The 68,586-nt window shown below is 37.6% G+C and overlaps 9 protein-coding genes and 1 pseudogene across 17 annotated transcripts in view; 4 read left to right on the top strand and 6 right to left on the bottom strand.

Moving 5' to 3' along the window:
• Window positions 1-2,291, bottom strand: part of LOC147274416 (S-adenosyl-L-methionine-dependent methyltransferases superfamily protein) — a 4,245-nt gene extending 1,954 nt beyond the window's left edge. Inside the window, exons 1-3 of one of the 3 annotated variants that reach the window (XM_086256858.1) lie at window positions 1,851-2,291; window positions 268-986; window positions 1-113 (exon numbers count right to left, since the gene is read on the bottom strand). The exon at window positions 1-113 is cut by the window's left edge and continues 98 nt beyond it. In XM_086256858.1, the coding sequence (XP_086112984.1) occupies window positions 1-113; window positions 268-978 (824 nt within the window). In that variant the 5' untranslated portion in view covers window positions 979-986; window positions 1,851-2,291. The other 2 variants (XM_086256860.1, XM_086256861.1) reach the window with 2 other exon arrangements.
• Window positions 2,292-4,718: 2,427 nt separating this feature from the next.
• LOC147274415 (ARM repeat superfamily protein) lies at window positions 4,719-15,218 on the bottom strand. Of its 4 annotated transcripts, XM_086227441.1 has the most exons (26): window positions 14,867-15,218; window positions 14,635-14,777; window positions 14,277-14,550; window positions 14,126-14,193; window positions 13,888-13,957; window positions 13,423-13,788; window positions 12,661-12,740; window positions 12,502-12,553; window positions 12,221-12,374; window positions 12,032-12,119; window positions 11,809-11,911; window positions 11,606-11,696; window positions 10,977-11,074; window positions 9,576-9,758; window positions 9,113-9,364; window positions 8,692-8,787; window positions 8,483-8,577; window positions 8,304-8,367; window positions 8,111-8,198; window positions 7,951-8,024; window positions 7,221-7,478; window positions 7,023-7,096; window positions 6,617-6,723; window positions 6,208-6,326; window positions 6,028-6,105; window positions 4,719-5,540 (listed from the first exon to the last, which is right to left on the bottom strand). In XM_086227441.1, exons 1-26 carry the CDS (start codon window positions 15,149-15,151, stop codon window positions 5,328-5,330), a joined length of 3,573 nt encoding a protein of 1,190 aa, XP_086083567.1. In that variant the 5' UTR covers window positions 15,152-15,218; the 3' UTR covers window positions 4,719-5,327. The 4 variants fall into 4 exon arrangements, with proteins under 4 accessions (XP_086083567.1, XP_086083565.1, XP_086083568.1 ...); XM_086227439.1 differs by having other exon boundaries at window positions 11,809-12,119; XM_086227442.1 differs by having other exon boundaries at window positions 4,719-5,382; window positions 11,809-12,119.
• Window positions 15,219-26,348: 11,130 nt separating this feature from the next.
• LOC147274414 (RING-H2 finger protein ATL79-like) lies at window positions 26,349-27,151 on the top strand. The gene has a single exon (XM_086256562.1). It carries the CDS (start codon window positions 26,448-26,450, stop codon window positions 27,054-27,056), a length of 609 nt encoding a protein of 202 aa, XP_086112688.1. The 5' UTR covers window positions 26,349-26,447; the 3' UTR covers window positions 27,057-27,151.
• Window positions 27,152-27,866: 715 nt separating this feature from the next.
• On the bottom strand, window positions 27,867-31,354 carry LOC147274413 (actin-7-like). Its single transcript, XM_086256561.1, has 5 exons — window positions 31,135-31,354; window positions 29,825-29,897; window positions 29,332-29,725; window positions 28,570-29,183; window positions 27,867-28,214 (listed from the first exon to the last, which is right to left on the bottom strand). Exons 2-5 carry the CDS (start codon window positions 29,882-29,884, stop codon window positions 28,149-28,151), a joined length of 1,134 nt encoding a protein of 377 aa, XP_086112687.1. The 5' UTR covers window positions 29,885-29,897; window positions 31,135-31,354; the 3' UTR covers window positions 27,867-28,148.
• Window positions 31,355-35,693: 4,339 nt separating this feature from the next.
• Window positions 35,694-37,717, top strand: LOC147274412 (tumor necrosis factor receptor family protein). Its single transcript, XM_086227977.1, has 2 exons — window positions 35,694-36,000; window positions 37,218-37,717. Exons 1-2 carry the CDS (start codon window positions 35,767-35,769, stop codon window positions 37,440-37,442), a joined length of 459 nt encoding a protein of 152 aa, XP_086084103.1. The 5' UTR covers window positions 35,694-35,766; the 3' UTR covers window positions 37,443-37,717.
• Window positions 37,718-38,735: 1,018 nt separating this feature from the next.
• Window positions 38,736-42,105, top strand: LOC147274411 (putative cinnamyl alcohol dehydrogenase 1). 4 transcript variants are annotated; one of them, XM_086256336.1, is made up of 7 exons: window positions 38,736-38,983; window positions 39,726-39,820; window positions 40,235-40,348; window positions 40,429-40,659; window positions 40,862-41,147; window positions 41,276-41,426; window positions 41,534-42,105. In XM_086256336.1, exons 2-7 carry the CDS (start codon window positions 39,732-39,734, stop codon window positions 41,728-41,730), a joined length of 1,068 nt encoding a protein of 355 aa, XP_086112462.1. In that variant the 5' UTR covers window positions 38,736-38,983; window positions 39,726-39,731; the 3' UTR covers window positions 41,731-42,105. The 4 variants fall into 4 exon arrangements, with proteins under 4 accessions (XP_086112462.1, XP_086112461.1, XP_086112463.1 ...); XM_086256335.1 differs by having other exon boundaries at window positions 38,736-38,995; XM_086256337.1 differs by lacking the exon at window positions 38,736-38,983 and adding an exon at window positions 39,044-39,233.
• A 1,823-nt stretch (window positions 42,106-43,928) lies between these two features.
• Window positions 43,929-44,620, top strand: LOC147274410 (putative cinnamyl alcohol dehydrogenase 1). The gene is made up of 3 exons (XM_086256699.1): window positions 43,929-44,080; window positions 44,180-44,330; window positions 44,424-44,620. The coding sequence occupies exons 1-3, from the start codon at window positions 43,946-43,948 to the stop codon at window positions 44,618-44,620; spliced, it is 483 nt and encodes a 160-aa protein (XP_086112825.1). The 5' UTR covers window positions 43,929-43,945.
• A 218-nt stretch (window positions 44,621-44,838) lies between these two features.
• LOC147274409 (WAT1-related protein At5g64700-like) lies at window positions 44,839-46,557 on the bottom strand. The gene is made up of 6 exons (XM_086256698.1): window positions 46,385-46,557; window positions 46,063-46,242; window positions 45,678-45,936; window positions 45,409-45,567; window positions 45,157-45,308; window positions 44,839-45,025 (listed from the first exon to the last, which is right to left on the bottom strand). Exons 1-6 carry the CDS (start codon window positions 46,555-46,557, stop codon window positions 44,851-44,853), a joined length of 1,098 nt encoding a protein of 365 aa, XP_086112824.1. The 3' UTR covers window positions 44,839-44,850.
• A 524-nt stretch (window positions 46,558-47,081) lies between these two features.
• LOC147274408 (large ribosomal subunit protein uL6 pseudogene) lies at window positions 47,082-48,347 on the bottom strand (annotated as a pseudogene).
• Window positions 48,348-56,905: 8,558 nt separating this feature from the next.
• Window positions 56,906-64,041, bottom strand: LOC147274407 (Nucleoporin autopeptidase). Its single transcript, XM_086256998.1, has 13 exons — window positions 63,827-64,041; window positions 63,512-63,582; window positions 62,556-62,849; window positions 61,732-62,292; window positions 61,424-61,654; window positions 60,753-61,306; window positions 59,990-60,074; window positions 59,829-59,889; window positions 59,055-59,193; window positions 58,858-58,974; window positions 58,577-58,754; window positions 58,148-58,198; window positions 56,906-57,937 (listed from the first exon to the last, which is right to left on the bottom strand). The coding sequence occupies exons 2-13, from the start codon at window positions 63,528-63,530 to the stop codon at window positions 57,252-57,254; spliced, it is 2,976 nt and encodes a 991-aa protein (XP_086113124.1). The 5' UTR covers window positions 63,531-63,582; window positions 63,827-64,041; the 3' UTR covers window positions 56,906-57,251.
• Between the last annotated feature and the right edge of the window lie 4,545 nt (window positions 64,042-68,586).

The following is a 68,586-nucleotide window of genomic DNA, read 5'->3' as shown; positions in this document are numbered from 1 at the left end:
GCAGGAACTCCCCTCTCCAATGCAAACTGGACCTGCGCTGCATGCGAATCTCTCGGCGCGAAAGACATTGTCACGATATCCCTCTTCAACAGGTAAGCACCCCAACTTGCTACCTTAACCACCCAGAGCCAAGATAAGGAAAAGAGGAAAATGTATTAGCTCATTTACATCACATGTGTATCGAATCAAATTTAAGTTTGAATTTCAATTGAAGCCTTCATCGGTGTGCATAAGAATTGATGCTATTATACAAAATATGTTACTTACACCACAGCCTGTGTCAACTGCAGTCCTGATGTTGCCCTTAGTAAGAGGAATGAGTGCGTTGATATCATCTATATATGCATCAGCTCCCCTTGGAAACATGGTGCCTCCTCCGGGGAATCGAAACCTGTCACCCTCGACTTGAATCCAATTCTGCACAGCTTTCTCAATGCTAAGTTCTCTATGTGGAATGTTGTCATACCACGCATAGTCTCGGCTCTGAGGCCACTTGAAAGGGGTCTTATACTTCGGCGGAGGAGGTATCAGGCAAAGAAGGAGTTCTTCTTTGGTGGGGCAATGCCGCTCTCTGTATTTCAACATCTCTCTGTCAAATTTCCTCCCCCTCGGTGGATCTTGGCAGGGAGTGTATTCGCTGTACGCCATGTCACAAGGCGGAAACTTTTGGACTGCTTCGGATTTGTTGATTTTCACCTGGTGATGGCTTTCAAAGTCCAGGTGATGGGATGATGCTGCCAATGATGATAAGGAGGAGGAGGAAGTGTTGCTCCCTTTTTGAATTGGAACAGACGCTTCATCGCAACCAACCCTATTGTAGAGCTCAGAACTTTTGATGGGGGCTGAAGGGGTTTGCCAAGCTCCTAAGAAGTAGCATAATATGCAGAGGGCACTGACCCCAAAGATCCAAGTAAGGCGCTTCCTCTTGGATTCTAGCTGGTGATGCTTTGGTGATCCACCACTGTAATCCCTCGCCATTTTAGTCTCTGCAAAAGTTTCAATTCAGAGAAAACATCAAGATGCTTTGGTGATCACACTCTACCCATTAATCAAAATTTCAAGAATTCAGGCTTCATTCACAAATCATAAACCCCTAGTATAATCATTGCATCATCTCACCCCAACCCACATCAATAAAAACATTGTGTTTATTCCAAACATTAAGATCACACTCCAACTATCAATCAAATATGTGAAAGATTCAATCTTTATTCACAAATCATAAACCCCACCTCACCCTATCTCAATGAACATTTATATTTTATCTGAAAACAGGAAGGAAACAAGAAAAGAAAAGGCAAATTACACAGAGCCAGTCCAAGATCCGACTATGAAAGGCAAAGCTACGAGATCCCACTAAGCAAGATTAGAGCATGGTGGTGTATGAAACAAAAACAAAAACGAAAACAAAAAATCAAGAAATGGAATGAAAAAGAAGTATTATCACAAATGTACCTATTTGCAGCAACAGAAGTTGAGAAGCTAGAAACAAAATAAGGTACCCAACTACCCCCACACACACACACACACTCTCTCTCTCTCTCTCTCTCTCTCTCTCTCAAACTTTAAAGAAATCCACTGAAGTGTGAACCTTTCTTTCTCTTTTTCTTATTCTTTGCTTGTTATTTGCCCCTCAAAGTTTATTGCCATAAAACCACAGAAAGAAACAGCCGAAGCCCAATCAAATCCTCATGAAACCCAACAGGAAAAGTGTATGTATAAATGTACGTAGCAGAAGCTGGAAATGTCAAATGGGTAATATGCAGACTACTTGTATTTCTTTAAAGAAAGAAACTTTGTCTCAAATCTCAGTACAAGAGAAAACAAAAAATAAAGGCAGAGCATTTTACCTGAAATGAAAGTCTCAGCCAATACTCTCTCTACCCTCTATATCTCTCTGACTTCCCCAGTTGAAGAATATTATCCCCAAGAAGATAGAAAGAAGAGAAGGGTATTTTTTTAAGTAGTATTTGTTTTCATTATTTTTATATGTGAATTAAAATACAATAAAAATTTAAAAGGGAATGCAGAGGGGAAAACCAAAATATTAGAATACGAATGGGGAATATGAAAGAGCAAAAGCTCAATGGGTTCCGCGATTAGAGGAACTGGGTGAGTGGTGATTGGCGTATGCAAACAACAAGATTTCCTTTTGTTTTATTTTGAAAAGGAAAAGCCGAAATGGGGTAGAGAGCAACAGAGCGGTGTAGAGAGAGATTGGGAGAGAAGGAGTAGTTGTGATGGGGTATTTGTTAAAAAAGTATTTGAGAAAATTGTTTTATCTAAAAATACTGAGTGTGAGGATTTTGTCTACTACGCGACATTTGCGGCCTTCACAGAAGAGAAGAGACTGACCAGCCTCAAAATGCTCATCACCGTCTCACCGACTTACTCACTTTTTTTTTTTTTTTTTTTTTTTTTCTGATATTTGAATTTAAATTACTATATTTATATTTAATATGTTGTTCAGTGTTCGGTGTTCCCCTCTTTTTAGGTTCCTATAATAATCCAACCAATGTGTAAAAGCCACTGACAGAGTGACAGTCGTTGATGTTTAAGCCTCTGGTCCTCTCTGCAGAGTGGGAACACTGTTGTTATGATTTTTTTTGTAGGATTATTTTATATTTCTTTTCACATCCCTTAGTGTAAAACACCAGCTGTAGCCTGTAGGCAATCTGGGTTTTGCCTTAATTTGCTGAACACTCCAACCAGTTCATGCCACATTGGCACATTCCCATTTATTCTGTGAAAGATTGATTAAATTGGAATCCCGACATCTTTATCTTTATTTATTTTTTCAAGGAAATGGGTCTTAAAAAAAAAAAAACCTAGGCTTTTGTATTTATGCATGAGAACCAAACATTTGAGTCATGAGTGATATGGGTAGTTGCAAGGGTATTAATACCAAATGTTGGGGACCTACACTATTAATTCTCTCTCACATACTACAAAAATATGTACGTGCATGGTGAAAGGGATGAGACAACATGTGGTTGTGGCCTTGTGGAGGTAAGACATGAGCTAAATTGTAAAGGGAGATCACGTGATATCATGAGTGGCAACCATTTATGTTTTATGCTAAACTTGTGAATTGTGGTACTAAATAATTACGAACATTAGTATTGTTGGCCAAACACTACACATATTCGACGTGAGGCCCACTTCTATCCCCATAAAATTAGGCTACATCATTATCTATCTATCAAAGGTAGGAAGAAAAGGCAAGGGGTTGAGTTGGGCCCACCCATGACCCATTGATGGTGACGTGGGGGGGAATTATGGGCTTGTATAATTAGCAAAGCCCAATTCAAATACGCAAGAATTATGAGTGTTTTTGGGAGATGAGTATGCATTTACTTACCCAAAAAGTTAAAAAGAAAAGGTAATGATGAATGATGATAAATTTTCATAAAGTTGAATAAGGACAGTTTGAGGAGGACTAGATTGCTCTAAAACCTCATATACGTAGTACTGAACTGCGAAGTCAAGATTATGGTGTAGTAGTCTGCTCCCTCGCATTGCCATTAAGACACGTGTCCAGTCTCAAGTGGTGGGGGCACTTGCGTGTTGCATCCAATAACAAACTAGAAATTCGAAGAGTGTAGATGGAGTGGGAGAGCCATAAGCAAAGAAGTGGAGTTTGCACATCAGCACATGCATTGTTGCACGGTAGTAAGAAGGAAAGATGACGCCTTACGAAAATAAAAGGAGGAACAAAGTGATTCAAGTTGTGGCCATGCAGTCAAAAAGCAGCTGCGTCTTTTGTTGCTTTTTCCTCAATAATTATCAACTACCCTTGATTCGTGACTTTATTTATTATTTTTTTAAAATATATATATATATAATGAGTATTATACTATTATACAACATTTTTCTCAGGTCCGCACTATGTTTTTAGATCGGCTTATTTACTAGTTTGTCCTTAAAAGTAATTTCAATTCTCACTCTACTTTTAAGATTTATTTTGTATCACATTACTACTTAAAATTAATTCTTGTATATCACTTTACTCGTTTTTTATTTTTACAAACTTTAAAAATTAATTAACTCAAAAAAATATACAAAAAATTTATACAGATTCATCTTGACTAGTTCTAATTTATTATAGGGTCAAATTACTAATTTGCCCTCTGAGAGTTTTCAGAAAATTTAAAAAATTCAAAATTATTTTTAGAAAATTAAAATAAATTTTTTCTATAAAAATTCTAAAATTTTCGTAAAATCTCGAATGAATTCTCAAAAATATTTTGAAAATTACCAAAAATCTGATTTAGAGAATTCTTTCAAGACTTTATGAAAATTTTTGAATTTTTCTAGAAATTTATTTTCCTCTACGATCAAGAGGTCTTTTGGATAACAAGCGTTTATAAGAAAGATAGTGTTATTGTTTAGAAGACTAACGGTGTAAACCACGTATTTTTTGGAGTTCGAAAGATTATCCTATGAATTTCAAAAGAATTTAGAGTATTTTAATTTTCTGAAAAACACTTGGATGAAAAATTAGTAATTTAACCCCATAATAAATTAGTACTAGTCAAAACGAGTTCGTAAAAATTTTCCGTGTATTTTTTTGAGTCAAGAACTATTTTTAATTAATTTTTAAAATTTATAAAAATAAAAAATGAGCAAAGTAATACACGAAAATTAATTTCAGAAAATAATGTAATACATAATAAACCATAAAAGATAAAGTAAGAATTGACTTTCAGGAGGTGACATAGTAAATAAGCGTTTCAGATATTTGACTCAAGGGGTGTACTATGGAGGACAACAGTCCATATGAAAGAGTCACCAATTGGTAACTTCAACATTTCTTTCAAATTTATAGAACGGGATCCCAAATTTATATGAGCAATCACCATCCAAAGCTCACTCCACACTGCAGATTTGTTGACACTAAAACATGGACAATGCTTGCCTCAGACCATGGTCTGAGGAAGTCCAAATTGCTGACTTGTAAACCTTCAAATAAATTAAAATGGCCGAAAAAATGGAACTTCTATATTTTAAACCACAGACACCAAACAATAAGGTCAACTAGTAACTAAATATAAGGCTCCTATAAATATATGCACAAGAAAAGGGCATATTTAGGATCCAAGGCACAAAAAACAATAAGAGAGAGTGACACACCCATTAGTATATGATCCTCAGGAACCCTGTATACCAAACAGCTGTCCGTGCATCCCCACAATCTGATATCACAAATAAATATTTGTCTTCAAAACAGCAGTATCTCCCGTGAATTATGTGACTATTCAAGGGACTTGGTCGTGGGGTTGATATCGACAGCAGAATCTGAAAGTCAATCAAGGATGACTGAGAACTCACTGTATGCCGCTCTCTAACTTCTCAAATTTCTGTGCAATTGCATGATGCTTCCTGCCATTGTACAATTGAATTAGCGACTGAATTGCGTTACATATCATCTCTTTCTTCGGGTTCCAAATGGACTTCTTATTTTCATGTTCAGCTTGAGTACTTGTCTCTCCTAGTGACGAGCATAGTGCCTTGAACCAATCTTCAAAGAATGAGGCTTTCTATATGGAGCAGAAAGAAAAATGAGCAAGAGAAAAAATTTCTGCATACATGAGAGAAAAAGGTAGACATTCTAAAAAAAATCACTCAATATTCAATAACAATGTATACAGGTTAACCTTTTCCTTCTTAAAATGGAAAGCTAAAAAATTCAAAATTATTAATGTTGCACAAACACAAGCACCAGAGAAAGACCCCAATTGGATGTAGACGCATCCTCAATGGAAAATTCTTGAAAACAAAGTATGGGCACGTTAAGGTCAATACAATCCCACAAACATGAATGTGTGCACATATTACCCTTTTCTTTATCCCCAAGATGAAAATTGTGATCACCCAAGGTTATAATATATGACATGATAGAAGAATTTTCTTGAACAATAAGTCATACCTAAGTAATTCTGAGCACTATATGGACCAAGTTACTATAATGTTAAATTTCATATAAATTCAGTGAATCAATATTATCAACGTGTAAGAAATACTTACTTTCACAAGAAAATCTTTCGCAGGTTCATGGTCAGAGCTTGAAGCGAGGATAAGAACATGCAACATGGTTGAGGTTAACTGAACCAGGCAGAAGATAAAATTATTAAACACATCATATACCACACACACACATACAAAAAACCAAACGCATGATTTCAACTAATGATTCAGATTGTTGACCTGTTTTTCAAGTGCAACCCTATATTTGAAACTTGATGGCGATGCAATCCGGTCTGAACCTTGATTCTCTAATATATGCTGCAAGCTCTGGATGACATCTGAGAAGGATTCCCCATAATCTATAACAAACAAATAGGCTTATCTTTACATTTCCATTTTATGAAGGAATGATTTAAAAAAATCTCACACAAAGGAAACAAGCAAGAATCTTGACCAAGAATGCATCCAGAAGATGTCAGCCAACTGCTGCAACAGATAATAGTCAAAAATTGAACTTTGGTTGAGACTGGTAGCTGCCATAGCATTGTGCAGTTACCAAGGAAACCATGACCAAGTTTCAATTTTCAACCATGACCAGGTTTCAGTTTTCAATCATGACATAGAAACAAGAGTAAATCCTACTACTCACCAAGTACTGATACCGGCACAGCCAAAGCGGCAGCAGCTTGAATTCTGATCTTAAAGTTAGAAGAATCACGTAATAGTAGTAGAAGAATACTAAATACAGATGAAGACCTGCCAAAAAAATTTGCACTATAAATTATATTTAGTAATGAGCTTACTTTGATACTTTAGGAGTATGTAGAGAAAACATGCTAATATGTAAACATTAGTAAATATTTGAGCATCAACTTTTATAAAAATGTTTCATTGTCAATTCAGTTTTCCACCAAGTTTTTATCAGCTTCTTTTCGGGTAAATAACCAGTGATTATTTTCACCGTCATAGATCCATAACTTGTTTTCAAATAAACTATATTAGCAAACAAATATCATTTTAATCAAGCTTAGCAGACAAAATTCAAATGACTGTACCAATCCATGTCTTGCAGTCTTAACGTCTCATTCAGAAATAGGTTGCTCAAAGCATGACAAACATTCCATTGGACCTGTTAAATGCATAGTAAAATTTGAGTACAGAAAAGAAGATAATGAAGATACACATTCTTATCACTTCTAGTCTAATTTAAAAAAAAAAAAAATCCAACAAACTTAGGACTGCGATTATGATACCTTAACATTACCAGTCGTAACACAAGAAATAAATGCCTGAACGACCCTCTCAAGCCAGTGGGAATCTCCTAAAGAAGCTGGATGGTATGATATTAATACATCTCTTTGACTACCTTCCCCATAACTGCTTGATGCTATTTCCTCCAGTTTAGTGCTCTTTAGAGATAAGCCCTTATTGCTCACTGTCCTGTCATGATCATATGTACATTTGATAGATCTTGAAAGATTCCCTAGTGCCCTTACAGCATTTGATTTAATCTGATAGTAGAGAAAAGAAAAGACTCAGAGCTGTGAGCCAGTGAGAAATGCATATAATTATCAATGACTAAATTTGCAGACAGTGGTCCAAACAAAGCTTAAATATTTGTGCATAAAACTCTTTGAACCATAATCATCTACTATGCATGAATTTGACATGCAACCAATATAAACATACTTAGCTTAGAACATGGAGAAAGACTACACGGTGTTGTCAAGGACATACATCCATAGGCAAGTAAGAATACTAAGGGAGGTCCACACTTGACTAAAGCAAGGTTTTAGAAGAGGAAAGCACATTTAAAAAGGATAAAAACTGTCAAACATTTGTGCATTAAGTGGCTTCTCCTGTTGATTTATTTAGTTACCAAAAATCTCCTTGCCAAGGGAGGGAGGGAAATAATATCTTACTTAACCAACAATTATAAAGGAGGTAAAGAATTTAAATGATTCGGCTAATTAACATATCTACCTTGTCTCCATCTTTAGTCAGACGCAAAGCACACTCAGTTAATAAAGTGAATAATCGAGAGATTTCAATAGAGCCTATACCAAAAGAAAACAACATAAAGATTAATAGTTTGAAAACTGAAGCCAATGAGACTATGGAATACACTTAAATTAAAGCTGACCTCCAGAATGTTTCAAGGAAAAATCATCAATACAATGACGGATAGAATCACATATGTTTGCCAAGGCCCAAGAGGCAGTTATTCGCACCTGAAATAAGAAATACACGAAAGATTTTACCTACTTAAGAATTAAATTGAAACATACGCTTTTATTAAATAAATAAAAAAGAAAATAAGAGAAATAAGAAAATACCGAGGCCAAGGGATCACGAGTGTTAACTTCCACAGCATGAATAAACTTATCAAGGATCTCTGCACTATATAATTTGAGTTCTTAGTAAAGTTTCTTTCCAAGGTTCTTGCACAAAGCACAAAGTTGATAACAGATAATAAAAGTTTTTGAGAGATCATTCAAAAACATTTCAAAATCACCTTTGAGAAACTTGAGGAAAACATGAAATGACACCGATGGCTCGACAAGCAGCTGACCTAACTGAAGGAACGTCATCACGTACAGCAGCATAAACCTATAAAGATTTTGTAGTTACAAGGTATAAACTAATTAGAAAAAACTTATGTTCTGTTCACCAAAATAGAGCAGTTAAAGTATAGGATCAGCTATAAGTTACATGAAAACTTACTAAAGAAGAAAGAATGAAGTGTTGTTTTTCCATAGAGAGTGAGAAGAATACAGAAGAAGTTATGCCCGCAAAACATGTAACTGAGGCAGCTCTCACCTTCCAGGAAAAAACAAAACGGTTCAGAGCTGTGGACAAAAAAAGAAAAAGACATTTCCTTTACCACTTTGGTAATTGATAAATCTCTTTTTATCATCTTACAATTCTTCATAAAAGATTCTTTTTTATTTTCCCTCAAATTCCTCTAAACTATATGTATGCTATGACAACTGTTTGGCAAGGTTTTATAATCTGCCAGCACTCTGGCTTTGGTTTTCTTAATCATGTAAAACACCAAAAGCACCATCAAAATAAATGCACATGAGAGTTCTTAATAATTCAAACAAGCTATGTTAGAAAAAGTAAATTGTTTAGACCAACTAACCATTGCAGAAGTATGTTTTAGAATAAGAGGCATATGCTCCTCAATTGCCTCATACCACTGCTCAATTCCGGACTTACATGCTGCTGGTTCATCTCTACTATTTTCTGAGCTCTCTGGTTCATACAAAGGAGCCGATGAAACTTTTTTCATCCTTACGCAGTCAGAAATAAATGGGGCATCAAGTAATTTATCATCAAAAGGATCTTCAGTCCCTTTAAATCCAGAAATTGCACGAAGACATTCATCCAAAACCTGATATAATTGACACCAAGAAACATTATCTGTATCAGCAAAGGAAAAAAAAAAAAGGCATTATATATGTATATAACAAAAATACCATTCTGAAAGATAGATTTCACCTCACTTTCTAATGCAAACAAACAGATCTCACCCAAAAAAACAATTCAAATTCTTTTTTTTTTTTTTCTGAGGGGGAAAAACAAAGATAGCAAAGGACGCTTACTTTAATAGCAGCTGTAATGACTTTTTCCCCAATATATCCAACAAAATTTCTGGTATGCCCCTTCCATGGTCCTGCAGGAACTTCCGGAGTAGATGCCCTCAATAGGCCATAAACAATGGTGGAAATTTGTTCCCAACAGGAAAACATTATACTTGGATAATTGTGTGACACAGCCCTAAGCGCCTGTAAGAAACAGCATAAATAATGTAATGGCATGTCTTCCCTAGATATACAATTGTATTATTTTAAGCAGATCTTATGAGACCATCTCTTATATAACTTCTAGTTTCAATTTTATGGCTAGATTTAGTACGGACAAATCACTACCCAAAGTCTTGATCAATGCTTTAAGCAAATCTCATCATGGCCAAGTAACACAGGCATGTGCATTAGCTCATCTATGCACTTATTTCGCATAAAATACTACAATATTACTTTTGTAGCAACCTACTAATATTTTAAAAAATCTATCCCACAAATAAGTTGTGGCAACATCAATCCTGTCCCTTGTAGGTCAGACATAACCATATATGGGAAAACTTTTCTGTACCAGGCAGACTAAATCGAACACAAGCTATTTTAGAAAAGTCTCAAGGTGCATAGAAGCAATAAGGTTTCTGATAGCCTAGGTGCAAAGAACAGAAGCATGTGTGAACCTAGGGGATTTCAAGATTCTTAAATGCAAATTACATTGAAAGTAAATTGAAACTTTGTAATTAACTAATTTTTTCAAATAATAAATTTTATAGCTTAAGGCCGTGACTTGAAACCAGCATCTCAAAACATGACTGACTAATATTTAAAAAGGAAATAGAAACATCCATACAATAACAGTCAAATATTGTCACACTAGAATGCGACATGTAAACATGCAATGCAGACCACATTGATGTGGTAGGAACCACCAAATGGTTATAAAAGTATTCACACGAAAAAAAAAATTGATTATTATAGCACATAATCAAAGCATGCTTTGCCTTGGACTAGATAAAAACCAGTGCAGTTTCTCACTTGAACCTGTGCTCAATTAGATGTGTTTCTCACAGGCCACTTGAAATGCCTCACGAGTATCTCAGGGCCTTTGTACATAAGCTGTGCCTAGGTGTGCTTTAAATAACTCCGCATACCGATACAATAGAGCATAAATGATCACCACATGCATTGACATTGCCACATGCCTTTATCCATAATATTCAGACTTTAGAAGGGAAAAAAGCCTAAAGAATGAAACAAGTGCACAGAAGAGATGATACTATCATGAAAACCACAAGCATTTCATAACAGTTGATGGCATTCCACATGCTTGCTCAGAAAAGAATCAGAAATGCTATGAAGCCTGATTATCGGAAGTCGATTGACACACTAAAACTTTAAAGCTTTTTTATACTATTACAGTATTACCTGAAGAGCCTCAAAGCATATCGTTGGGTTGCTCACTTGTTCTGAAAATTGAAATAAAGTAAAAAGAACACTTGAATTCTTTTTAGCCTCAACAAAACCTGGAGAAAGGCACGGAACAAAGATTGATGACTTTTCCAAAATAAAGTACGTTGATGAGGCAGATAAACAGCCAGTCAGTACTCACTAGTAACTATAATCAAGTGTCAGACAAAAAAAAAAAAACTATAATCAAGTGATATGAAAATGTACAACAAAAATTGACCAAAGGAAAAACAGAATTCCTACTGCATTGTGTGCACAAATTTTAAATAATAATTCCTTAGAAATACTTATTTTAAAATAGAAGAAAAGTTAATAAAAAGAAATCTCATTACAGACATGAGTGGATGACGCATATGAGGAAGACAACAAATTTTCCAATCACCTGTTCAACTTATGTTCCTGGGTTAAACTTATAAAGATATAAAGTCATCAAACCAACTCTTTCTTTGTTGTATTACCAAGGGAAAGAAAGCGAGATGAATCAAATAGTATATGTTACAAGTCAAATGACAGAATTGTGTAGATTAAGAAGTAGCAAAATGAGCACCAGTAAAGTTTATCTATTTATGCCACAAAATTAAGCTCACCAATAGAAATCTCTATCAGAAGCATTTCTTTAACTTGCGGTGAAGAAGGTGAGGTATTCAGGGCTGTTGTCAAGCAACTAATAGAAGAAGCCTGTTCAATGAGGTATAAAATAGTATAAGATATCACAGCGAGGAAGCGCAGGCATCACAGATACTGTTTCAGAATTATATCTTAAAGGTAAAATTAGAAAAGGGATACTAACCAGCAGACCAGTCTGATCACTTTTGAATGGAAACCCAATTCTTATCCTTTCTTGTAGAGATGTAAAAACTGTTGGCAACAATTCTCCAGGCATTCTTGAATATCTGTAGAATGACCATTGATAGGAACAATAAGTACAAAATAAATACTTCATCACATTAAAAAAAGAAAAAGAAAAAGCAAAAACATAACCATCAGAATATTTTGGGGGGAAGAATTCATACGGTGTAGATGATATTAAAAGCATGAGAATCTTGAACAAGGATGCCAGCAACCTACTATGAGTTTCACGTTGAATCAAGTACAAAATACCTACACCAGATACGTCATGAAAAAATGCAGCATCAAGCATTTAAAAGTAATATTATTGCACCAATAATATGAATTTGTGCAGCATAGTGCCTTTTACATACCTGTATGAAGCTGCATTAGTATATGTCCAAGGGAACTTGAAAGAGCTGTAAAAGATCCGCGCTTAGAAGATGCTTTGAACTCGGCTACCTGCAGAAAAACAGAAGAAGGCCCATCCAACATTGCTTCCAGAGTTGAGGCACATGCAACCCGTGCCTGGGCACCATAGAGAAGCACATGTCAGCTAGAAGCATCACTGAAGAAAGAACAGTGAACATACCTTTAAATAATTCACCAAAAGGAAGTCTGACTAAATATAATAAGAAAGAGCAGTAAACAATACCTTTAAATAAGGATCAAATAGCAAACATGTCATTAGTGTTGCTTCAAACTTCCTGTAAATCAGAGGGTAACATGAAAAAAGTGAGAAAGTTTTTTTGGGATAGATTAAAAAATATGTGAAATTTACCATCCATGAATGAGAGGAAGTAGGATGCTTAACCTAGGTTGCAGTACATCACTGGTTGGCAAAAGCAGCGTCCATTGGCTAGTAAATGATTTGGAATCAGCTTGACAAAGATCCTTCCACCAAATAAAGCAAATTGAGCAAACATTAAAAAATTTCATTGTCACAATGCAGCATACCAATTTCTCCATTAATGAAAAAGAAGCCATGTCATTGTGTTAAAAGTTTCGCCACCATCTGGTAAAATTTTAAATAAATAACAGGTATCCAGCTAGCAAATCAACTCGAGCAAATTTAACCAAAATATAGTGACTTCTCCAGCAAGATCACATAAACATTTGCTATATTTTAATATTTTCCTTTTCCTCCAACTTTTAGGAGATGGAAAGAAATATGCTAGATTGCTTTACAAATTAACCATTTTTCGAACGAATTTTTTTCTTTCCTTCGACTTTTCTGAGTCTTACATATAGCATTGGTCAATCTCTTAACCTAACAACACCAACATTAACATCCTAATTTGTGCTTCTAGACAGCTATATCTACTCCAGGAATTAATAGGATGCCATAATGTTATGTCGTATCTTCCCCTTTAAAATAAGGAGGCGATCTAAGATCTTTGGAGAGGTGAGATTCCTAGGACAGGGGACATCTCCCCAATTATGTGCCCCAGTGTTGACATTGAGATAAAAAGATGTAAATACTCGGGAAAAAAGAACTTAAAAAGCTTTAACAACTTGAACATTAGGAAAAAATAAAATAAAAAGGGTAAAACCCAAAAATTATTGCAAAATTTACCTGTATACAAACAATGGCAGCTACTCTGACCTTGGACTTCTGAATGCTGTCAGTGTCTTTAAGTGATCCGTCACTGTCACTATAATCTGAATCTGATGATGTAAAATCATGTGTGGAAGATTCATGATCTGATAAACTTTGAGAACCCCGAGCTCCAGTCTGCTTCATATTTGAACTGTCCCTTTGGCGTAGATGTGGAGGCCTATATGGAGTACGATCTGTCTTTTTAGGATCTTCCAAACGTGAATTAAGGCTCGCAAGACTAAGTTCCCTCTCCTTTTGAGCAACTACTGGACACGTAAGTTGGGTTCTACTACCAATGCCATAGGAGAAGAACATTCTCAAAGCAGCTACAAAACCTGACACCTGAAAATAGAAATAAATCCAGAAGGTGTGAAAGATAATGATTGCAGATACAAATTCATTAGTTGATCGTATTCCAATACACAAAATGCATCAACTTACGTGGTCCGAAAGGGAACACTTACGATCTGCGAGAGTCAAATGCAGACAATGGAGAAGAGATAAATAGAACCTGCAAAGCACAAGTCCCATGCCAACAATATAAAAGATGAAAAATTTGTGTATACTATGTCGAAACAAGCAGTATGAGAGATTCTTTTTCTCAATTACATCTTTTGTAAGCATATCAGAGAACCCCAGAAAAAAAAAAAAAAAAAAAACGAACAAAAGGTGAAAATACCTGGACATAACACTGTCTTCCACAAGCAGGCTTTTAGCTGCCAAGACATCCATCACTTTCCTAAACACCTATTTACAAAACAGCCTCAGCTTCATATATACATACACATGCATAGAAATATATAAAATTATATGTAAAAGAGTATCGCAACCTCAATCATTGATCTCCAGATTTCTACAGGAAATGATGAGCCAACTCTAGAGATTGTTTCTCCAAGCGTAGTAAAGGCTAGGGTCTGAACTTCCCATAAGCTGCTATACCGGGGCATTCTCTTTCCAATTTCAAGACCAGAACTTTGGTTGCGAACAGAGTGCGCTGAGCTACTCAACTCTGCATGAGAGTTCTCAATGATGCGCAGCAGGAACTTCACCAACTGAAACTCATCTGCGGTCGAGCATTTTCTCTGATACGTGCTCATTACTCGTCTATAAAAGAAGAACTTTACATCGAATTTGCAAAATAGAATGTACATTTGCTCAAATTCGCATTGAAAAGTCAGAGTAGCTAACCTTAGAGTCTGTAACGATTCCATGATCGGCGTAAACGACGAATCGACGATGAACACTTCAAGCATGTTGCCGAAGAAGTCGAGGATAAGAGTCCATGAAGCTGAATTGAGTTCAAGAGGAAGACGATGACAGATGTCGTGGATCTGAAGCAAAACGACAACAATTCAGAGAAAACGACGAAGCAAAGCCAAAAGGAAAGAGAAGAGTGAAGGTCTCACGCACTCAGTCATACCAAGTGTGTTATTTGAGTGAAGGTAGGAGTCATGTCTTCGGCGCCGTGAGACTTGGCCGCGATCAGCTCCAACAGGAAGAGCAAATCCGACGTGGCCTCCGGCGCAGGGAGGTCGGGGGCGGCGGAGAGGAGAGTGTGGGAGTGGGAGAAGATGAAATTGTGGAGGAGTTCGGGGATTGGGGTGCGCAGAGGAGTTGTGAGGGTTTCGTCCCTCACCGTCAGAAACGCCGTCCTCCACCACCTCACCGCCGACGATGAAGATGATGATGATGCTGTCGCCGCCATTTCGCAGCTTTCGGCTTCTCAGTCCCTCCAACGCCAACCCATTTCAGACCTTCAGTTGTACTGTATGTATCAGACACTGTCCAAAGACTACAAAGTAGTGAAGTACGAACTGCTTCGTCTTCAACAAGAGAAACACTGTCCCTTGGGGCCTAAGAATTGGATAACAGGCCCAGTTCGGATAGTGCGACTAACTCTTTTTAATTTCAGCCCAAATTTGATATCTTGGGAACTAGTCCTGGCCCAATTAATCGTATTTCTACCTTCTCTGGCTTCATTTAGTTATTCATTCACAAGAATCACAACAATGTGTTCTTTTAGAGCCTTTGACATATTATATTGGGGTACCGCTATTCGGACCCAACTTTTTTATTTGTAGCCTCAATACACTCTTTACACTCATTTTCAATTTAAAAAATTTAAAAACTTATTAGTACACCCAACATTTTTTCCACAAACTTAACCTATTATTGCTCTTTATACCAAACAACACACCCAACAACACCACCCATTGTCCTCAACATCAAAAAATTTATTTTTTGACTGTAATAGTTTGAATCCTAGTTGTTTATGTTGAACTTGAATACAAAGAAGAGAGTTTTGAAAAAAAAAATGGCCCAGGCTAAATCTACTATCTTCAGCTGCTACGTTCACCACCCTAACATATTTTGTCTAATTTTTTTCCTATTTTACCCTCTTTTACAAAATGAAGATGAAATTACCAACACTCATTCGGTAGTTATCTACCGAAACCTCCATAAATGTTCGGCAAATAACTACCGAATACTCTACCAAAGTTCGGCAAATACCTGTAAAATGATCATTCGGTAGTTATTTACCGAAACCTTCATCAATGTTTGATAGATAACTACCGAATAATCCACCAAAGTTTGGCAGATACCTGTAGAATGACCATTCAATAGTTATCTATCGAAGGGTAAAATTGAAATTTTTGAAATAGGGTGGTAGACTCAGCAGTTGAGGGTGGTGGATTTAGCTTGGGCAAAAAAAAAATTCAGATTTTGTTCGGCACTGGTTAACCGAACAAGTATAAGGATGTTCGGCTGCAAACAACTGAATGTGTGGAAGGATGTTTGGCGGCAAACAACCGAACGTGTGGAAGGATGTTTGGTTGGCAACCACCAAACACCTTTTTTTCTAAATTTTTTAGAGATGTTCGATAATCTATGGCCGAATGGACAATACTATATTCGGTGCTACATTGCCGAATGGCTCATAACATATTCAAATCTAGTGTACCGAACATGTTGCGATTTCAGTTTTTTAAAATAAGCATTTAGTTTATGAAATAATTACTCTATACTACATCTTTACTATAGCTTTTAACTTCTAATACCATAATTATTAATATATAACAATCAGGTTAGTTTTATTAACAATCAGGTAAGTTTGACTCCACCTTATTCCGTTGACTCCACATGAGTGGGCTGCAATTACCTTTTATTTCTTATTTTTGGTATTTCTTTTTCTTCTCTCTTTCTCCTCGAGTCTCTCTCTTCTCTTTCCTCTGCTCGCTCTCTTCCCGCAATGTCTCTGAAGATCGGACTCTCGCCGTCCGGCAAGAGTAGTCGGCGGTGTGGGTCGACCCCATCCCCATCCCCATCCCCTTCCTCTCTCTTCCCTCTCCCTTCCCCAACCTCTGATGTCTAGCTCCAAGCAGATCCAGCAGATGGTGTGGTTCATTTGATCTTCTCCTTCTGGAGCTTCAGCGCGTTTCAATTTCTAGCTTGGTCGCGCGGGCAGCTTTGAAAGCTCGAACCTGGTTGCCTTGGCTCTCCACCTCCAAGAGCTTATCAGTAGAAGGTTCTTGATTTTTTTTTTTTAAAGCTCAGTTTCTGAAACTGCAATTTCTGTAACATTGCAAGTGAACTGAAACTGCAATTTATTGGAGTTGCAGTTCCTAACTGCAAGTGAAACTGCACTGCAAATGAACTGAAACTGCAGTTTATTTGAGTTGCAAGCTTGCAGTTGCAGTTACTAACTGTAAGTGAAACTGCAGTTTATTGGAGCTGCAGGCTTGCAGTTGCAGTTCCTAACTGCAAGTGAAACTGCAGTTTCTGAAACTGCACTGCAAATGAACTGAAACTGCACTGCAAATGAACTGAAACTGCAGTTTATTTGAGTTGCAAGCTTGCAGTTGCAGTTACTAACTGTAAGTGAAACTGCAGTTTTATTGGAGCTGCAAGTTTGTAGTTGCAGTTACTAACTACAAGTGAAAAATGCAGTTTCTGAAACTGCAAAGTGAACTGAAACTGCAGTTTATTTGGAGTTGCATGCTTGAAGTTGCAGAACAATGCTTGTGAGTGAAGATGAACAATTGTCGATTTGGTAAAGTTGAAGAAAGAGATCGATTTGGCAAAGAAAAGAAGAAGATCAGTTTTGGGCTATTTGTGTAGTTGGTTTGGTTGTGATGCGTTTCTTTGGGAAGGTGTCCGCATGTTGTATTTTGGGCTGGTAGATAGTGTCCGCAAGTTAATAAAAATAGATTGAGTAGTTTTGGTTAATATTTTGCTTTGTTAGTACCTTATAATTAATGGACTCTTAGTTTATTAACACTCAAAAAAATGATGAAAATGCTTCATTTAAAGACTCACAAACCACAATTTAATAATTCATTCGTCAATATTAAACTTGTTTGTATCAATATGGAGAATGTTATAGTGTGTTTAGAGTTTTGATAATGAGTTGAGTGAAGATGAACAATTGTCGATTTGGTAAAGTTGAAGAAAGAGATCGATTTGGCAAAGAAAAGAAGAAGATCAGTTTTGGGCTATTTGTGTAGTTGGTTTGGTTGTGATGCGTTTCTTTGGGAAGGTGTCCGCATGTTGTATTTTGGGCTGGTAGATAGTGTCCGCAAGTTAATAAAAATAGATTGAGTAGTTTTGGTTAATATTTTGCTTTGTTAGTACCTTATAATTAATGGACTCTTAGTTTATTAACACTCAAAAAAATGATGAAAATGCTTCATTTAAAGACTCACAAACCACAATTTAATAATTCATTCGTCAATATTAAACTTGTTTGTATCAATATGGAGAATGTTATAGTGTGTTTAGAGTTTTGATAATGAGTTGAGTGATAATGTGAGTAGAGAATTGATGTTGGGCTTAGGTTCAAATTAATTTAATTTAATTTTAATTAAAATTTTAAATCTTTGAAGGTCAATCTACGTTAAGGTAAAATTGAAAATTATATTTTTATTAAAGTGTTGAAGATAGAAATAAAAAAAGTTGGGTCTGAATAGCGGCACCCATTATTTTGTCAATTAGATTCTTGTTTGAATAGATGGCTTATCAACAAAATATATTGAACTTTTTGACAAAACATTATTATTTACAATTCTTTTTTGCAAATTTTCTCTTCCATCAAATTAGTTTGGTCATTTTCCAACTACCCTACTATCATGGTCATCATAGCATTATATACACTCATACGAGTGCATATGCTAGGACAAATCATCCATGCGTGCGTGGATGATTATCTTAAGCATGGCTCTTATGCTGTGGAAGTTGGAGTACTTAATTCAAATCTAATTGGCAATATATTGCTATGTAAGATTTTACAATCCTCATGTGAGATTTACTCTCAACGCGCCTCCTTTCATGTACTGTGACTTGGGCTAAATATATGAACATTAATTGGGTGACTTGTTGGTTGGGTTTGACACGTATATTTTTCATTCGAATACCATCTATAAGTTAAAGCACTCAATCTAAAACTAATTAACAATAAAAATTGAGAGGCTCAAGATATTATATATTGTTATGTAAGGATATACATTCTTGACATGAAATTTACTCTCACCACATACAAGTTATATGCATTCGAGTCCCATTCTTATAATAATTAGAGCACTGCTTTCATCTTGGTTGAAACGCCATATTCTAACTAGGCCTGCCCATCGGTCGGAACGAATCGGTAAATGGTCTTACCGATTCGATTTCCGAAATTTTTGGTAAGTCAATTTGGATGCCGATTACCGAATCGATTTTTTCGGAATTCGGCATGTTTCGGATACTTCGGAATTCGGCATTTTTCGGAATTTTCGGAATTTTCGGAATATTGATAACAATTGTCCATCAAAGGCTTTTGAACCCAAACAATATCTGATACAACTCGAGAGAGGCAGCAATATCTGATACACAAATTCAGAGAGAAACCCCATTAATCAAACCCGAACACCTCAAAACAGAAAAACCCAATTAATCACAACCCTCACTCAATTGAAACAATTACACAAAAATCCCTAATTTCATAGATGAGATCATGAGATCATGAGATCGAGAGATGAAAGAGTGATAGATGACAGACGAGAGATAAGAGATAGAGAATGGAGAGGATGCTTTCACTGCATAATCAAGTAATCAACCATATATAAATTAAGTACAGAGATTGTTTATAATTTACCATTAGGATGCTCGCAAATCCCAGACCTTGCCTTCGATCTGCTCTAGGCTCTAGCTGCTCTATCTTCTAAGTTTGAAGAATAGATATGAAGCAAAATCATTTTTGAGCCCTAGTTTTGAGATTGAAAACCGAAACAACATATAAGTAGAAGTATCACTAAAAAAAAACTCATTCATCAATTCAACCCAGAACACGCTCGAAGAGAGAGGGAGAAGAGGGAGAGAGAGAGAGAGGCGGCTGAAATGAGGAGTTCACACGAAGAGAGGGGTAGCTTAAACAACTTAAACCTAATGTACTTAATATTAATTTATTATTTAATATATGTATAAATATATTTACTGGTAGAATAACTTCAAATAGATGTGGTAATCTAGTGGTTAAGGCGCTGCCCAAGTCCTTCTGAACTGTGTTCGATTCCCATAATAGCATATTTCCATTTTTTTATTTTTGGGTATTAAAAATTTAATTAAACAAACTTTTTTCTTTTTGGGTCAATAATTAAACAAACTAAAACATATATAGATTAGTTTAATTAGGGTTATTAAATATTAAGTTTTTAGTTATACAAACCTATATTGGTTATTAATTAGTTTAAGGAAATGTTTCATATATGTATAAAGTATAAACCTATATTGGTTTAATAAGGAAATGTTTCATATATATAAACCTATATCGCTATATATAAGTGTTTCCTATATAAACCTATATGTTTTACAATTTATATAATAGATTTCATATAAAAATTCACTACAACGTCACCACCACTGTTCTTGTCAACATTATTATTTTGGGGTTTGGACTTTGGGGTTTGGTGAGTGTTTAAGGTTTGGAGTTTTTATTATATATGTTTTATAAGCATACAATGTGATCGTGTTCCCAACGATTCGAATCGTTCAATTTTTAGTTCCCCACTCAAAGATCATTCATGCAAAAAATTAGCTCAATCAGAGATGTAGAAGTTAGGTGACGGTGGTCGAAATTATGAATGAGCGTGGTTTTTTAATGATAATCGAATGGGTAGATGAATTCAGATTTGGCCAATTTTTTGCAGGGATAATCTTTGAGTATGAACATAGAAAATGAACGGCTCAGATTGTTGTAATCACGTTGTGGTCTTCCCAATTATTAAAACGACAATGTTTAAACGAAAAAACTAATAGAATTATAGTCTTCAAGTGTATTTATATATAGAAGCTCACATCTCGATCGTGTTTCCAACGATCTAAACCGTTCATTTTTTAGTTCCCCACTCAAAGATCATCCATGTATAAATTTAGCTCAATCAAAGATGTAGAAGTTAGGTAACGGTGGTCGAACTTAATAACGATCGTGATTTTTCTAATGATAATCGAACGGGTAGATGAATTATAATTTGGACGATTTTTTGCAGAGATAATCGTTGAGTATGAACATAGAAAATAAACAACTCCGATCGTTGAAATTAAGTAACAGTGATCAAGTAAGTTGAAATAAGAAACAGTTAAGTATTGGTGAAATAAAAATATTATTAGCTTCAATTAAAATAAGGTATAATAATTTATAAAAATATATCATTCAAATAAATATATGGTTCAAGTGAAATAATTATGAAATAGCTAGTCTATATACCATATAAGAATCTCAATTGATATAATATATGCTACAATTGATATGTAAAATATATTTAATTATCTAAAATATAGCTAGGTTAATATTAATTTTATTATCTAAAATGTGTATAAATATATACATCTAAAAAATAGGTTCACAAGAGCTTGTTAGTCTAGTGGGTAAGGCATAGCAAGCTTTTCCATGAGGTCTTGCACCATAAGCGGTGTCATTTCAACCTTCTTATGTTTATATTTTTTATATAAAAAATAAAAATAAATTATATATTAAATAGGGTATTAAGTTATTTAATATAGTTTAGAGTATATGGTATATAGGGCATAGACCATATACTATACCCTATAACTATAATAATTTTAGTATACATAGACTATAAGCTATTAAGTATATTAATGTAGTTGTATGATATATATAACTAAATTTTGGAAAATTATTCGGAATTTTCGGTAAAAATCGATTCGGTGTGTTTCGGTAATTGGTCGGTATACCAACTTTTTTCGGTTTTTACCAAAACCAAACCAACTTTTTCGGTATTTTTTCGATTTCGGATTTTCGATTTTCGGAAAAAAAAAATCGATTTACCAAACCAAAAAATTTCGATCGGTAATCGATCGGTTCGGTAAATACCAAACCAATGGGCAGCCCTAATTCTAACTTACAAGAAAGATTTTGACCCAAAAAAAAAAAAAAAAACTTACAAGAAAGAAGAAAAGGACAAAGCATACCAGAAAGAAAGATGGTTGATCGAGTCATACTTGGCAAGCCCAGCTATGCACAGTAAGTGGGCTGAAACTGAAAGCAGCCCCAACCAAATGCATTGATTAGGCGCATGGGCAGTGTCCCACCCATCAAGTATAATTTAGAGCAGAACACGAACTGACGAACGTATCTTTGTTAATTGCTATTGTGAAGTTGCCTGAGACGCAGGCAACCTCAGTCTAATTACCGTGTGTTTTGTTGTTGGCTTCGGCCTATGTGGGTTGCTAATAAAGAGAGAGTTCTAGTATATGTGGTGGGGGCCTAGTTGGGTAGCCCACAGCCACACATATGGATTGTAATATTGTATTTGTCTACTTGGTGGGTCCAAAAAGGCCAGCGTCCTGCCAAGCCCATAACCAAGTCATTTACTCTTGTGGGCCTAGCTTCTTTGAACTTATATATATATATATTTTAGAAAATAAAAATTACGGTTACAAACAGTATTTTTTGTTGGCCTGACTCATTTCGTACTTACGTAATGTCTTGATTGTTTCACTCGTGTTATGAATGTATCACAGCCTAACTCAGTTGACACTTCTAATATGCTGCCTAGTAAATGTAATCATGACATTACTACAATAGGTCATGGTCATATTAACCAACCATAATTGTTAGAAATAAATGTAGAGTAGGAAGGCCTTCAAAAAAAAGAAAAGAAAAAAAAGAAAGGGAATTGAGAGGTTGTTGGAGCATGGTGAGGGTCTTGCATGGATAAAGTAGATGCAAGACATTTACTAAACTCTAAAATTTAAGGAGGAGAATGAGTCATTAATGAGAATATTAACTATTTTTCCAAGTAAAGATATTAGTTACTTGGTCATTTAAGTTAAAACACCCTTGTTTATATAGGTGGAGTCTCATCCTAAAAAAAATAGTTGTAAACAAGTGCGGAATAGAAAGTTGAAGCTTCAAAATCTAAGGGTGCATTTGGTAACGTTTTACAAAACGGTTTTTCATTTTACAAATTTAAAAAAATAATAAAAATATGTTTGGTTGTCGTATTGAAAAAATAATTTTTGAAAAACACAAAATAAAATTTCTAATTTATAGTGTAAATTCAGAAAACGACTAAATAATATTTTCAATAAATTTAGAAAACATTAAGAACACGGATACAAATAAAAAAAATTTACAACTGAAAAAAAAATTAAAAAACATGTGATCTGCACCTCCTCCCCACTTAGCCAGACCCACCTCCAGCGGCAACTCTACCCCCCGCCGCTGCCCACCTCACCCATCTCTCTTCATATCTCATATATTCCTCTATTTCTTTCTCTCTCTCTACCCATCTCTCAAAATATATACTTTATAATCCCTATATAGTTTTTAATTCTCGCTTCAATAAACGGATTAAGACTCTCCGTAACATCCATGACAGGAATCTCAATAGCCTTAACAACCCTTACATAGAGAAAATACATTTGTTTAACTAGATCATAGATGTTTGCAGTCTTGTCTCAATTAATAATACGGCCACCAACAACTTTTCCACCTCTAAGGTAGTCGAGTCGGTCGAGGTGGGTTGAGTTTTATGAAACTTCTCTCTTTTTTAATTATATATTTTATGAAATTAATTAATAATAATTTATAATTAATATATTTTATGAATATAATTATTTGGTTGTAATAATTGGTTAATATTAAATGTGTTTTCATTATTTTTGTTTTATATAATTTTTTTTAATTACACTAGCAAATGCCTTTTTATATTTTAAAAAAATTATTTTGTAAAACATTATTAGACGGCTTCAAGTTTTTCAAAACTAGAACTCTAATGCTACGTTGGACAACCATTATATAAAGCCAGAAAGCCTTTCCAAAAGTATAAAGCCTCTTCATTTCCATCTTTTGAATACCTGGCAACCAAGGAATCAAGGATGGAGATGGGGTTTAAACTTGAGAAGTGTCTATTCTCTCTACCTAATAAGTAATACCCACAAAAATATCTGACAGTCGTTGTTCCGTTTGTTGATCACAAGCATCAATATTTCCAAACCCCTCCATCAGCTAGCTGCGCTTATCCACTTCTTTTCACTTTTCATTTTGTCAGAAGGAAAGAAACCATGGGCTCCACTGCAAAGCACATAGTTATTCTGGGCCAATTGGTCAATTACTCAGCTTCTTTATACATATGATTATATATTAATTAATTCCACCCACCAGCTCAACCTTATCATAATGATGATTGTTTATGTAAATCCCTCTTTTTCTTTGTTTGTTACATCATTGTCTGTTACCAATTAATCAAGGCTCATTTGAGAGAAGCCATGTGTGAACTGTGAACTTACATCATCATCAATCATCATCATGTGTTGCTGCTAAGTGCTAAGCACAAAACCAATCATAAAAAGTGAGGTCTTAAAAAATAGAAGGAAATTAATTAAGGGAGTACTTCACAGATATACATGAAGCTCAATGGTGTTCAGCTGGAAATATTCGTTTAAATATTGATGTGTTGAGGATAACTTCCACGTAATCTGATTAATTTACAATAAAAAACAATTTAACCTGAATAAATCTTATTCTTGTTTGTTTATAGAGGCACCTATAGCTTTATAATAGTAAAAACTATGCACCAAAGTAGAAGGAATGAGCGTCAATATTGGATTTGGCATCCTAATGGTCTATTGTGTGGCATATTGGATTTCAAATCAAGTCCTGTATGGACTTCTCTATTCTCACACGAAGGTTTGAACCTAATATTTTGATTCTCGTTTCACTCATTTCATGTTATTTAAAATTCGTAAAATTATAATTTGTATATTTAAAATTTGATAGGAAATAAAAAATATGTTGTCTTATTCCTTCTCCTCTTAAATTGATTACCTCAATGATAACCAAAGGATCAGCAAACTCTCCTCTCTCCGTCAACAAAAATTCAGACATTTTTATGGAATCAAATTAAGGTTGAATTCCAAACCCCTTCCCCTTTTCAAGAATATATTATTTCTTTTAACATGAACAAGTATTTTTCTTCAAGACTTTAACTACAGTTGACATATGAAAGAGATATCACGTCTTTCCATGAATTAAGGCATTCTTTGTCTTTCTCTAATATTTTTTTTTTCAGTCATACTTCTCAAATGGAATTTATTTTTGAAATTCATGTTATTCGTGCACAGGCTATTTCAAAAGTTTAGGTAAAACACCTACAGTACGTCCTAAATTAATGTAAACCATAATGTGCGAGCTAGCCTACTTGGGAAGAACTAAATTCCTTGCAATGGGTTTTTGGCTTGTTGCAGCTGCGAAAAAGAGAATCTGATAATTTTTTTTTTTTTTTTAACATAGAATCATTCATATATGTGTGGATATGGATAACATAAAGAATCATTCCTTTCCCTCTAACCTACAATTAGTGGCAAATTGTAGATCAGAGACATCTGTAACCCAAGAATATATATTGTTAGTTTAATTAAGTTGTGCAATATTCTCATAAGTAAATATGAAGTGTTAGATCAGCCATAAAGATAAAAACATTAAATGCATATTTAGTAATATAATACTAAAATTGAGACAATTGAAACTAAATTTACTTTAGTGAAACGTACTTGACCGAAACTACAAGTATATATCAAAACCTCAAGTGCCTCTCATATACCCCTCACATGCATGTTCATTTCATTGAACAAATTGTACTTAGTTTGAGCAAATTAAACTTTTTATGTTGAAAAATTTGACGAAATTAAGTTATTGAAACAATTAGTAAACTATAATACTAAAATTGAAACTACATTTACCTTAGTGGAACTTGACAGAAATTACAGGTATTAAAATCATAATTTAGCAACAAAAAAATCATTTTCATTTCTTTGATAACTGAACTTCAAAGTTCCACCACCCACTTTGTTATCAGTTTAAAATTTTAAACTTCGAACACGAACACGTTTAAGATTTTTAAATATTTTAAACTTTGAATACGAACACGAACACATGTAATTATTTTAAACTTTGAGCACGAACACGTGTAATTGATATGCAGATTACACATATGACTATATGAGGTTGTAATTAAGACGTATAAAGTAACCTCAAGCCTTTCAATTACACGTATAAGGTAAACTTGAGTGTTTTAATTATGTTAGTGAATACGTTCTTAGACCCTAGTACCATGCTTGAACTTACCGTGTGTATACTCATCATTCTCATCACTGTAGTAAATAGTTTGAGGTCTGAAGCTCCTAGAAGAGGGTAGATTTTGAGAACCGGATGCCCCACACATGTGAAACTTCTAAACGATCCTAAGAAGATGACAAATTTTCTTGCAGAAGCTAGCCACCGAGGAAAATTAATAAATTTATAACCTCAAGTGGACGTATCCATTTCTTGCTTCCTCACTCACTCTTTAGGTCACTATATAAACCATTCTAATCTCTACCTTCACGCAACCCCACTCTCTCAAAAAAAAAAAAAACAAAAAACAAAAAAAAAAACAAGAAAAAAGAGGCAGAATATAAAACATTCATCTTTCTGAAAAAAGAGGATCATCGAGCAGCAGCAAATTATGAGGCCAGCACCAAGAGTAGTAGCTGAATACGGCCTCCTGATCCACCTTTCCTCCCCACTACAATCCCCACCACCTTCATCTCCGGCAAGATGTGAGCCCCACGCTTGCCGCTGGTGGCCCTACTCCGGCTCCAAAGAGTTCGAAGCCAACGCCGCCATGGTCATCATCATCCTCCTCTCCGCCCTCACCTGCGCCCTCGCTCTCAACGCTGCCATCCGCTGCTTCCTTCGCAGCAGCAGCAGCACCTCCGACGCCCGTGGTTCTGACCACCACCACCCTATAATTCTCCCCCAGACTCAGCAGAAGAGCAATGCCGCGGTGGCTCCTCCCCTGGAAGGCGGGCCCACGGTGGTTTACACGGCGGGGATGAAGACGAGGCTGGCGGGGGCCGAGGCCGAGTGCGCCATTTGCTTGTCGGAGTTCGTGGACGGTGAGGGGATAAGGGTTTTGCCGAGGTGTAAGCATGGCTTCCACGCCCACTGTATCCAGGAGTGGCTGTCTTCTCACTCCTCTTGTCCCACGTGCCGCCGCACGTGCCTCCCTCCGTCCCCTTCTCAATCCACCCAGCAGGAACAACCACCGGTTCTGGAAAGTACTGGTCCGTAGCGGCTCTACTGTACTTACTCATGAGTTTTCAACTGCATGTACACATATGTATGAATGCGTAAACTAGTAATTGAGTTCAAGTTTAATTATTTAAATGGTAGATCAATCAAAAACCCAGCATTAACTATTACTAATTGATGATTTAACTAAATAATTAGATCAATCGACAAATGGTTCATTTCTTCGTCAGATTTGCATGTGGCCCTTGCGTTTTTTGCCTACAGCATTTAATAACCGTCCATTTTGCCTTTGGCCTTACTAGTAATAGAGCTGCTGATTGCTCATGCATGACAACAAAACGTTGCGTTTCCAGGCGTTTCAAACTGTCCCAATTGTGTCTGTTTGTGTCTTTGTGAAACTTGAGAGTGCAGCAAATTTTCGTGTCCCTAGCGCAGGACCACCTTGGTAAGCGCAATAAACACTCTGTCACTCTGCATCCCTAGGCAAACCTAACACCACCTGCTCAGTTGAGTCAGTTCCCAGTCCCCAGTTCTCTCTTTCTTACAAAGAACCTGGGCAGTGTTTTTATTTGGAGCTCCAACTTCAACATTAAGTACTGAGATTAGATTTTCTCCAATTTAACTATTCTTTGAGACATGCTTCGGTGGATATGTCCGCATGGCATGTATAGACGGATCACACGGTCTAAAATCCCCGCGGTAGCGAAATCCCTTAAGTTTAACTGGAAATTAACCCAAATTTAATTTCTGAATTACTAAGGTGATCAACTCATTTTTGCTGGGTCGAAGATGGACTCAATCACTTCCCTCATTGCATATGTAACATATGCAAGAAAATACATTCACCCAATTCCCAACAACAAAGATAATATTATATATTAAGAAGCAGCCAAAACACATTACTACTATCATATTATATTTTCAACAACCGAGAAAAGCACATACTCAATGTGTACAAGGCAACTACAATACTGATCTGATATAATAAGAACTAGTGTACTATCAAGTATATGTGACAGGCAAGAAGAAAGAAACTCAAACAAGATGATAAACGGACCAAGCACACCCATTACCGAATCTGACAAGCCAAAACCACACAATCCAAGAGGGGAAAGACAAAATGATCACATATTTAGAAGCATTTCCTGTGAACAATGGATGGACCTGATTCATCGTACTCTGCCTTAGATATCCACATCTGCATTCAAGCAAAAGAATACTCCAAAATTATAATCATACAACCATACAATCACTGCCTAAATAAAAATGCTTTAAGAAGTTTCTTGAGGAAAAAACCATACTAAATAGCCCATGTAATGTACCTAATGACTTATACAACTTCTAACCTGATACCATACTTGATAAATCAGAACCAGTTTTTAATTCCTTCACTTTTAGCTACCTGTAGCCTCTTTTAATTTATTCCTCAAGAATATATGGAGGGGATTTCACACCTTTACTAGTTTTCTTATTATATATCTTAAAGCTTTTATAGTAAATTGAAGAGAAATCAAATATGAAAATCATCAAAGTACAAGTAGTATAAGCAATACCTGCTGGAATGTGCTCAGTGAAGCCAAAATAGACCCTCCAATCCAAACACTGTACTTTCTCTCTGGAGGTGCTACCACCTTAATTTTCATGCTGCTTGGTGCAAGGGCTGTGATCTCCTTGCTCATACGATCAGCAATTCCTGGGAACATGGTGGACCCTCCACTGAGCACAATGTTGCCATACAAGTCCTTCCTGATGTCAACATCACACTTCATAATCGAGTTATAGGTGGTCTCATGAATTCCAGGTGACTCCATTCCAATGAGTGATGGTTGAAATAGGACCTCAGGACAACGGAAACGCTCTGCTCCAATAGTGATTACCTGACCATCAGGTAGTTCATAGCTCTTCTCAATTGACGAGCTGGTATGAGCAGCTTCAAGTTCCTGTTCATAATCAAGTGCCACATAGGCAAGCTTCTCCTTAATGTCGCGCACAATTTCCCGTTCAGCAGTTGTAGTAAACGAATACCCTCTCTCAGTCAGGATCTTCATTAAGGAATCTGTTAAATCTCGTCCAGCAAGGTCAAGCCGGAGGATGGCATGTGGAAGAGCATAACCTTCATAGATGGGAACAGTGTGACTGACTCCATCACCAGAGTCCAGCACAATACCTGGGACATGTTTTGTTGTTAAAAAATTTAATAAACTTTCAGGATTATCAACTTTGCTTCCAAATTTACTGGTTTTTGCACTTGGTGGTAAAGCATTATAACAAAATAAATAGATAGATCGCTCTCAATTTTACGTATCGGTACAAACCTGTTGTACGCCCACTAGCATAGAGGGAGAGAACTGCTTGAATGGCAACATACATAGCAGGGACATTGAAGGTCTCAAACATGATCTGTGTCATCTTCTCCCTGTTGGCCTTAGGATTGAGGGGTGCCTCGGTAAGCAGCACAGGGTGTTCTTCGGGAGCCACACGAAGCTCATTATAGAAGGTATGATGCCAAATCTTTTCCATGTCATCCCAGTTGCTAACAATCCCATGTTCGATAGGGTATTTTAATGTGAGAATACCTCTTTTGGACTGAGCCTCATCCCCAACATAGGCATCTTTCTGTCCCATCCCCACCATAACACCTGTGTGTCTAGGTCGACCAACAATACTGGGGAAGACAGCCCTTGGAGCATCATCTCCAGCAAACCCAGCCTGTTTAAGGGAATCATAATTGATTGATACAGACCAAGGGAGTGCATGTGTGTGTGTTAATTTGGCTTTATGGTACATGAAATGAAACTAATCCCTTACCTTAACCATTCCAGTGCCATTATCACAGACAAGAGGCTGAATGTCCTCGGTATCTGCCATTCTTTATAGTGGCCTGCAAAGAAATCAGGGTAATCTGTTAGGAATCTAAGAAGTATACTACGTTCAGCAGCCACATCAACCACATCAGCTTCATGATGATGGATATAGTTAGATAGTTAGTAGTAGTTAAAGTGGTTGTATTCAGTTGGGAAGCGGTTAATGTATTCAACATTCAGTTACAATGATGGGAGGGTTCATCTATAAATGCATGTAATCGTGTCAAATTTCCTCATTGAATGAATGGAAATACTTCATTGTTAGTTTATACTTTAGAAAACTCTTAGTTTTGGTTTTGGAAGGCATACCATCTACCATAATCTAATCAATTCAAAGAAGCATATTCCAATACTTAAAGCAGCAAGCCACTGGGGAGACAGCAACAATTCCCAACTTTTAAAATTAAAGAAAAGAATGGTCATATCAATGAGTAACTGCAAGCTTGAATGAATTGCTAAGCACTGGGTAGCCCATATTTGAACAGGGCACACTTGACAGCTTACTGCAAGACAACGGAATGCTCTATTTGGCACTAAAACCAATGGAGACAGGCAAAAAATTTAAATTGAACATAACTTGCAAATTCCTTCTAGCAGTGGGCTTTAATGGCCGAAAATTGCATCCAGCACAAAGCCAATCCAAGCAACTCGTATGGGTTTTCAGGCACCGATCACATATCCAAATCACATGGTTGATCTTTATCAAATATAGAGGAGTAAATTACATGATTTGTAAAATAATGAGGATTACATATATAAGAGATTACATTTCTTATTGAGACACATGCAGCCAACAATCAACAACTTGATAAGAAGAAGAATAGAAGAGAAATAGGCTTTTGAATTTCCTATTGTCCTAAAACATTATCAACTATTCATAATCAAAATTGATATGGTACCCTGATAGGCTGATACCATCAAAATTTAGATCCCATCAGATCAAATCACTCAGAAAAATATTAGAAATTGCACAAATTGACTCCCAAGCATCAAAGTCACTCACTCTCAAGTCTCAATCAGTGACCAACCGATTAACAATAACATCAACAAATCACTCAACAAACTCATTGATCACCAGAAATTCAAACTGAAATTGCATATATTGATTAAGACAAGACTAAAGAAATCAATCAAAACAGCAAATCAGATACAGATTCCAAAGAAACCATCATTCGAACTTACAAAAATTGCCAATCACAAAGCGAAAAGGAGCAGAGAAACTAAAGAGAAAGAAAAGAGCGTGAAAGCATGTACCTTAGGAGTTGGGACTCGCTGAGAGTTTGAGAAGTCGCAGCAGAACAGAGAGACACAATAGGCGTGCAGAGCAAACCAAAGAGACAAAGAAGAGTGAGTGGACAATCGAATAATGAACGAGAGAAAAGGTCGGTAGATTCTGCTTTACGATTAGACAACACCCAAAGCTGATCGAGAAAAAGAAAAAATTAATGAAATTAAATAATAAAAAAGTGTGGACTGTGGAGCCGCCAAATGAACTTTCCAGAATGTAATTTGCATACAAAAAGAAAATAAAAAAGAGGAGGCAGCTGGAATTCGACGACTAATTTCGCGGGCTGACACCGAGGCAAGCGGGGCTACTTTAAAACGTGGAATATGCGGTTTATTATTTTATTATTACATAAGCACAAATTGCTCAGAACTCAGAAGTAGCTTCTTTTTTATATAATAAAAAGAAGCTAATGAGCCTAATTCTATTGGCACCGAATTTTCGATTAATAAAGAAAAAAACATGAAGGAAAAGAAAAGCAATCAACTAAACGTACAAGTGCAGTTTTGGTTTTTGCTAAACTGACCAAAAAAAAATGAATTTAATTGGGCTATAGTTGGGAACTTTAATAGCTAATTATGTCTGCAATGGCACTTATTTATTCAGAGTTCAAGTATTGCAAAGATGCCAATGGGCTTTAGGCTCTAGCTAATTGACATTCGGGTGGGGGCAGAAATTGTAAGTTTTAAGTCTGAATATTAATGTCCATAAAATGTAAAAAAAAAAAACATAGCAATGATGGTGCAATATGTATCATTTCATTTATTAATTTTTTTTTTCCAATAAATGCTGGTACTGGGCATACAGCCTCATTCACAGGGATTGATCCACTTATAATTCAATTGCATGTTGATCTATATACCATAAACAACAGCTAAAATGACATATTATTAACAAAATATTCCAAGTTTTCAACAACACGTACTTCCAAGGAAAAAAAAAGTCCAGGCTCCTATGACTATTCTTCCTCTAAATCAAGTTCACCAATCCGGTGTCGCCACCTGTCAGAAACAGCTTTGAAGGATTCACCACTACTTCCCTTCTGCAGGTAATGGACTAGCTGGACCTCTGCAGGTGTTGGAAGTAAAAGTTGTAAAACACAATGAGACCACTTTGCTTGCTGGCCCTAGAACACACATATATATATATGTATATATATATATACAATACAAACACACATACTACAAGAACCAGATCGAGTCTAAAAGAAGGGGGACCTTGTATTTCATTAACTAGCCATGGCATGGAGAAAAGAATGTACTTGAACAAAGATGAAGCTATATATACATATAGAACAACTATGTGAGTCTTGAACCCACCAGCTAGTTTCTTTTCAGAGTTAAGGACATCCTAGCTAAAATATCATGAAAGGCATAATTAATGTAAATTTCCTGATAATATATCCAAGTAGCTAGTCGATCTCTACTGCATAATTAATGTAATAGCTTAAACTCAAACATAATTGCTAATATATATGGAAGAATTAAAAGCCTAAGGTAGCTAGGGTTCTTTTCAACAAAGAGAATTATCGAATCGTCAGTTATACAGCACAATGCAATTTCCATAAGCAGGGCAAGCGAATAACATGATGAGCAACTCAACATCATGAATGCAAAAGCAACTAAATAAGATTCTTTAATTGCACAAGCAAATTAACAGTCCTTCACAAGTATGCATCATTGTATATTAATTGTATCCAATATATAAAGTTTGCAAGTGAATTAAGGTCAGCTTAATTTGCAGTGAAACAGAAAGGTCCTCCAATGTACAGCTCAGAGCACCATATATATATATCTATATATAACAAATTTCCAGCTATAATTATTATTGATTTTCCATTACAAAATTACAATTTTTTGAGATAAATTAATTATAAGACAGATTTAAAGTGCGTACGTTGTCTACTAACCCAAAATACGTATGCACAACACAAGCGACTAGCAGGGGTGTTTGTGTTTGGCCACCGAGCAATGCAATCTTCATGAAAATGATGTAAGCAGGGTAAGCGAAAAACTTGAAGACCGGCCAGCCTCAAAGTCCTCCATACAGATTGAACAAGACTTTCCCGCAGCTTGTGAATTGGTTTTTAAATTAATTAATAATTTATCAAATATAATGTGTCAAACATATATGAACATTAACCGGAGTTTTGACTTTAATGGTTGATGTTCCAAATTAATTTAAATTTCTCCTCACTCAATATTGTTTACTAAATAATTATCGACACAAAATAAACCAACAATAAATTGAATCTAGCTACAAGCTAGTGTAATTTTGGATGGGATTGGATGAGATCGATAACACATATGACTTAGGTATATGGAATGTATTTCTAAGCATTTACTTAATCAACCGATTGGATGGGATAACACGAGAAAAATCTACCTATTATGTGCTACGTCATATAATGAGAGAAAAAATAATAAGTGTATACACCCATTATATGAAAGTTTTATTTAAGATATTTCAAAGTCTATATGTTGTAGTGACTCGTTATATCTATAAAAGATAACAAGGCACGTACCCACCCTCACCTTAGCGAGATCAGTCACCAACTTCTCCAAATCTTCAAATTAAACATTTGAGAGCTTCTTTATATGGACTCAATTCCCAAATATTTCTAAATTCACCACTACTGATATCTTGCATGCTCAAGCACACAGTGAGTTCATGAGTATGCATGATAATAAGTTTCCATGATTGAGGTATTGGGTATCGGCATAGGGGACATAAGGGCTTAATAGAGGTCTTTCGCCATTGACGAATGCAATGTCCATGATAAAGGTGTAAGCAAGGAAGTAGAGAAACTTCAGCACTGGCCTCAAAGTCCTCTATACAAATAACACATGACGACTGTTCCTCAGTTTCCGAACTATCATGCCTCACGTGATCATCATCCACATCATCTATTTCCATGAGAACGGGATCATCCCCTGTAACCTTAACATTCTGGTGCGTTCGATTAATCTTAACCCTACGTGAATATCGCCGAGTCACTTTCAGTATGTCCAAACCCACAAAAATAGAAGGGAAGGCCGATTGGTTCCCCTTAAAATCAGATAAAAATCTTAAAATAAGAGCTGGCTGCTCATCCTCTCTGATATTCATGCCGGAAAGAATTTCGGTGATTAAGAGCATCGCAAACGAAGTAGTACCAGATAATAGATCGGCACGAGACACCGTAATGTCGAGTTCAGATACGAGGTGTGGTCGTCCGCGAGCAAGGCCTCTTGGAACGCCATCTTCTCCAAACCAACCGGTTTCCGTTAGGGCGAGGAGCCTCAGTTTGATCGGAACGACGTCGTTGACGGCTTTGCATTGCATCTCAGTGCCAAACATGCTTCAACTTGGCGTCCGTTCATCAGTATGCCGGCTATATATGCATATGGGTTGTGCTAAGTGCCCTAATTAATGTCCTAATCCTGCTCTAATTAGAAGGAATTTCTATGTCGATTAGAAATATATTTAATTAGTTATTTGCCACATAAACTTTTAAAAAGACACATTTAACCTTTCTAAAATCCTGCAAAACTTAAATTGAATTACCAAAGAAAAAAGATTTCACCACCAAAATATAAAAACCCAATTGTTATAACAAAATTTAGCCCTAATTTTTAAATCTTAAAAATCTACTACGTCATTCTTATTGCATTTAAGAGAAATAATTTATTCATAAAGAACTTAGGAGCTAGAATCAAATCGAAAATCAAAATCTATCTTCTAAAGATTAAAAACAAAAACCAGACTTTAAAATGTTAATTTGTTCATAGACCTCGACAAACAAGAGACTAAGGATAAAGCTATACCAAACTTAGTAGAATCAATATTTTTGGGACGAATAAGAGCAACAGTTCAATTCTCATGATACTTCAATTTAAGTGAGATTCAGTGACCTTTATCATTTTATAGTATTTCAATTCCTTGGCTTTTTTGGTCCAGATTGATTTTTGAATATACATCTAGTTTTAGAACAATATTCCCATGAATTGTTTACCAGAAAAAAAAAATCATGAATATATAGTTCTACACATCATTAATCCCTACTCTTGGTACTAAAGTTACTCTAACTATATTGATGATGATGATGATATACAAATGTGATGATAAAGCATGGCAAATGGTAAATCAAGTATAGAAAAAAAAAAAAGCATTTAAATTTTAGAGGGATAAAATGGTCTTTTAATAAAAATAATATTAATATAATTTGATAAATAAATTATAATGTGTACAAAATAATTTTATCACATCAAATTAGAATACATAGTTTTTGTATCCTATTTGGACACAAAATCTTTTTTCCTATACATATACGGCCACCCTCATGACGTACAAGTGAAGCAAGCTTTTTTTTTCTTCTTGGTCAAGGTACTACAAGTTAAAGCGCTGTTAGGAAAGATAACGGCGTAAATATGACGAAAACGACCTCAAAATGAGAAATGAGGCAATGCACGTGAGCAGCAGGTGCTCTTGATGAAAGACACAGGCCGAAAGAGGGTTTTTAGCTTTTCTCTAAACCCCTGATCCAGAATCCCAATAATTTTTTCCATAGCAGAAGCAGTGAGGAAAATCAAAAGGGAGCGATTGCGTTGTGAGATTGGGAGATGTGGTTTGGTGGTGGTGCGTTTAGGGCTTCCACTTCTACTGGAAGTGGTGGTGGTTTGATTGCAGGTGCGAGTGTGTTTGTGAGGCATTTCTGTCGTAAACGCGCAGAGAATTTGAGGAAGATCAACCCAAAGGTGAGCTTTCCGGAGGCTAATTCCATTGCTCGTGATCTATACGACGTCGTCAAACAACATGGCCCTCTCACCATCTCGAATGCTTGGATTCAGGCCAAGGTTATCTTCCTTTTCCCCTTAATAAATCACCATTTCTGTATAATTGACATTCTAAAGTACATGTTGTTTCGTATATATGAACATGATAATGGCTTTGATGCTTTCCTTTCCCATTTGCCCTTTTTCATTTCCAATCACTGTGTGCATGATATTTTATCAATTGGGTGCGTTTAGTATATGCCCAAGTATCGGATTTATGTTTTGCATTTTTGGGTCATATCCTATTGACACAAGGATTGAAGTGAAGGGTCCATCAGTCCATGTAAGGTGTAAGCTACATTGATATAGCTATAGTAATGCAATGATAGTTTTGTCATTCAGTAAAGTAAGATAGCTTGAATTGAGAGTATAGGAGAATATTGAATCATACTTTCCATGATATAAATGTATTGTTGGCTGACTACGCTTTCTTGCTGGTGTGGACTACGGGCATAAGTTTCACAGAATAAACCAAAGGGATCTCTGTGTTTTTAGACCAAATGATAGGGGGTTTATAGATGATTGGCCTTTATTTTTACTGTGTAATTGCACTTGAGCTATACTATTTAATAGATATGCAACCTCTGTTGAAAACTTGATATTTTCGACACTCCTTGAATGTATGTCAACTTTGTATTTATGATAGTCATACAGCAATGAAATATTACAATGCAGTAACTTTTGGTTTTGTCCGTATGCATACATGTTCTTGTACTAGTTCACAAAAATTTTCTGGTTTACCTCCTGCATTAAAGTCAGAAATATATAATGGGAGAGCTCTAATACATATTTGGTCCCTTTTTCTGTATGAACCATTGGATTTTTTTGATGGGTACATTTTTGGTCCCTCTATAATGTAAATGTACTTGGTTTATCAATCAAGCATAGGGTGCTTTCTATCAGCCTACTTCACGGAAGAGTTCCAATTATAGTTTTGGATTGTACATATTGATGCCTGTTCATCCCAGACCACATGTTTATCTTCTTAATAACTCATTGAAAAATAGTTAATCTTTAGTGGCTTTATCTTTTCACAATGATATAACATCTTCCCTGATCCTATCACCCTTCCAGCCAAAAGAGAAGGAAATTTTGAAATAAAAGAACATATATTTCTTTTCTGTTTTTTTTTTTTGCTTTTCTTAAATAAAAAGAAATATGGAATACAAAGTAAATTTTCTGAGTTTTTATAAGTTCATGTTTCTGATTAGGTGTTTTTTATTCTTAAAAAAATTCAGGATTCTGGTGTTAGTGGATTGAACAGCAAAACACACATGAAGATAATGCTCAAATGGATGAGGGGAAGGCAGATGCTGAAGCTGTTCCCCACCCTAGCTGGTTCTAGCAAAAAATTCTTGTTATGTACTTTGCCTGAAGACCCTCAAGTTACTGAATTTAGAACTGCTGCAGCACTGAAGCTAACTAAGAAGCCTTCCATGAAGAGGAAAAAGCACAAGAAATAAGTTTGTGTCTGAGCCTTTACTTTGGGCTTGGGATCCATCCCCTTGCTTACTGTCATCCATTGTGATTCCAGTGCTCCCTTTTGCTGGCTACCATCATTGCTATCGTCAGCTGTTTCACTAATATGCGGGCGTTTTAGAAATACTGCTCACTTGGTTTTGCCCTGTTTTCCAATGAATTCTGGTCCGATATTGATTATAGTTTGCTTGTATGATTTAGAATGGCAAATTGGATCGTTGAAATAATTGGGTGGCAGATGCTGTTTTGTCTTAACTTATCATGATTGAGTTCAATATTTGTGTTACCATGAAAGTATAGATTGTAGAATGGATTGCTCAACATGTGTTATTTCATTTGTAGGATGAACTGAATACCTTACATATGTGGTAGAAACTAGAAAGTCAGTGAATGAGTAGAATAACTTTGGCTGCAAAACTAGAGCTATGCAAAGGATGCTTTATTATGTGGGGGCATATCCTGGGAGTCCCTGGGGCCTGGACCCTGGTGCTATGTCCGGAACGGGTCATCTTAAAATGAGAAAATATGATCATCCTTTTGATCTGCTAGCCTTGTACAACAAATCTAGAATGTCTTTGACTACTTCTTTTAAAGAAAACAAACACATCATGCGACTGATAAAACGTCACCTAATTATATTTATATCCATGTTTTGTATTTAGTGGCTGCTGTGCTGCATAGAAACAAGAAAAAGAAAGAGAGGGTATGTGTGTCGTCTTTCAAACTATATTCAAAATTAACAAATGCGACTTACAGGTAAAAGCTTTTGTACATGCTCTAGTGGCGAAAACCTTGCTATACCCTGTTAAAAAATAAGATACAGTGAGATCACCCCATACATGAGTCATGAGTGACGAATTCATACTAAAACCTGTCAAATCGGAGTTTCTATATAGTGACTTTCACATTTTTCATTGGCTTTTCAATGATTAATTTTTGGAGTCCAAGACTTTCTGATTCATAAATGTGGATCTAGAGTTCTGGACCTATGAATAAGGACATTTCCAAAACTCACAAATAAAAAGAGGAAGCGTTTGATATGCGTTGTTATAAAACAGAGCAATGCTTAGCGTACCGAAGATAATGGCAAATGGCAATCATGCATAGCAAAAAATTTTTTTTTTTGTTGGGACTAAAAGGTTAGTGGCCCTAAAAAAATTGGCAAATGGCAATCATGCATAACATAAACTCTATCTCATTGGTGAACGTTTAAGGTCACTACCTCCCATTCTTTTTGTATACTATAATATCTATACAAAAAGACCAGTTTGCAGTTTGCACTAGTCTCTCTCTCTCGTGGGCTGCTGCATGAGTGAGTGTTAATTAATGGCTAATATATCCAAAGCCCATCTCTAATAAGAGGAGTACTTATTCAGTGAAGGGTAGAGACCAAGTAACGCTGAGCCGCTGGGGTGATTGATTTGCTTTAAATACAAGACAGAGAAGAGGTTCAGTTCAATCTCAACCTGAAACTACTACGACCCCACAAACAAAACTGAGCTCTCTCTCTCTCTTTTGGTACTTGGCATCCTTTTGGGTAAACGCACCTTCCTCTTAACTCTTCTTCTATTACTATTGTCATCATCTCATGCACTCTCTGTCTCTCCCTTCACTTTCTCTGATAATTTAGATCTCTTTCATCTGCAATTCTCAGATTTGATTATCTTTGCATAACTTGCACACACACATGTACTGAGTGACCCATTAGAAACTGCTTCAGATGATTAACAACAGACAAAAAGTTAATTCATTCTCAAGAACCCCACTCTTACTCTGTAAGTACAAGGCAATATTTGAATCTGGAACAGTCAACGGAGATTTGACTGTCTGAGACTGGGCATTAACGATAGCTGTTTCTCTTATTTCAACCTCTCATAAGCTGCAGCCTTCTTTTTGTGAGGTTATGCCAATCATTCACTTTTTGCGTATCAAAGATATAACACACACCAAAAGTTTTCCTAAATTTTAGAGACCCCAAATGATATTTGATATAGTATATGGCAAGATAGTGTTTCACTTACTAGAAATGAATGGAGTCAAAAGTGGGACTAGTTTATGATTTATGAACAAAGAAAACAGTCACATAGGTTGGTGTGCAGAATTTTGAGATTTATTTCTGTGGTTATATTATTATTTTCAAGGTGTTTTGTGTTATGGGTTCTTAGAATGTGATTAAGCTCAGGCAATTTGGGTGGAATGTTTTTCTTAGTTTTATCTGATGATAAGGAAACCGATGTTTGATTGCTTTAATGTTTATGGTGGAATAGTCAACAATGAGCTCCCAGAGTTCGAATGAGAACTGCATTGGATATGCTGCAAGGGATCCATCTGGAGTTCTATCCCATTACGAATTTAGCCGCAGGTATGTTTTCAATCATTTTGAATGTCGAAAAATTGCACAAATGAGCTTTCCAAGGAAAGATAACAAGACGAGAAGCTGATAAAAGCCTCTTTCTTGTTGCATCAGTACTCTTTAAATTTCTAGTTCCTTGTTGTGTGAATATAATCCAATTGAGCATGATCTATTGATGAGAAGAATTCTATTTAGAATTGGTAATTTGCTTCCTCATTGTTGCCTTAGCATCAAGCCTTCAGAATGTTGATCTCCTAGATTGTTAGTTGCAATTCTGATCAAATCATGATTTGTTGCGACTTTGAAAACATCTCTAAGAAAAAAGAAAATTGAAGTTACATGATATGCTTTCCTTGGATTTCCATTATTTTCATAATATATTCTAATTAATCATTTATTATTTGGCTGGGATGCTTTCCTCAGGGCTCTGGGGACTGACGATGTTTCCATAAAAATTACCCACTGCGGAGTTTGTTATGCTGATGTAATTTGGGCCAAAAATCAACATGGAGACTCAAAGTACCCTTTAGTGCCTGGGTATGTGGACTGATTGTATGATAAATAGATAACTCATATACTTTTATTCTAATTATTTATCTGTGACTATTTGCAACCAGACATGAAATCGCGGGTATTGTAAAAGAGGTGGGTTCCAATGTTCAGCGCTTCAAAATTGGTGACCATATTGGAGTGGGAACTTATGTCAACTCATGCAGAGATTGTGAGTATTGTAATGATAGATTTGAAGTCCATTGTGTAAAGGGATCAGTTTACACTTTTAATGGTGTTGATGCTGATGGTACAATTACAAAAGGAGGATACTCCAGTCATATAGTTGTCCATGAAAGGTATGAAATCTAAGATGCAAAACAATGTTGACATCATTCTTTTGTTAACAAAATTCATGACTAAAGAAGTGAATTCCATTTTTCCCTCTCCTCAAAATTCACATCTATGTAGTATGTATGCATCTGAAGTTCAGATTCCTTTAGTCTAGTGCATAAAAGAAGAGTCCAACTTCATAACATGATGTGCCAATTCATATTACAGGTACTGCTTCAAGATACCTGACAACTATCCATTGGCTTCAGCAGCACCTTTGCTTTGTGCTGGAATTACTGTTTATGCTCCTATGATGCGCCATAAGATGAACCAACCCGGTAAATCTCTAGGAGTGATAGGGCTTGGTGGTCTTGGTCACATGGCAGTGAAGTTTGGTAAGGCATTTGGTTTAAATGTAACAATTTTCAGCACAAGCATATCCAAGAAAGAGGAAGCCCTGAGTCTGCTTGGTGCAGATAAATTTGTGGTCTCATCTGACCAAGAACAGATGAAGGTAAAATACATAAAGTTTCTTACGAAGCAAACTTTTCTTTTACCTGACCACATGAACAATAGGGAAATAATGAAATTGATCACTTATCCTTTGGTTTAGTTTTATTGGTTATTGTTTGTGCTATGCAGGCCCTGGTGAAGTCACTTGACTTTCTAATTGATACAGCATCTGGTGATCACCCATTTGATCCATACATGGCACTGTTGAAGACTGGTGGAACTCTAGTCTTGGTGGGATTCCCTAGTGAAGTCAAAATCAGTCCTGCAAACCTTAATCTGGGTACCTTTTTTTCTTGGTTGATTGAAATTACAGTTTTATATAGCAAACTCTTTTGGTAGTGTGAAAGTTGCAAGTATACTGAACTCCATGCATTGACCTTTTGGCAGGTATGAGAAACATTTCTGGTAGTGTAACAGGTGGAACCAAGGATATCCAAGAAATGATAGATTTCTGTGCTGCTCATGAAATTCACCCAATGATTGAAATAATCCCGATTCAATATGCAAATGAAGCTCTTGAGAGGCTACTCAAAAGAGATGTGAAATACCGGTTTGTGATTGATATTGAAAACTCCCTAAAATGACCCATGATGTAGAACAAATGGCAGAACAAGTCATGCAACAACTCGACCGCCAGAAGGCCAAGAAAAGGAACAAGCTTCAACCAAGTCCAGTGTTAGAAATGAACCCATGATATACCAATTAGAAGAGAACGACGAGACAAATGCTGCCTATTTTGGCCAAATTCCTTTGTTTAGGGCTTCAAATAAGTAATTTAGTGTTTTTGAATAAGTTTCATAAATTGCACTTTTTTTAATTTTTATTTCCATTTTGAATTCCGAACGTCTAGGGTTATGAAAGTATTTAAACAACCTTTTTGGCTGCTTGTATTATTATTATTATCATTTTAAACATAAAATCTTGAGATTTCTCTCATTTCTCTGGTGGACTCCAGATTCTTTATTAAGGTTAATGCTGGTTTTTCCCTAATCTTTTTACTTGCGTGCTACGCTGCGTCAACACCCATCAAAGAGAAGAAGAATTTCTCTTCTCGATATGTCCTTGGACCCTTGTGCTATGTCTAGAATGGATCATATCAGTGTGTTTTAGTGTTGTAAGAACTCAAGGCATGTGTTATCTTAAAATGATGAGAAAATATGATCATGCTTTTGATCTCCTGCTAGCTTTGTATCACAGATCTAAAATTCCTTTGATTTATGCTAAAGGAAAACAAACACATCATGCGACTGATAAACTGCCCATTGCTAAACTTATATCTATGTTATGAATTTACTCATTGATGGCTGCTGTATAGAAATAAGAAAAATAAAGAGGCAAAAGATGTGGTGAGATCACCACATACATAAGTCATGACCAATTCAAACTCAAATGGGAGATCCTATATAGTAACTTTCTTTTGACCAAAAAAAATATAGTAACTTTCATTTTCTTATCAGCTTATTCAATGACCCGTTTGTTATTATCCGTATTATAGAAAAATATTGTTGGTTACTAAAACCTTAATGACCCTTAAAAAATTGGCAAATGACATCATGCATGACAAAAATTTTCCCAGTTGGCTTCGGCAAACTACGCAAATTGATACAACTGAACGCTCACTGTGTCTCCATTGATTCTTTGAATTTTTGGGTAAACGCACCTTCCTCTCAACTCTTACAATTGTTGTCATGCACTCTCTCTCTTCACTTTCTTTGATAACTGTTGCTGTAATTCTCTTATTTCAATCTCTCAAAAGCTGCAGCCTTGTATTTGTGAGGTTATGCTAATCATTTACTATTTGCGTGTCAATGATACTTCAAACACCAAAACTTTTTCCAAAAATTTAGACTGTAGTTGATGGCATGACACACTCATATCAGTGAATTTTGGTTGAAGTATAATGTTTCAAGGTGTTTTGTGTGTCTTTGTCTTAGAAAATTTAAGAAGCTCAGGCTATTTGGATGGAATGCTTTTCCAGTTTTACTTATCTTTCGTTAAGGAACCGATGTTTAATTGCTATATGTTTATGGTGGAATAGTCAAATAATGAGCTCCCAAAGTGCAAATGAGGACTGCCTTGCATATGCTGCAAGGGATTCATCTGGGTTCTATCAGAGTACAAATTTAGCCGCAGGTATGTTTTCACTCATTTTTACTTAAACTGTACAAAAATTAAAAATTGCACATCAACTTTTCAAGGAAATATAACAAGAAGAGAAAGCCTCTTTCTTGCTTTATCATCAAGCTTTCAGAATGTTGATTTTGTTATGCTGATGTAATTTGGACCAGAAACAAACATGGAGACTCAAAGTACCCTTTAGTGCCGGGGTATGTGGACTGACTATATGATATACATAAATAAGTTACTTTTATATTTTTACTCTAAAACTGTTTATTTGTGATTCTTTGCACCAGACATGAAATTGCAGGGATTGTAAAAGAGGTAGGTTCCGGTGTTCAGCGCTTCAAAGTTGGCGACCATGTTGGAGTGAGAACTTACGTCAACTCATGTAGAGATTGTGAGCATTGTAATGATGGATTTGAAGTCCATTGTGTAAAGGGTTTAGTTTTCACGCATTAGATTCTTTTAATCTAATGCATGAAAGAAGAGTCCAACTTCGTAATATGATGTGCCAATTCATATTACAAGAACTGCTTCAAGATACCTGACAACTATCCATTGGCTTCAGCAGCACCTTTGCTTTGTGCTGGAATTACTGTTTGTGCTCCTATGAAGCGCCATAACATGAACCAACCTGGTAAATCTCTAGGAGTGATAGGGCTTGGTGGTCTTGGTCACATGGCAGTGAAGTTTGGTAAGGCATTTGATTTAAATGTAACAATTTTCAGCACAAGCATATCCAAGAAAGAGGAAGCCCTGAGTCAGCTAGGTGCAGCTAAATTTGTGGTCTCATCTGACCAAGAACAGATGAAGGTAAATATACATAAAGTTTCTTATAAAGCAATAGGGAAATTGTGAAATTGGCGACTTATCCTATGGTTTAGTATTTATTGGTTACTGTTTGTTATGCAGGCCCTGGTGAAGTCATTTGACTTTATAATTGATAAAGCATCTGGTGATCACCCATTTGATCCATACATGGCACTGTTGAAGACTGCTGGAATTCTTGTCTTGGTGGGATTCCCCAGTGAAGTCAAATTCAGTCCTACAAGCCTTATTCTGGGTACTTTCTAAATTATTAATATCCAACTCATTTGGTAGTGATAAAGTTGCAACTTACAAGTATAATGACCTCCATGCATTGACCTTTTGGCAGGTATGATAACCATTTCTGGTAGTGTAACAGGTGGAACCAAGGATATCCAAGAAATGATAGATTTCTGTGCTACTCATGAAATTCACCCAATCATTGAAGTCATCCCAATTCAATATGCAAATGAAGCTCTTGAGAGGCTACTAAAAAAAGACGTGAAATACTGGTTTGTGATTGATATTGAAAACTCCCTGAAATGACCCCATGAAAGAGAAGAAGAAGAATTTCTCTTCTTGATATGTATTAAGAACTTCTTATGGATTGGAACTCAAAGCAGAGATGGCAGTCTTTTAAAGTTGGGTCTGTGGGAATTGATCTGGGACTGATCTTCTGCACAATGTATTAAGTCTTGGATTGATCTTCTGCATATGTGAATAAAAATGAATTTTATCTTGGATTGATCTTCTGCATATATGAATAAAAATGAATTTTATCTTGGTTTGATCTTCTGCATCATCAGTGGAATATCATTCATTGAAATCTCCAAAACTTTACTATCGTTATCCCCTTTTTCATTCTCTGTCTGTTCAGCAACAGGACTGTCTTTACTCTTTCCCCACAGCACACAGTAAAGCCCCACAACAATGAAAAATGCTCCGATCAAGCTGCACACACCACTTGTACAAAATCCACTTTAGATTTGTGACATATTTTAGCGACAAACAACTATGATTATGATAGCACAAATGAATGATTAAGTGGAAGAGGAAGAAAGTGTTTGGGTTCTTCAGTTTACCTGCCAAAGTGAAGTCGCTCGGCAAAAGCAATTGCAGAGAACAGTCCCACTATAATAACTTGTAGTGGACTAAACATAGCTGCAAAAACTGGTCCCTTGTAACTGATGCACCATGTTTGCAGGTAATAGACTAATGCTGAGATCACAACTCCCTAATGTATGGTGATGTAATCAGATTCACAATACGAACCACAGATACAAACAAGAATCAACTGAACACGATCTGAATATGTATCATAAGAAAACACTCACGCAGTATATGATGGTTAAGAGTTGCAGGTTCCACCCCAGTCTCCATGAAGTTGGATTTCTTGCTAAAAATAGGGCAAGAAGAGAAGATTGCAATGATGCGAAAAAGCATATCATGGTGGTTAGTGACAATGGAGCAGGGTAGACTTTGGAGACCACAGCCTGTGAGCCAGACAACCATAAAACCAAGTTGAACAAACCACTTAATTTTGATATATATTTTCATATTATATACAAGGGTGTCATTTGAAAGTAATCAAGTAATTTATCACCTGGAGAATTAGCCATCCACTCCATGCAATATGACTGGTGAGAATAAGAGCAGAACCCTTGATCCAGTTTTCCTTACCATGCCTCATCTCACCACCAGACCCCTCAGTGTTAAACACATTTATCAGTGGCCTCTCAACAAAGCCTTTGAATAGGTACCCTCCTTTCCAGAAAGTGAAAATAAGAGAACCACCAATGCAGAAAAGTGTACCTGCCACCTTAGCTTGGCCTCTGCCACTTTTAATCTTCAATTTCTCCATCCTGAATAAGAGTAACTAAGCAAATTCCTTAACAGGAGAAAAGTTATATCCCCCCTTTGTAATTAAGCCTTAGAATAATAAATTAAAGGAAAGGTGGGTTTACATGATGTGAGTAGAGAATATATACCCAATCAGAACTGCCATTAAAAACGTTAGACTGGGGATAACATTACTCAAGGCACATGCAACTGTAGGGGAAGTGTATGCTAAACCAGCATAGTACACGTTAAGATGGATGGTAGTCCCAAATGATGAGAGCACAAAAACTTTTGTAGTTACTGAAAATGAGAGTGAAGGTCTCTGCTTCCTGCTTTGGAAATGCATTCCAGAAACAAATTAGTGCGTTTCTGTTTTCTTTTTAGTAAATTAGTGTTAAGATACAAATTTGAAAGAGACAAGGCATTAATACCAGAAGAAAGTGTGAAAAGATGCAAGAATTCATAGCTTACCTTTCAAGTACATAAGCAAATGGTGCTACCAAAAGCATGGCAATAACATGCCTATAAACCACGAAAACAATAGGATTGAGTCCCTCTTCAAGGGAAAACTTTATGAGAACGTTTGATCCACCATATGCTAGCTGGACCAGTACCATTGCCAAGTAAAAAGTGCATCCCTCCATGGATATGAACCTTCTTGAACTAATTTAAAATGCGGGAAGAGATCACCCGCGTCAAGGTTTTAATGGGTTCTTATAGTAATGAAGGATCAACCCCACTCTTTATAGTTAAGAGCAAGTGGGAAAGGACGACACACATGACACATCTAATAGTTGGCTAGTGGAATTCATAATCAGTTTACCAATATGCTAAAGAAGCATGGCACCTCTCTTTTCCTCAAAAAGGGTTCTGAAAGAAACAGAGTTCAACTTAATTGGATGGTGCATAGCTTTAAAGATTAATTTTTGGGGCATTTTATTTGTGGAAAATTAGTTTCAGTGCAAACATCACATTTCCCACTTTTCCAACTTTAGGTGTGATGGTTGTATACAAGGTTCTTCTAAGTATTAAGGGGGCATTAACACATTTTCCACCACAGAATTTGGCCTTTGAAGTTAATTAATACAATAATAATAATAATAATAATAATAATAATATTACAAAATACATGCATGACTCCACAATTTCACAATCGAGTCTGTTTGGTAAGAGAAAGTAGAACCCCATATCAATTTATAAATTTAAAAGAAATACTAAAATAGCAAGGCTGATTCCTAGGTGCAAAATTTCCAATACAAGATACCAGCAAGAAAAAAGTAAAACAAAAAATGTATGACAAAATTAGATGTGATTGAATCAATCAATCCTCTTCAGCAATTGTGCTCTTCTCACTGACATAGATCCCATCAAGAAACTTCCGAATGTCTTTGTTCTTTACATGGCACTTCTGGTTAATCAGAGCCGCCGACCTCGACACCAATTCGATATCATTCCCATCCAAAACGAGCTCGTCCTTCACCTTCTCAGACCGACAAATGCTAACCCCATGAAGCATCTCCACCTTCCGAACCCTCTTCTCCCCCAAAAAGTTTCGAATCTCAATCGCATTGTTCGAGTTCGGAATCGACGCGTTGATCGGGAAGTGAGCGTAGACGAACCTCATCTTGTACCTGTACCCTTTGGTCACGCCCGTCATCAGATTCTCCACATGGCTCAGAGCGGTGCGTATGGCGGCACTGGTCTTGCGGGACCCGAACCAGGCCTCGATCTTCAGCTTCTTGTTTCTGGTGGACTCGTCCGTCAACAGCTGGAAGTCCAAGTTCAGGTGCTTGAAGTTGCGGCTCAGCTTGCCACGTGGACCCTCCACCTCTATCACCTTCGCTTTCACCTTTATTTTCACGCCTTCTGGAATCTCCATTGTCTCCGATGACAGTATCGTCTTCATCTTCTTCTTCTTCTTCTTCTTCTTCTTCTTCTTCTGATGCTTCACTGACTCCTACTCACGAACGCCTCCTACAAATCCTAAACCCTAGGTGGAGGCATGTATAAGTAGATGCCATAACATGAAGCCTCTCTTCTCTATCTTGGGCTGCATTTAAAAGCTCAAAGCCCAAACATTCTTGCATGCCCAACTATGGTGGTTTCTGAGGGCTGGGTTTTTTTACCGCAAAACCGATCCGAATTGATCGGTTCGGTGGTTATTGGTTGAAAATCGGTTTTGGTGGTCTGACCGAACCATACCGGCCCCCTCGACGTCAGAAATGGCTTGGATGCCGCCCCCCTCGAAACACCAAAACCCCGAACTGCCACACCTACCGAGCCTAACTGAACCCGAAAAGTTGATAATCGCCTGAAGTCGGATCGACAGCAGTCCATTTTGTGCTCATGTGCTGCTGTTGGTTTCGGTCGTCGGTAAGGGCCATTCAGGTCGGTTCGACCCACCCCTTCAGGTTCACTGGACCTATAAACGAGCGGATCTGGATCGGGTTTACCGAAATCCAAATCAATTTATAATCGGATAATCGGATTCGGATCATATTTGCTCGGATTCAACATATTAATCCATATCCAATTACTATCGGTTTCAGTCAGATCAAATTTTTATTGGATTATTTAAATACCTAGACATGAGTAAAATTTTATTAATATTAGGCATAAATTCAATTTAGACACATAACTATATAAGCTATTTCAACGGGATCTATGAACTTTAAAATATTTCAAATATACACCCGATCTATTATCTAAATTGAAAAATGAATTTATGTCCATTGATTCGTTGAGAGATCAGTTAAATGACAGCTTGGCTTTTGCTGACCGGGATTACTTGACGACGTAGCGCTATCTCAGCAAACATTTCTCGTCAAATGAGCGACACGGGCCCACAATTTAATAATAATAGAGAGAGTGAGAGTTTGTAGGCCCGTGCCAGGGGTTAGGTGGACCCGTATCGCTCATTTCCCGCCAAATGAGCGACACAGGTCCACCTAACCCCTGACACGGGTCCACAAAGTCATCATCTCTTTCTCGCTCGTTGAACACAAGTGAGAGATTTATATTCGAATTTGGAGGAAACGTGATATTTTTTGGAGACTAAATGGTCATGAGAGCGTTCGACGAGCAAGAAAGAGGTGATGGGTATGTGGGCCCGTGTCAAGTGGACATGTGTTGCTCATTTGGCGGGAAATGTATGCTGAGTTAGTATCACGTCGCCAATTAATCCCCGTTAGCAAAAGCCAAGCTCACATTTAACTGATCTCTCAATAAATTGATGGACGAAATTTTATTTTTCAATTTATATAATGAATCAGGTATATATTTGAAATATTTGAAAGTTCGTGGACCCCGTTGAAATAGCATATATAGTTATGTGTCTAAATTGAATTTATGCCTAAATATTATATCAAATTGTTATGATCAAATTAGTTCAAATCCATATTTAATTTGTTAGGTTAACGGACTATCGGATTCAGATAGTAATTATAGACTTATAGTATCAGATTGAATCTATATCTCATTACATTGGATTCAGATTAAAATTCAATCCATTTACAGGTCTAGTTCACACCAATAGACTCATAAGGCTGAGAGAGAAAGGAAGAGAGATAAGGGGAGCGACATGAAAAAAATATACATAGAAAGAGAGGGGGAGGAGGAACAAGGGACTGCCGGCTGGTGCAGATGGTGGGGAAAGGGAGGGGAGAGTGGTGGGCAGGTAGGTTGCAGATGGTGTGTCAAACAATGTGTTTAGGGTTTAATAATTTCAGCATATTTCATTAATCATATAAAAAAGGTATTTATACCTGTACAAGTGAGAGTCTAAATAGCAAATACATCTATTCCTATAATTACAAGAAAACCCATATAAACTAGGAATTTAACACTCCCCCTCAAGTTGGTGCATAAACATCACACATGCCCAACTTGATAAGTGAACAATCAAATATCCTACTCGACACAGCCTTGGTAAGAACATCAGCCAGCTGGTCTTCAGATTTCACAAAAGGGAAATCAACAATCTTAGCCTCTAATTTCTCCTTAATGAAATGACGATCAATTTCCACGTGTTTCGTACGATCGTGTTGAACTGGATTATGAGCAATCTCAATCGAAGATTTATTATCACAAAATAACTTCATAGCGACCTTGGGTTTATACCCCAAATCTATCAACAACCTCCTTAGCCACAGGAGCTCATAAATACCATTTGCCATACCTCGGTACTCCGCTTCGGCACTGGATCTAGACACCACCTGTTGTTTCTTACTTCGCCAAGTAACTAAATTACCACCAACAAAGGTGAAATACCCAGTTGTAGACCTTCTATCATCTGCTGATCCTGCCCAATCAGCATCTGTAAACCCAATAACATCCAAATGGTCATGTTTACTAAATAACAACCCTTTACCTGGTGCGGATTTCAGATACCTCAAGATACGTTCAACTCCATCCATATGTAATTTCCGTGGGTCATGCATGAACTGACTCACCACATTAACAGCATAGGCAATATCCGGTCGAGTGTGTGCTAGATAAATTAATCTCCCCACAAGTCTCTGATATCTTCCTCTGTCAGTCGGAGCAGAATTGTAGCTTTCAAACAACTTATGGTTCTGCTCAATAGGAGTTGCAGCAGGCTTACAAGCAAGCATACCTGTTTCTGTCAAGAGATCAAGGACATACTTTCTCTGGGACAAAAAAATTCCATGTGAAGATCTCGCTACTTCAATCCCAAGGAAATACTTCAGGTCACCTAATTCTTTCATCTCAAACTCAGAAGCCAGGTAAGTTTGTAGCGAGGCCATCTCCTCCTGATCATCTCCTGTCAAAACCATATCATCCACATATATAATGAGTACAGTACGCTTGTTACCTCTTCGTTTAATGAATAGTGTATGGTCTGAATTACTTTGTTTATAGCCTGCAGCTTTCATAGACTTGGAGAACCGTCCAAACCAGGCTCTAGGTGATTGCTTTAGGCCATACAATGCCTTTCTTAGCCTGCACATCATACCTGACTGTTCCAGTTCAGGAATTCCAGAAGGAGGATCCATATAGACCTCTTCTTCAAGGTCGCCATGCAAGAATGCATTCTTGACATCAAACTGAAGAAGAGGCCACTCCAGATTAGCAGCTAGAGACAACAACACCCTCACAGTATTCAACTTCGCTACTGGAGCAAATGTCTCCTGATAGTCAACTCCATAAGACTGAGTGTACCCTTGGCAACCAACCGAGCTTTATACCTCTCTATGGAACCATCAGCTCTATGTTTAACCGCATAGATCCATCTGCATCCCACAGGTTTCTTCCCTTTAGGTAACCGAACCAACTCCCAAGTCTTATTTTTCACCAATGCCTCCATTTCTTCTGCCATTGCCTTAGTCCATCTTGAATCTGCTAAAGCATCCTGCAAATTTCTTGGGACAGATGCAGAAGATAATTGATGCACAAATGACTTATATGACTCGGATAGCCTATGCGAAGACATATGACTATTTATAGAGTATTTGGCTTTGGCGTTAGGATCTGGTTCATAAGATGTAGGTGGAATACCTCGGGTTGACCTATGTGGAAGCTTATACCTAGAGGTATCAGGCTCAGACTCAGATTGGATACTCAAATCATCAGAAAAAGGAGGGGAAATAGGATGTACCTCATGAGACGCCTCTGGAGAAGATTGTATCAGTGGTGAAGTATGAGGACTGAGAGTTGTACTATCATCAAACAAACCTCCAAACACGGAAGAGTCAGAAAGATCACTGTCACACTGCACCGCCGAGTCTGTAGGTAAGCAAGATTGATCTACCAGAGGAGGTATTTCACCCACCGTACCCACTGAGCGCTCGATACTGCATTGCTCGTTCTTTTTGTCCTGTAACCTGAAACCATTGAAAAACTCCATATCTATGGCATTCGTCCCTTCACCAACGTTCTCCCCCTGAAGGGAAGGTGCGGAACACTCATAAAAAAATTGTTCCTCATGAAATGTAACATCCATAGAGACATGGAACCGACGAGACGGAGGATGATAGCACTTGTATCCTTTAGTAGCACGACCATAGCCAACAAAAACACATTTCAAAGCCCGGGGCTCCAATTTGGTACGTTGATGCCCATGTAAATGGACATACACAACGCAGCCAAACACTCGAGGTTCTAAATGCAAAATAGACGGAAGCTCACAAGAATCAGCAAGGACATCCAATGGGCGCCGAAAATCGAGAACACTAGATGGAGTGCGGTTAATTAAGTACACGGCTGAGCTAAGGGCATCGCCCCATAAGAAGGTCGGTACCCGACCGCCAATCAACAATGATCGAGCAATCTCTAGTAAGTGTCTATTCTTCCGTTCAGCCACCCCATTCTGTTGGGGAGAATAAGAACAAGATGTCTGATGGATAATGCCATGTAAACCAAAGTAATCTGTCAATCCTTTGTTAACATATTCGCCGCCATTATCCGAGCGGAGAATACGAATCGAATGATTGAACTGAGTTTTCACCATCTTATGGAACAATTGGAAGACTTCACATACATCACTTTTATTATGAAGAAAATAAATCCAGGTCATACGCGTGCAATCATCTATGAACGTGACAAACCATCGAACGCCATTACAAGTAGAAAGAGGGGCAGGTCCCCAAACATCAGAGTGAACCAAATCAAAAGGAATTCCACATTTATTATCATTAGAAGAAAACACTATTCGGTGACTCTTAGCCAACACACAAGTTTCACATTGGAAATCCTGGAAATTACAACCACGAAACAATGAAGGAAATAACCGCCTTAGATAATTAAACGAAGGATGACCCAACCGCTGATGCCAGAGCCAGATCTTCTTCTTATTCGCAACTAACTGAGCACCACTAACATGATGAGCCTGACTTACACCATCCAGACCCAAAGTATCACCATCCAGATAGTACAAGTCTCCATCTCTCCTACCACTGCCAATCCTCTCCTTGGTATGAACATCCTGAAAAATACAGTGAGTAGGAAAGAAAACAACAACACAACCACGAGATGCAGTTAGTTGACTAACAGACAATAAATTGCAATTTAAGGACGGAACAAACAAGGTATTAAACAAGGTAAGAGACGAAACAGACACAGTTCCAATGCCAAGGACTGGAGAAGACACACCATTGGCATTAGTAATGAATGGTTTAGGACTACTAGATGACAAGGATTGGAATGCATATCTATCACAAGTCATATGATCGGTGGCACCTGTGTCAATTATCCATGTATTTGGACAAGAATTAGCAGGAGTACGCAAAGCACAATAAGATATACCTGACTTAGCAGCAAAAATAGAAGTATTGACCAAATTTCCCTTAGGAGCCGGTTGGGTAGCCTTAAAAAGAGAGTCCCCTGGAGATGCCTTCATGCCTTTCGGATGCCATTCCGGATACCCATGAAGTTGAAAACACTTCTCGACCACATGGTTGGTACCATTACAATGAGTACATTTCCGAGTCTCATTCTTTCTAGTCCCGAACCGGTTACCACTTGAGGGTTTGGCCACCATGGCCATACTAGTATTATTAGGACCACCAAGCATGACATCCTGGCGATTAGCTTCAGCACACACTGTAGCATAAGCAGTACGAAGGTCAGGCAGAGGAGAGGTAGCAAGAATCCTTCCTCTAACACTATCCAAATGCGAATCAAGGCCAGCCAGAAAAACATATAGCCAATTAGCACTAACAATATCATTATACAACCCAATATCCCTTGAACATTCCATAGGACAAGGTTGAATTGCATCCACCTCCTGCCAAAGTTTTTGCAAAATACCATAATATTCTATAATAGTTCGACCATTTTGACGAGTGGAAATAACCTGACAATGAAGAGAATAAGCCTTGGAACCATCCTGACTCACGGAATACTGCCTCTTGAGAGCGTCCCATATCTCCTTGGCTGTCGCCATACGAATGAACAATGATCGCACATCCTTGGTCATTGCATCCAAGAGCCAAGACTTAACCATGCAATTTTCATCTTCCCAGGCCTCGAATTCAGGTGAATTATGATCCGTAGGCATCGGATGTGAACCTGAAACTAAACCCCAGCGCTTCCGGCCTCAGATCTTATTCTGTGCATTTAAAGCCCACTCACCATAGTTCGTGCCATCAAGCTTTTCTGGTGTGATCACTGAGTCATTAAACGTAACCGGAGGAAGTGTAGGAGGTGCACTCAATTCAGCCTTCTTGCCATCAGCCTTGGGAAAGTCGGCCATGATACCAAACAACCAATACCAAACAGAGCAACCAAGCAACCAAGCAACCAATACCAAACAGAGCAACCAAGCAACCAAGGTCACGGTGACAAACAGAGCAGACTAAGTGGCAGCAAGTTATCAACTGTCACTGCAATCGGAGGCGGCAAGGCAGCGAGCACAGACCAGCAAGCTAACGACGTCAGCAGCGGCTCGTCACGGTGACTGGTCGACGCGCAGGCAGGGAGGTCGGCGTTGCGTCACAGGCGTCGTCACTGGCAGAGATTGGCGAACGCAGGCAGCGTCACAGACAGGGAGGTCGGCGCGCAGGCAGCGTCTTGCGTCACTGGAGGACTCGGCGTCACAGGCAGGGAGGTCGGCGTTGCGTCACTGGTCGACGCGCAGGCAGCGTCACAGGCAGGGAGGTCGGCGTTGCGTCACTGGAGGACTCGGCGTCGTCTCTGGAAGAGATTGGCGCACAGTGCGTCGTCACTGGAGAAAGCCGTCGGGCGGTGTCGCGTCACCGGAAGGACTAGGCGTCACTGGAGGGAGTGATCGCCGTCACAGGTCGTCGGCACAGGCGGGCACGAGCAGAGGCAGCACAGTCTGCTTCCGGTGAAGAGAGATACACGATGGAGGGCACAGTAACTGGTTGAACAGATCCACAACCAGTACACTCACAAGCAGCGGAATAAGTCAACATAATAAGTCACGCAAGAGCAAAAAAATAATCCCATGCACACAGCAACAAGGATTTACACAGAGATTCTCACGCAAGGAACAATAAAAAACAGATCAAGATCAACCCTAACACACCACCAAAAACCTAAGTCTGACGAATAGGAGTTTGGGTGGCTCTGATACCATGTCAAACAATGTGTTTAGGGTTTAATAATTTCAGCATATTTCATTAATCATATAAAAAAGGTATTTATACCTGTACAAGTGAGGGTCTAAATAGCAAATACATCTATTCCTATAATTACAAGAAAACCCATATAAACTAGGAATTTAACATGGTGGAGACTGAAGAGAGGTTTGAGTGTGTCTTTTTTGTAATTATTTATTGTATTTTTAATTTTTTAAAATATCAAAATTTTAAAATAATATTTAATTAATTTTTAAACATACGTAGACTATATCAGCACCAAGGTGTTAAATTTCGAAATTTTCGGCAAAATTTCGCCGAAAATTTCGATTTTTTAGGGCATGGAAATTTTAACACTATATTACAAATATTTCGAAAAATTTCGCCGAAAAAATTTCGAAAATTTCCTGAAATTCTCGAAATTTCGGCGAAATTTTCGACTGAGACAGGAGGCAGCGACCAGTGGAAGAGACGGGAGAAAAAGGAGAGCCGGCCTTGTCGCCTGTCATCGCCGGGGAGAGGAGATCGGCGCGGAGAGAAGAGATTAGATGAGTTAGAGGGAGAGAGAAAGAAAAGATAACTGAAATAATGGAAATGGAGAGAGAAGATGGCCACTGGATGAAGACTTACGGGGAGAATGGCCACTGGAGGAAGACTTACAAAAGAGTAGCCACTGGATGAAGGCTTACAGGGAGAAAAGGAAGGAAATAGGAAAGGAAAAGGAAGAGCCTGATGAGTAATTGGGTACTGTGGACGGGCCACAAAGAAAGAGACCAAGAGAAAGAGAGTGACGAGATACTGACTACCAACACATCTCAGCCTTCTTACCAATTTGATTTAACAATACAGTCACGCAAACCAACGACTCTCAGTGCTCGGGGCCCCACCTATGTTTCTTTCATTCTTTTTACACTTACTTTATTTCCTCAACATAAAATGTGGCCATTTTAGGGAGTTGATATTTCCGGAAGGAGATGGGAAAAGAAGGAAAGAAAGAAAAAAGAAAGGAAAAAAAGGAAAAAAAGAAAAAAGAAAGGAAAAGAAAAAAAGAAAAGAAAAAAAGAAAAGAAAAGAAAAAAGAAAAAAAAAGAAAAGGAGAGAAAAAAAAAAAAAAGATTTAGGATTGATTGGGGTTTAGGGCCTTTTGGCAATTGGAAAGAAAAAAAAATGTTTGGAGTTTCGTTTGGCCGTTTTGGGGTTTTGTTTAGTTGTTTTTAAATCTAATATATTTTTATATAAAAAAATAATTTAAAATATCCTAAAAGGCCTAAACTCTAATATCATATATTATATTCTAAACAATATAGAGTATACATTATAAAATATATAGGGTTTAGTGTATAAATTATAGAGTATAAAATTAGGCTATATAGAGTTTAATATTAGGATTTAGTGTATAGATTATAAAGTATAAAGAATATACTAATTTCATTTATTCATTATACTAATTTTATTTAACAGTATTTGCCTTCAGCGCACATTATATTCATCTTATATCACATGAAACTTACTATATAATTTGGTTTCTTCAATGTTTTTTATGAATATAGTAGATAATATGTTAAATAAACATATGGTACAGTTTCATTCAAAATTTCCGTAGTTTGATAGCAATTTCCGTCATTTCTGTCTAATTTCTGTCGAAATTTAAAAATTTTCGAAATTTCCTCGAAATCCGAAATTTTATTCCTTGATCAGCACTTCTAACGATGAATATTAATAGACTTAATAAAATCAGATTATGTGCAACACATGATATAACATTAAGTAATGAGACAGAACAAACATTAAGGGATTATGTGAAAATTCGAAATACTTGACAAACCAAATAATAAGCCTTCCTTGATTCTGAAAAAAAAAAAAAAAAAAAAAAAAAGAGGATGAAATATGATTTAAAACATGCAAATGTTTTCAGGCTAAAAAAGACAATTCTATTTACTTTTCACACCAAATTTTGAAACTCAAATATATAAATTGACTCTTAACCCTACACCATTCAATACTGAATTTTGCCCAACTAATAATTTCTGGGTCAACTTCAAGCAGAAATAAAGACCAATAATGCCAGCCAAAAAAGGGAAAATATAAACTCTAAAACCCAAAACACAACAATAACAAACAGTGCGCGAAGGCTTGAACAGCTATACCACATTCTCCCTAAATTCTATACAAATCCAAAATCAATCCTCAGCCAGGACAAAACCCTTAGCCAAACACACACTATATGTATCCTCCCCAGAACAAACGTTTTAACACATCAACCTTGACTCCATATCCCGTCAGCAATCTTGGGCAGCATCCACATCCCAGTCATCTTCATCGATCAACTTGTACTCACTGAAGTGGTTTACCCTGAACTTCCACTCTCCTTTGATGGGGTCATACGAGACAAACTCGGCACCTTGATCCTCCGCCTTTCTCTTCAGCATCTCCTTGTATTTATCAACTTTTGGCCCTTCTGTAAACTGAATCCCTGTCCTTTTGTCAAAGCATTTAATGTTGAGAAGTGTTACCTCAGCAGGTTTATTGAGGCCTTGACCAACAGGAGGTTTCTTGCTGTCATCCATGTATACAATCACCTCCCGATTGTTGAACTGCACAAGAGACTCAAGATCAAGGCGTCGTACATCTGTCTCACCCAAGAACTTAATGCTACCATAACCAAGTCGTCCAACCACGAAGTCCTTGACATGACGGCAGAACCCTGGGTGTGCCCTTTCCTTCGCTGCCAGTTCTTGGATCCGAGGCTCTGTGTAGTAGTCAGAGTGTCGGAGCTTTGGCATTAGCGCCTCAATGTCAGCGCCATGCTCATAAACAATAGCAGCCTCACCGGCTCTGTGTCCACTTAGTGTCATATATGAATCCCCTTTCTGAGCAGAATGATCATCATGGACTCCATTTGGTTTCAGGTTGAATTTGACATGATTCACACGCTCTTTGACAACACCATCTTCTCGTGGAGTTTCTGAAACAACAGAAGTTAAAATGAGTCTGTCCAAAACCACAAAAACAATTCAACGATATACATTAGGGCTCTTTGTCAGATCAGTATTACAGCTCATGACTTTAAAAGACAACCACAAAAAAAACAAGTCACTTGTGCAATGTGAATTACTAATTAAATACTAGCTATATTAAATGACGTAACAATTAAGTCATAAAAACATATACTCACTATCTTTATCTTCAGAATTGGAGCCACCCAATGCTTCTCCCGAAATTTTTCCTGTATCAACATTGTGTTCAGAAGAGTCAGCAATGTGCAACATGACAAAATATACTCAAACAAAAAAAATCCAACAAAATTTTCATAGCTCTCATCTTTCATACATAATAATGATTTAGTGTGGTCCTAATATCATAAGAACAATAAGGACACTAATTTAGACAAGAACTTATGGAAGAAAATACACTAATGGATGGAAAAATATAGGCAAAAAGACTCGAAATAGTAGCATTACATACTCATTATGTATGCCCAACCCAAAATCGAACTCATTATTACAGCCATTTCTCAAGTCAATCATGAAGAGGTTGATGCTGACCCTCATTGATAACCTTTTAATACACCTCAAATGACAATGGCACAAGTAACAGAATTTACCGTTCTCATGCACTGCAGTAGAATTATCCTTTAATGGAGATGCTTTCTCAGCACTAGCTCTTAGAGGCCACTGTTCTTTGGGACGAATGACAAGTGCTCTTGGGTTTTCCCTGGGAAGGAAAAGAGCATCTGCCTTGGGTGTGCTGGCTGTTTCTTCATCATCACTAAAAAAGGGGACCTGCAAAACAAAAAAGTCAAAAAAGGTGTATGTATAAAGTTCAATGCAGCTTGGATAGGAAGCATAAAACAGATTAACTGTTCACTAGAAGCATCATCGTCACCTTTGGACCATCATTCTTAGGATTATACTTCCTTGCAGGCAACCTGATCCGCCTTTGTGCCAGGTGCCGAGAAGTCAATAGGGATGATATTCTAACAGGTGCGGGTTTGTCTACAACCTGCCAGAAAAACAAAGTGAACGTCATATTTACAATCATTCCATTTTCCTTCACAGGAGGTTTTAAGGCAATCATATTACAGGCATGCTTGAAATTCCATATTGAATTGATGGTGCAGTGCCACCACGACCAATTGACATCTGAGGCATTGCAGGGAGCGTTCCAAATGGATTTGTAGCAGGTACTGGTTGTGCAGCAGCAGAGCTTTGAGTAGCAGACCTGTAAAAGACAACAAAACATCATTTTTTTTTCCAGTCCAAATGTTTATTGGAAAATTCCAAATGGAAAAATATACAGAAGATAACTCAATATATCTTAACCCATGGACTTAAACCTATGTAGCATAAAGTAAGATACCCACCTATGTAACATAGAGTAAAGATGCCCAAAGAGCAGGTACCAAACTAGATAGAGCTACATAAGCAATGTGGTGGACAATCCTCGACCGTTTAAATAGGTTTGATAAAAGATAAAAGAGACTAAGATAAGAACATTTTGTCATAGAAAAAAAGTCAACATTTGGAATCTGTACCAACCTAATTAGTAAGAACTCTAAAGATAAGATTGTTTATCATCAAGTAAAAATAAAATCTGAAATTTGCACCCTCCCAAACAAATAAAATAAAAATCCTTTTCGTGATGGACAGGAATGAATGAAGAAATACTTAAAGACATTCCACATCTAATGAGATTTGCTTCATCCCAAAAATTTCTGCAACTTTTTAATCTATGTAAGATGAAATAAGAGGATATACCACTTTCAAATTTAGATCCAAAAATAACACTAGTAAACATAATATTTACACATGCACACAGAAGTAATAACTACAAGAGATACGTGTCATATGACATACAACTGCCCAAAGTTGTTCTGACCAAGAATGCCCGCCGAACCACTTAAGCCACCTGTATTGCCTACAAAGGCCAAGGAGCCCAATTAATACCATCAACTGAAAATAAAGCTCAATGACTACATCCACTGAAGAAATATAAACATACTAAAAATATAAGTTACCTGGCTGTGGTTGATTGAAACTATTGAATCCAAAAGTATTAGTCTGAACAGGCTGAGATGCCTGGAAAGGTGTAGAAAAAGAAGGCTACACAAGAAAGGAAAATAAGGAAAAAGGTTAACCTAAATCATCAATACACAAGCTTAACCAAGTATCAGTATCAGTGAAATGAATTAGATAACATGAAAAGACACAAGAGCAAATTTTACAAACCACATCGAAGAATCAAACTATAGCAAGAATCAAGTTTTACAAACCACATCGAAGAATTGGAAATGCAACAAGGCAATAAACCAGTCATATGCCACATTAATGAATCGTTTCAAGGCAATACAACCGGTCAGATACCACATTAATGAATTGTCAGGTTGCCACAGCTAGAACTGCACCACCCCTATGGAAGTGAAGGTAGTTACCACCTAGGTGACCCTATGGGTCACCGAATTATGGTCTTTTTAAACGCAAGAGTATATAATTCACAACATGATTAGTCACAGTGCCCTACCACTAGACCATATGATTGCCTCTAGAAATACTAAACAAGCTGCACCAAAACCCTGTCAAACCTATCAAAGCAAGCTTAGGGCAAGCTAGCAGTGGGGATGGAATATATGCAACCTTAACACATAGTTTAAGGCATCAATTACATAATTTTTATGTTTAATTCTAGTAACAAAAAGTTTTTTTTTTTTTAACTCTTTGGGTTGGGGGGGAAGAGGTTAAAACAACTTCAACAATTAACAGAGAAAATAAAAGGATACTTACACCTTGTTGACTAAAACCTAATGGGTTGCTTGTAGTACTAACTGCTGAAGAGCTCCCCAGACCAAACCCAGTGGAAGGAGTATTGAATATATTAGTTTGACCAAAGGGCGTCGTATTCTGTCCAAAGGAAGCGGTACTTAGTCCAAAAGTACCACCTGTCTGTGCAATTGAAGGTGAGGAATTGAATAGGCCAGAATTAAATGTGGAAGCTGATATTGGAGCTGGAGCAGAAAATGAAAATGTAGATGCGGCTGATGAACTAAAAAGAGACGGAGACGAAGTTTGTCCAAAGACTGAAGGGGATGAAGATGAAGTTGTAAAAGGATTGGATGAAGTAGAAAGACCAAAATTTGATGAAGTGAATGGTGAAGACGATGCTCCAGCTCCAAAGCCTGTAGAACTAAAGGGTTGAGTTTTTGGAGCAAATATACTAGATGAAGTTGAGGTATTAAAAAGACTTGGACTTGTTTGAGAAAATGATGGTGCAGGATTCAAAGGGTTTGGCTGACTGGTAGACATGCCAAAACCACTCCCACCAGCAGGAGCCGGTCCACCTGAAAGTTAAGATTATAATATATATATATATATATAAAGAACTTAGTCAATGTCATCAACGCGAAGAAGTGTGGCAAAACTTTCAAGTTTATGAAAAATTTTAACTAAAACACTACCTTTGTCCCCCAATTGATAATCCTCCCATCTCAGTTCTTCGTGACTTTTATCTTTATAAACAGGCATAGCTGATATTGACTCCAATTTCCCAACTTGATTAGTCCCACTACCTGTGCCATCCGGTTCAGGTGTTGCTGTGTAAGCAGCCACTCGACTTCCCCCACGCTGGCCCCCAAAAGTTGACTGCCCAAATGCAGTGTTCCCAAATGAAGGTGTTGTTGGCTGAGCTCCTGCATCAAAAAAATTATAAGAATATCATACAGCTACAATGAAACAAAATACAATTAGATACATCTAAAATACTCACCAAATGGAGAACTCTGCGCTCCAAAAGGAGGTGAAGCACCAAATTGGCTGCTACCAAATGCAGAATTTGACTGGCCAAAAGCAGGGGCACTTGAAGAGCCAAAACCAGGACCACTTGAAGCACCAAAAGCAGGATTGCTTGAAGTACCAAAAGTGGAGCTAGAAGAACCAAAAGACGGGGTGCTTGAAGCCCCAAATGCTCCCCCAGATCCAAACAAGGGGGAGCTTGACACCCCAAATGCAGCTCCTGTGGTTCCAAATGTAGGACTTGTTGTTGAACCAAAGGCCGGAGTACTAGCAGCCCCAAAGGCCGGGGTGCTTGTAGCACCAAAAGCTGGGGTACTTGTAGCACCAAAGGCAGGGGTGCTACTTGAACCAAACGCTGGGGTGCTATTAGTGCCAAAAGCAGACTGGCTTGATCCACCGAATGGTGTGGAGGAACCAAAAACACTGCTCCCAAATGCTGGCTGTGATGGTTGCGCCGTACTTCCAAAAGGACTTGTTTGAGCAGGACTGGACCCAAATGCTCCAAAAACAGGCTTCTGACCAAAAACAGACGAACCTGTTGAGAGAGAGAGAGAGAGAGAGAGAGTCATCAGTTATAAGAAGTTATCCAAATTACAAAGTAATTACTGCAGAGAAAACAAAATAAGCAAAGAATGGGTTTTCCCAGGAAAAGCTCAATATAAACCAAGGACATTAGAAATGATGACATTTTAAATGATTTCAAATAACCATATTTTACAACAATTATATCAAAATGCATCAGATAAAGGATGGTGAAGGAGCAAAAGTAGGGAAATTCTAAATAATCCATCAGCTTACCACCAAACGATGAGCCAAAAGCAGGAGTCGAAGAGGCTCCAAAAGCAGACATTGTATTTCCAAAAGCTGGTGAGGACGAAGCCCCGAAGGTTGTGGAGGAAGGAAAGGGTGAAGAGGATTGGGATGCACCAAATACACCAGTTGAAGTGCCCCCAAAAATGGAACTTCCTGTTTGTGCACCAAATGGGGTTGTGCTCCCAAAGGGCTTGGGAGCAAAAGGGTTGGTAGTTGTGTTGCTCGTCTGCCCAAAGACTGATTGGGACGCAAATGGGCTGCTAGAAGACTGCCCAAAAGCTGCCAAACAATACTCCACAAATTAAATTATTTTTCAAACAAAAAGAATTACCAAGCACAAATATTTCTCAAAGAATAAAAACGGCATAAACAGAACACCATTTGAAAATAATTATAGCCCACAGACAAACTGCTAGTAAATGCATCATGTTCATCTTACAAAAAAAAAAAAAATAACAAATAAAATGTGTATGACCAGTTACAACCTCTATATGCATCTTCAAAACTGATTAATCCTTATCATCTTAAAATCACCACCAAGTTCATGGACCAAAAAGAGAGTTCAAAAAAGAAAATAAAAGACCTTAAAGAACTGACACCAACAATGTAATCGGAAGCTGGAAGAAATACAAAACAACTGCCTGGAAACAAAGAAAACTGCAATGGGGTGAAAACGTATAAGAAAAAAAGTTTTGACCATTACACAAGTGCATAGAGGCAGATAAGAAAAATGCATTCACCATTGTCATTGTTTGAGAAAAAAAAAAAAAAAATTGGAGAACACATCATCAGAAGAAATGAATGATATATGATTAAAAAAAAGAACAGAGGAAACAATTATTCATATCTGGAATGAATTGAAAATTATTGAATGAAGTTAAGATAAGGCAGCAAAATCTGAGTCTAAGGATCATGTAAAACATAGAGATAAGAAAGCTTACGGTTAGAAGAGCCAAACATCTTCTCTTACGATTCTGTATCTCAAAATCAGTGATGGCTTGTCGATCTCAAGCTGAAACACAAAATAGAACACAAATTTTCATACAAACTGAGATTAAACAAAAGCGACGAGAATCAAAAAAATTCAACACTCATGACGAAGTCACAAAGATAAATTATTAGCGCATTAATGCGAGCAAAACACAAGTAGCAACGCACATAATGAATCACTAAACACAACAGGTTCAATATTGTGAAAAAAAAAAAAAATCGCTAAAATAGAAGCTGAATTAAACAGAACTAGGGTTTTGCGATACCTCACAGTGGCGACGGAGATGGAGAAAGAGAGAAATGCGAAGAAGATAGCGATCTGAGCTCCGAGTGGGTTTGAGATCGCATATGGAATTGGAAAGCGAGAGAGGGAGAGGGAAGGGTTTGCAGCAACTAGAATGAGAGAAAAGGCAACCTCCCAAGTCCAGCTGGTAATGACAGAATTGGAGATGCCCGAAATGTTTTATGAGAGACTGGGGGCGAGTGACGGCCGCGTTGCTTTAAAACTAAGCACGGAGCAGTTAGCGTTAGAAGTAAGTCCGTCAAATTATATATCGCGTCAGACAAAATAAAAATAAGGGATGAGTTTAATATAGACACTTAATTATATATACCACTTTAATTAAATTTATGAATAAAAAAATATTTCAAATATATATTAAAACAGTAGTGTTATATATACCACATTTTTATACCATAATTTTATACCACCTTATGTGGCAACTTACATGGCATTCATACATTGGATACTAAAAAATAAAAATAAAAACCTAAAAAAGAAAAGAAAAACTTTGTCCAATAAAGTAATAACACGTCAGATGGTATAAAAATGTGGTATAAGAATGTGGTAAGTATAGCATTATTCATATTAAAATTAAGATCTAATAAAATGACTATCTGTCAGTTAAGTGCATACGTGACTTTACTAACTAGACTTTTTTAATAATGTGGATGTTAAATTTTTTTCACGTGTACAAAAAAATAATTAAAAATTACAAAACATGTAAAAAATTTTCCACGTGACTATCTCTCTCCCTAACTCCCTCACTCTCTCTGCAACTCACTCCTCCACAGCCTGCGCTGGCGCTCATCACCGTTGACCCTAGGGACATTAAGACCGGCCACCACCCCAGTCAGCTTCCCCCTCATTGTTCTGAGCAAGAAGGTGGTCTTGGATCATTCATCGAACTATTGAGCACGGCCAATTGACGCCCAGAATCCGCTGTGGCTCCTGCGACTTTTCCGACCAATTCCTGTCGCACGGGCTGCGGTCAACAAAAGACACGTAGGCACTTAACTGACGGACACCCATTTTTCATTTATTTTTCAAGTTAAATCTTAGCTCGAGTATACATTTGAAATATTTTTTTATTCATGAACTCGGTTGAAATAACCTATATAGTTAAGTGTCTATATTGAATTTTTGCCTAAAAATAAATATAGTTTTTTTTTTGCCAAAGTACAAATGGTTTTTCCTCGTCGACTAGTCAGTTACAGTTTTGACTTTATGCATTGCTATTTATCTTTACAATGAAAGTTTTTTTTTTTCTAAGAGTATAATGAGAGTCAAAATCCCAAATCAAATACTAAAGTGCTCAAATTTGATTCGAATAATATTTATCGAGTATGGTTGAAAGTTTCAAACTCTAATGAAGCTCAAGAGTTATGTTTAAACTCGACTTGTATGCTCTTATGTTCAAATTCAAGCTTTGATTCGACTCAACTCGTTCGTGGAATACTCGAATTTAAGCTTGACTTGGCTCAATTAGTTTCTACAATGATCTTGAGCTTCAATTTTGGCTTTGGTTAATATAACTAATCTACATGCTTTATTCGGTTCATTCATACATGAGAGAGTGTTTTAGAGGATGTAATATCTTACAACCGTATGTCTAAACAATATAGAATTTTAAACCTTTCTATGTATTGTCAATTTATTTTTGAGTGGAATGTTCTAATTATATCCATGTCCAAAATAAGAGGATTCTATTTCTATCATTTTTACTAGTAGATACGAGGCTTAACTAGGAAAAGATGTCTCGTTCTATTGTATAAACTTAGCTACTTAATCAAATGAAGCAAATTACAAAGAGTCCTTCTTTAAGATGTAGGAGCGTTATAGAATGTTAGTGGGCATTGGAACGCTTAACACTCATCATTTTTTGAGTTGCCCATTACGATAATAAAAAACTGTTCTTTCTTCCACATACTTTCGATGCTTCATGATTTTTCCTTCTTTAGTATTGATCTCATAAAACTCAAAATTTAAGGTTGGAAAAATAACACAAGACCCTTGAGTTCGCCCAAGTGGTGAAATAGGGTTATTTCATAACTGATAATCCTCCCATCTCAATTCCTCGTGACTTTTATCTTTATAAATTTTCATCCCAGAAATCGACTCCAACTTCCTAACTGTTGCACTACCCCCATTATCGATACTGTTTGGTTGGAGTACTAGTATCGGTGTGTAGGCGCGCAGCTGAAATGTTGACAGCCCAAATGTTATTGTTGGTTGATCCCCTGCATCACAATATATTAATAAGAATACAACAAAGCTACAAATGAACCAAATTACAAAGTTCTGTATTCTTTAAGATGCGGGAACATTGTAGAATGTGAGTGGGCGTTGGAACGTGTTGATGCAAATTCTCGTAAGGTAGATGCAACAACTTAGGAAAGCTGATCTGGCTGATCAGATGTTTTGCTGGATGGTGAAGTGGATGCTGATTGGGATCTTCCTGCAAGAGAAACAAGATCAAGGGAGATGGACCGGTGTGGTACCAGCCAAACACGCTCCGATGATGAAGTCAGTGATGGTGTTTGATGGTGGATGAGGAAGAACAAAGGAAGAACTTGGGAGAATGGGAAGAACAAGGCAAATGTTCTGGGTTATTCTCAGCAAGTTGGGTATGCTCTTGGGAGAGTAGGAATTTTTGTGTAAGTGTTTTGTAGGTAGATTTGTAGATACCTCATTTTGTGCATATATGGTGCTTTATATAGGCAAAGGAAGACTTAATGAATAAGTTACCTGCATGTGAATGGGTGGTTGCCAGAGACCCACGCATCTGGCCAGACCTGGTTGCATGTTCAGCTGCTTACTTCCTCAGCATTCAATGTTGCATTGAATGCTCCATTAAATGCAAGGTTGGAAGGTTCAGGCAAACTGCCCCCAGTAGTCATGAATGCAGACTGGATATTCCATCTGTCAGAAGATTGTGTCAGATACATTTAAGTGTGGCGGTTCGTCCCAGCGTGATCTTCCCGGGAATGGCGGCGGAGAGCCGAGCCGAACCGAACATCTAACCTTATGCGTGTGCATGAAGTCTATGTGTGATCGGATCGGGAATGGGATCCCGGACCGAGCCGAACATAGAGACAGGGGTTCCTCCGAGCTCTAACTGGCTGACGTCAGAACTCGAAAGGAGGTCACTTCGGTGCCGAGCCGAGCCGAACCAGGATGACCGTGGAAAGATGGACACTCAATCCTTTGGAAGATCATTGGTTCGGCTCGGACCGAACATGGAGGACCTGGCATGGAGATCCGGTCCGAGCTAGCGGAGGCAGTGCTAAGTGGCGATGACGTGGAGGTCAAAGTTTGACCACCGAGAGTCAACTCCGAGGTGGATATTGACCAGCTACGTGTCGAGCTGTGATTGGCTGTTCGGATCGATGTGGATTTTCCCACAAACAGGAGTCCCCCAGCTTCCGATCCGAGCGGGCAGTGGTGGATTGGAAGTTGAAGTGCAAGGACAATTCCAAAGATAGCATGTTACTTGATCCGAGCCGATCCCCACAGGCCCATGTTCCCGAAGACCCGAACACATGATGACTTGTGATTGGCCAAAATATCTCAGGGACAGGTGAAGGGACGTTTGATTTCTGCATGGGGGAACGTAAGGGTCACCTCGTTATGGGTATTTTTGAATGCTTGACAGGTGTCAAGATCTGGCACATGAAGCGCCAGAAATGAAGGGTTGAGATCGGTTTGCATGGGGGTATAAAAGTGGTGGTTTCTCTCTCTTCCCTCACTTTCATCTTCAGACCTTCTCTCTCTTCTGCGAAAACTCTCTCTCTCTCTCACCGCAAATCTCTTTCTCTCACCACCGTCTCTGAAGTTGTCCGATCTCGAGTCCGACCACGTACGGCGGTAGGCGAGGTGGTTCCGAGGGTGTTTAGGGCGGAAACTTTGGGCGGAGGAAAACCAGTAAGTGATTCTCCTCCTTTCTGAGTTTTTTGCATTTCGGGTTTTCTGGGTGTGTGTTCTTGGTGTTCTTGAAAAAGGGCATCTTTTGATCCAAAAAGCAAGAGAGAGAAAAAGAGAAACTGTTTAGTAATGTCTGGATCCGACTCGAGTGATCGGCTCGGCTCTGGAGAGGCGTTTGAAGGAGATAGTGAGGCAGATCTGAGCCGAAGCCCACCCGCGGACGAGGCCGAACCGAGCCGAAGCCCACCTGCGGGTGAGGCGAGTTGGGACGGGTTGTCCGAAGAGTTGGACGAGGCCGGCTCGGCATTGAATCGCAACCCAGATGGTGAGCGCCGAGCCCGAGGGGATCAGGAAAACCCCGAGATATTGAGTTCCGACTGGGAACAAGGCACGGCCGAAAGAGGTGACGAAGAACCTCTCGACGTCGAGCCGATCGCCACTATCCCGAGCAGACTCACTTCAGGCTCGGATGAAAGGGATAGGGGTCACGAGGCGTCGACCTCGGCTCAGGGAGTGACGGGGAGTCCGATCGACCCGGACTTCTACGAGGAACTGGCGTGGAAGGCCGATCAGATCCCCAACGAGATGACCGAGTACCATCTCAGGGACTTGAGGAATAGATACTCGGTTCCCGACTCCGTGTTGATGAGGTTGCCGACCGAGGGGGAGAAGCCGAGCCGACCCCCAATAGGATGGGTGACCATGTACCCAGAGATGTTTGAGAACGGGGTTCGGCTTCCCCTGCACGCCTTTCTGCAGGATTGGCTCGCGACGATCGGCGCGGCGCCGCACCAACTGAATCCAAATGTATACAGGATCATC

Source organism: Dryas octopetala, chromosome 9 (genome assembly GCF_963921425.1).
Source record: "Dryas octopetala chromosome 9, drDryOcto1.1, whole genome shotgun sequence".
Classification (NCBI taxonomy): domain Eukaryota; kingdom Viridiplantae; phylum Streptophyta; class Magnoliopsida; order Rosales; family Rosaceae; genus Dryas; species Dryas octopetala.
Note: the sequence above shows the minus strand (reverse complement) of the source record. Positions and strands in the feature narration are given on the sequence as shown.

What these genes read in the sequence shown, in the direction of transcription:
- LOC147274415 (XM_086227439.1), bottom strand. Translation starts at nt 15,151, where the DNA reads ATGGCGGCGACAGCATCATCATCATCTTCATCGTCGGCGGTGAGGTGG. An exon ending in TCACTCAAATAACACACTTG is followed by an intron (nt 14,778 to 14,866) that starts GTATGACTGAGT and finishes GTTTTGCTTCAG; the next exon opens with ATCCACGACATCTGTCATCG. An exon ending in TCTGGAGATCAATGATTGAG is followed by an intron (nt 14,194 to 14,276) that starts GTTGCGATACTC and finishes TTTTGTAAATAG; the next exon opens with GTGTTTAGGAAAGTGATGGA.
- LOC147274414 (XM_086256562.1), top strand. Translation starts at nt 26,448, where the DNA reads ATGAGGCCAGCACCAAGAGTAGTAGCTGAATACGGCCTCCTGATCCAC.
- LOC147274413 (XM_086256561.1), bottom strand. Translation starts at nt 29,884, where the DNA reads ATGGCAGATACCGAGGACATTCAGCCTCTTGTCTGTGATAATGGCACT. An exon ending in ATGGCACTGGAATGGTTAAG is followed by an intron (nt 29,726 to 29,824) that starts GTAAGGGATTAG and finishes TCCCTTAAACAG; the next exon opens with GCTGGGTTTGCTGGAGATGA. An exon ending in CACTGAGCACATTCCAGCAG is followed by an intron (nt 28,215 to 28,569) that starts GTATTGCTTATA and finishes GCTTGAATGCAG; the next exon opens with ATGTGGATATCTAAGGCAGA.
- LOC147274412 (XM_086227977.1), top strand. Translation starts at nt 35,767, where the DNA reads ATGTGGTTTGGTGGTGGTGCGTTTAGGGCTTCCACTTCTACTGGAAGT. An exon ending in ATGCTTGGATTCAGGCCAAG is followed by an intron (nt 36,001 to 37,217) that starts GTTATCTTCCTT and finishes AAAAAAATTCAG; the next exon opens with GATTCTGGTGTTAGTGGATT.
- LOC147274411 (XM_086256336.1), top strand. Translation starts at nt 39,732, where the DNA reads ATGAGCTCCCAGAGTTCGAATGAGAACTGCATTGGATATGCTGCAAGG. An exon ending in CATTACGAATTTAGCCGCAG is followed by an intron (nt 39,821 to 40,234) that starts GTATGTTTTCAA and finishes TGCTTTCCTCAG; the next exon opens with GGCTCTGGGGACTGACGATG. An exon ending in CATATAGTTGTCCATGAAAG is followed by an intron (nt 40,660 to 40,861) that starts GTATGAAATCTA and finishes TTCATATTACAG; the next exon opens with GTACTGCTTCAAGATACCTG.
- LOC147274410 (XM_086256699.1), top strand. Translation starts at nt 43,946, where the DNA reads ATGGCAGTGAAGTTTGGTAAGGCATTTGATTTAAATGTAACAATTTTC. An exon ending in CTGACCAAGAACAGATGAAG is followed by an intron (nt 44,081 to 44,179) that starts GTAAATATACAT and finishes TTTGTTATGCAG; the next exon opens with GCCCTGGTGAAGTCATTTGA. An exon ending in TCCTACAAGCCTTATTCTGG is followed by an intron (nt 44,331 to 44,423) that starts GTACTTTCTAAA and finishes ACCTTTTGGCAG; the next exon opens with GTATGATAACCATTTCTGGT.
- LOC147274409 (XM_086256698.1), bottom strand. Translation starts at nt 46,557, where the DNA reads ATGGAGGGATGCACTTTTTACTTGGCAATGGTACTGGTCCAGCTAGCA. An exon ending in GTGGATGGCTAATTCTCCAG is followed by an intron (nt 45,568 to 45,677) that starts GTGATAAATTAC and finishes TCTGGCTCACAG; the next exon opens with GCTGTGGTCTCCAAAGTCTA. An exon ending in GAGCGACTTCACTTTGGCAG is followed by an intron (nt 45,026 to 45,156) that starts GTAAACTGAAGA and finishes TGGTGTGTGCAG; the next exon opens with CTTGATCGGAGCATTTTTCA.
- LOC147274407 (XM_086256998.1), bottom strand. An exon ending in CAGAACAACTTTGGGCAGTT is followed by an intron (nt 59,194 to 59,828) that starts GTATGTCATATG and finishes TGTCTTTTACAG; the next exon opens with GTCTGCTACTCAAAGCTCTG. An exon ending in CAATTCTGAAGATAAAGATA is followed by an intron (nt 57,938 to 58,147) that starts GTGAGTATATGT and finishes CTGTTGTTTCAG; the next exon opens with AAACTCCACGAGAAGATGGT.